At 45.8% G+C, this 70,654-nt stretch overlaps 2 protein-coding genes across 3 annotated transcripts; one reads left to right on the top strand and one right to left on the bottom strand.

Moving 5' to 3' along the window:
- Nucleotides 1-23,396: 23,396 nt before the first annotated feature.
- CUNH10orf143 (chromosome unknown C10orf143 homolog) lies at nucleotides 23,397-33,118 on the bottom strand. The gene is made up of 4 exons (XM_052677073.1): nucleotides 32,988-33,118; nucleotides 30,556-30,696; nucleotides 30,363-30,428; nucleotides 23,397-27,639 (listed from the first exon to the last, which is right to left on the bottom strand). The coding sequence occupies exons 1-4, from the start codon at nucleotides 33,048-33,050 to the stop codon at nucleotides 27,610-27,612; spliced, it is 300 nt and encodes a 99-aa protein (XP_052533033.1). The 5' UTR covers nucleotides 33,051-33,118; the 3' UTR covers nucleotides 23,397-27,609.
- A 3,049-nt stretch (nucleotides 33,119-36,167) lies between these two features.
- On the top strand, nucleotides 36,168-58,013 carry GLRX3 (glutaredoxin 3). Of its 2 annotated transcripts, none has more exons than XM_052677068.1 (11): nucleotides 36,168-36,308; nucleotides 40,952-41,060; nucleotides 43,407-43,481; nucleotides 44,056-44,257; nucleotides 50,543-50,715; nucleotides 50,818-50,879; nucleotides 53,560-53,617; nucleotides 55,135-55,187; nucleotides 56,128-56,167; nucleotides 56,250-56,342; nucleotides 57,739-58,013. In XM_052677068.1, the coding sequence occupies exons 1-11, from the start codon at nucleotides 36,238-36,240 to the stop codon at nucleotides 57,787-57,789; spliced, it is 987 nt and encodes a 328-aa protein (XP_052533028.1). In that variant the 5' UTR covers nucleotides 36,168-36,237; the 3' UTR covers nucleotides 57,790-58,013. The 2 variants fall into 2 exon arrangements, with proteins under 2 accessions (XP_052533028.1, XP_052533029.1); XM_052677069.1 differs by lacking the exon at nucleotides 36,168-36,308 and adding an exon at nucleotides 39,343-39,362.
- Nucleotides 58,014-70,654: the final 12,641 nt, after the last annotated feature.

The following is a 70,654-nucleotide window of genomic DNA, read 5'->3' as shown; positions in this document are numbered from 1 at the left end:
AATTATAGATCTGAGTGGGTTTTTACGTGTGTGCTTTGTTTGGGGTGGAATTTTATCTGCTTTCTGTTTATCTCTATTGCACTACAAGCAACAGCTCTGCTTCGCTGGCTGAATCTGCTTTATAATCAGATGCTGCATTTCTATAAGGCACAAAATGTTTAGCTGACCTTTTATGGAGGAAGATTACAGAAGAGAGATTAAAGAGCTGATTTATTACTTATTGCTTCTATTTTCTGTGCTGGAGAAATTTAAACGTGAATTAAGATACATTCTCCAGAACAACCCCCTCTGCCCAGCTGCAGTGCACCAGCACAGAACTGAAGCTGGCCACCACAATGCTACGAATCCTGGAGCATTTAGCAAGAATTTGAGGGATAAATAAGCAATGTTAGCAGTGTGTGAGGGTCCTCACTGCCTGCAGCGAGCCATTCCTGCAGTTTATTGAGAACTAACACTGAAAATATGCTTTGCTACCTTCTTTATTTTAAGGTGGGAGATTTATCTCCTAACTTTGCTATGGTTCCACACTCTGTCTTTGGGCTCTCTGGCAGTCGTAGAGTGGCAGCTGACAGCTGTGGAGTTTACCTGGCACTGTGAAGCAGCACAAAACACGACAGTGTGATTTATTTAGTGCACAAAAATGGGGAATGCTGATCAGAGAGGATCACAAACTCTCCTGCCCAGTCACTGCAGTGGGAGCACCAGGCTGCATGGCAGCCCTGCACTTGGACAGACTAAAATCAGCAGAATTATCAGCACAAGAAAGAATGGGAATTCATTCAATGGAATGGGTCCACAGGAGAGCCATGAAGATGATCAGAGGGCTGGAGCACCTCCCCTGTAAAGAAAAGTTGAGGGAACTGGGCTTGTTTTGCTTGGAAAAGAGAAGGCTCCAGGGAGACCTCACTGTGGCCTTCCAGTATTTGAAGGGAGCGTATAAACAGGAGGGGGAATGGCTGTTTGTGAGGGTGGATGGTGATGGGACAAGGGGGAATGGTTTTAAACTGAGACAGGGGAGGTTGAGGTTGGATATGAGGAGGAAGTTTTTGAGCCAGAGGGTGGTGAGGCACTGGCACAGGTTGCCCAAGGAGGCTGTGGATGCCCCATCCCTGCAGGCATTCAAGGCCAGGCTGGATGTGGCTCTGGGCAGGCTGGATGTGGCTCTGGCCAGGCTGGATGTGGCTCTGTAAACCCCAGCATTAAATCTCGTGCTAATCCTGCTATTCACAATTATGTCAAGTTTGATCATCTGCAAAAAGCCGTCTCCTTGCTCGGTATTTATCATCTTTCAGACAGTGGTAGACAGTGATCCTTTACTCCCTCATGCAACATTTCAGCAAGCATTATATATTTCAGAGACATTTCCGTGTATGTATATGCTACGGATTGTATGCAATATCCCAGAATGGTTCCACCAGTAGCGTACAGGGAAACATTATGGTATTAACCACCCCTCACCTCTCCCATTACGGTGTTTCTTTCCTGAACATACTGCAGTATAAGAAGCATCTGATTTCCTGTTTAAGTGCCATATAATCACTTGTTACACATAAAAGCACACTTCCTCCTAACGCTTGCGTCCTGGGAGCTGTGATTTCCAGAGGCCATGTGAGAGCCTTGGAGATCGGTGTGGAGCATCAGCCCTGGTCCTTGGAACAGATGTATCCAGATGGGGGACCCTCAGCACAGAGAGATGTGGATCTGATGGAAAGCATCCAGAAGAGGGCCACAAAAATGACCCAAGGGATGAAACACCTCCTGTGGGGACAGGCTGAGAGCTGGGACTGTGCAGCTGGAGAGGAGAAGGCTGTAGCAGAGCTGAGAACAGCCTGTTGGTATCTGAAGGGGCTGCAAGAAAGAAGGGGATGGACTGTTAAGCTGGGGCTGTTGTGAAGGACTAGTGGAAATGACTCCACACTAAAGGAGGGGAGGTTTAGACTGGGTGTAAGGATGAAATGTGTTACAGTGGGGGCGGTGAGGCACTGCATGGGCTGCCCAGAGAGATGGGGGTGGTCCCTGCAGACAGCCCAGGGCAGGGGATGGGTTCTGAGCACTGATGGAGCTGTGGGTGTCCCTGTGCACTGACCTCAGGTGCTTTTTTAAGAATTTAAAGTTTTGGGATACCGTGTGTTTGCAAGAACTGATTTGTAGATATTTTTGGGTGGGGAAGGAGAGCGTTCATAAGGTAGGTGGGTTTAATGTACCATGGTTGTAGTGGAAATACTAAATCATGGCTTGAAGCAGTGATTGAGCACCTGGTGGGAAGGCTGGGCCAACCCAAGGGAGCTCAGGTGCATGCAATGCTGCTGAATGACTGGATGGATGGAACCAGGATCCACCCCTTCCCAGTCCTCATTTAAGGGTTGGCAGTGGAGGTAAGGGCTTCTTGCTGGAGGTCCCTGCATGCTTGAGGCCTTCTGAAGGTGAGCAGATTCTTTTCTTTCTTTCTGCGTCCACAGCTGCTGCAGATGAGCAAATTCTCCTTTACAGCAGCCCAGGACCTTACTGCTCTGCTGCCGTTGTGATTTCCATCATGTTATACCAGTTCTGTAGTGAAATCTACACAGAATTGTTCCTAAGAGAGCTGCTATTCAGGGACAGCTGGGTGTCTGGGGGTGGTGGTACAATGCAGGGCACCCTCAGGCTGTGCTGCAGTAGTGTGGGTGCCTGAGAGTGAGATCAGAGCATGGGAAAGGGCCTACTGTGATGGAGGGGTAGGGAAGCTGTGCAAATGTACATTGACTGCTTTGAGGAAACAGTTCATGGCTCTTAATTATGGGCCACCGAGACCAAAGATAACAAAATTTGAAGGGGTGGGGGCTGCTGGGCTGAGTTTCCCCACTGGTGCCCATAGAATTGGCCACCACAGCCCTACAGAAGTACTGTATGGGATGGACCCGTACAGAAAGCTGCTGTTAAGTTTTCCCCACCCCTTAAGTGTACAGATATGGAGAAAAAAATCTTACTAAGGCTTGGTTGTAGGACTCCAAGTGCCTGGAGCTGTGTGGTTTCAAACCCTTCAGAGCAAAGTAACTGCTGATGTCCCTGCAGCCTGCTTCCAGTGGTCCCCTCATATGGTGTGGGGCCAGCCCTGCCCCAACAACACCAAGTAACTCCAGTTATCCCACGGCTACGCCAACATTTAAACACTCCTGATACATTTCAAAGCAGTATTTTGTGTTGCAGACCTTTATGGTGGGAGCTGAGCTACATGTGCATGGCTGATCTGTGCAGTTTGCAGGACTTGCTTATTCCTTTATCGCTTTATCCTTCAAAGAGATGCCTTTTGTTTTTTTTTCATGGCTAAAAGGAGGGATAGGCACGTTGTGTTTCTGATGTCTTTACCATCTTACAGGCATGTTGATGGCAGTAGTCCTAAGTTGCCTTGGCTGATGCTGGAAAAGATCTGGATATTGCTGTAGAGAAGTGATGTGTGCTTTATTAGATGCTCCACTTTATTTGGTTTTGAAAAACAGCTTTGACTCAAATGGATCTTCCTGAACTGGGTGGTTTGGTGTGCTAATTGTAATCCTGTAGCCATAATTCTTTAAAATATCTCTACAGATGTACTAATAGATCCTGTTAGGGTAGTTAAAGTATAAAAACATTTGTCTTTAGAATATCATTCTGTCTCTTACAGAAGTAAAATGAACTTGCTCAGTCTTATCAGGCTTTGCAGGCCTGCCATCTACTGGTTATTTCTTTGTAAGGTGGTGCACGGTGCCTTCTCTCTAAAACTCTTCAGAGAAAGATTTAAACTCCCTTTCATTGAGCTGCTGGCTTTGAGACATTGGGCTGCAGCCTGTGGGATGCTGCAGTGACAGCATCTGCACTGCCTGCAGGGCTCACTCCAGCCACCTTGTGCCCAGCTTCTGTCCTTTACGAGCTCCTTACAGCTTCACTGCTGTGTGCGTACTGCAGCCCGTGGGCATTATGACAGACTGCAGTTGTTCTGGGCTATTTCAGTGCCCTGCACCCAGTGGCTCAGGGTGCATCTCACCACATTCCCTCACTCACATCCTGCCCAGCTACTAAACACCGTGTCAGAGAGCATCCACACGCAGCAGGCTGGAAACAAAGCCCATAAGGGTGATGTTTGCTGTAGCTTTCTTCCAGCTTGCAGTTTGTAGCTCCTTGCTGTGGAGCACAGTGGGTGCTCGCTCTCTTCTCACCTTTGCCATTTTCTCCAGTGCTCTGGGAGTGACTGCAGAGAAAATCATAAGACAGTTTTCCCACTCTGTTGTCAGTTCCCAGGGGCACTACCTGCTCCTGCAAGTGCCCAGTGCTCCCCTTGGTTCTGCTTAGTCTCAAGCCAAGTGCTGCTGTGCTTCCAGGAGCAGCCAGCCCAGCATGCTCAGCTCCTTGCAAAAGGAGGAAGCAATAATTTTTTATTTGGAAGAGCTGATGGCTTACTGCTGTAAATTACTGTACCTTTATTTGATCATTGGGCTAACGGCTCGGAGAGCTTCATGACAACCAGCACACTGTGCTGTGGCTGAGCAGGGGCAGGAGCCCAGGTGCTGAGCAGGCCCTGCTGCTGCATGCAAGGCTCGTCCTACACTGCTGGATGTGGTGTGGGGTGATCTTCTGGGCATGCAGGTGTGGAGCAGAGCTGTGTGCCTTGCAGCTCTAGGGATGTTCTAGCCCTGCAGGTGCCCATGAGCATGGAACCTCTCATCAGGCCGCTTCCTTCTTGCTCTCTTGTGAGGGCTATATGTTACTCTGTGCTGTGTTTTCCTTTTCTGCCTAGGTAATAAATTACCAAGTCCTAGTGGTTGGAGAGGCAAGCATTTTAATAGCCATTCCTTCCAGCTGAAGGTGTGTGTTAAACTTTTGTGCACAGAGGAGGGCTGTGTAGTTCTTGTGCCTTTCTGAGGTGTTTAGCTGGTGGGGAAACTCCGGAGGTGCTTAAGTTGCAGTGTGTTTGTGGAGGTGTCCCAGCACCTCCTGGCTCAGCCACTGCTGGTTGTTCAAGGGGAGCAGATCCTGGGTGCTTCCTCCCCCACCTGGCCTTGTTGCAATGCCTATTTGTAACTGAGCAGCATCCTGGTACCCCCCCCCAGTGTGATGCTATTGACTTTCCAACAACTCATGTGTTGGTCCTGATGAATAAGAGCTCTTACCTTTTACAATTAGTGGCTACCATTATTTGAACTCCTGCTCGAGGCTGGCTCTTGTTTTACTGCACTGGATACATAACCAAAGTTGAGTCTGCTCTGCCTTACACATCCACAGCTCAACCACTGATTCAAAGTATTTAAGATCATCGAGGCCTTGTTTGTTATGGCTAGCAATGGCCTCTTGCAAAACACAAGCTATGGTTTCCCAGGCCCTATGGATGAGGTTGCTCAGAAGGTGGCAACAGACCTGGCCTCTTGCTTTGCATGCAGTACTGCCTGCAAGCGGCTCTGAGTCATAGTCAGCAAGCCAAGGGCAGACCACACTCAGCAAGGGACTGCCAGGCTCTTTCAAGCTGTGCACCACATCCAGTATGGGTTCTGGAAGCACAAATCCCCATCCTGGGGCTCCTGCAGCATGAGGGGAGCTGCACTGGACACCTTCTGAACATTTGTTCATATCAGTTGCATACTGCAGGTTTTTAATTGATTGTGGTGCCTGCTTGTTTGTGATGTTTTTACTCAGAGTTTTACCATAATAATGGCTTCTAATGAAGCCGATTATGCCTCCCATAAGGAGCATTAATAGATGAATGTATTGTTCTTAAGGTACATCTATTTATTGAATGAACCATAATGAGCGTGGTGCTGCAGGAGCATGGTGTGCATAGTGCTACACACACACCGTGCACCTGATCACCTCTGCCTCCTTACTTGAGGGCTGGGCCCCTTCCCCCTCGAATGGGGAGTGAGCCACGTGGCTGAGGCAGCAGATCCAGCAGCACGATGGGCAGCCCCTGAGCTCCACAGGTGTCGGATGCTGCTGCTGAGGTTGGCCACGCTGGTGTTGAAGATCATAGAATCATAGACTGGCCTGGGTTGTAAAGGAGCACAATGCTCACCCAGTCCCAACCCCCTGCTGTGTGCAGGGCTGCCAACCAGCAGCCCAGACTGCCCAGAGCCACATCCAGCCTGGCCTTGAATGCCTGCAGGGCTGTAGGAAGGGATGCTTCCTTCAAACCACACATTGGTGCGCATCACCGCTGCAAGGAGCAAACTGAGACATGGGATGGGGTACACACAGCACAAATCCAGCAGTGCTTGTTGCTGCCTTATTCTATAAGTGAACAAGGCACAGGTGTTGCATTCCTCTCTGTCCTCTCTCACTGTGGGTGTTACCAAGTAACTTTTCTTCTGAAAGCCTATCATCCTCTGCACAATGGCCTGCACGTGTTCAGACTCTAAATCCTTACCAAGTTGGGCTAATTTTCCTGCTTCAATGTAGTGAGTGTTAACAAAGTATTCTATCTAAATAGTGCTGTGAAATGCAAATTACTTCTTCCGTAGTACTTTGCTTATTACAAACTCATTAAAATGCGTAACCCAAAAACTCTCTACTCTCATTATGGAGCTCTGTGCAATATCACTCCATACTATAAAGCAGCTGTGTGTTGGCTCTTTGATATTGGAAACCCTATTGTCATTAACCTCATTATGACAATACTTCTTTATGATATTTGAAATGCATGCCTTTCAAGAAGGATGCTATGAAGACGATAACATTTCTCTGTTTTGCATAATACAAAGTGAAGGGAAAAGGGGCAGCAGGAGAGAGGGAATTTGGATTATTTATTAGCATCCCCAGGAACAATGGTGGCTTTCTGGAGTTTGGCCACCAGCACATTGGTGCTTCTTGCCAGAGGGAAACAGTGACTCACACGAAGGGTTTCTCTCTCTTGCTGCTGTGATTGAGTGTTGTGTGCTTGTATGGGACCTGAGGTGCTTGCAGTGATAGCCGGGATGTTTAGGATGGCATTTGCCCCAGGTGAGTTACTGTCCCTTTGCCATGCTCATGCTTGTTATGCTCTCCATCCTGAAGGAACACCCCCTGAACTCACTGAATTGCTTTCACAGTGGAAAGTCTTTTGGTTTTGCTTTTCTTGTACTTTTCCCTGGCTTGACTGTATTGACTTTGAGGCTGGAGGCAGCTGATGTTGCAGGTGGTGTTCCATGGGCGGGCACACGCTGGTTCTGCACCATAGCCATGTTTTCTTTTTCATTTCAGTTTCTTTCCTTGTCATCCTTAATACTCCATTTGCAATTGAATGCCAAACTGAATTCTTCATAGAATCTCAAAGAGTTTTTTTGTAAATGCTAATAACTCAGAAACATTGGTTATAATTGTACAGGTAGGGCTGATTTTCCCTTCTTCCTGTGTAACTTAACATTTACTGCCTTTTTATCACCCAGTAGCTCTGATATGCTGAAATAACAGCTGCTCTCAGCTCCTCAGCTTGGTAGCTCTATCTGTGACCCTGTGGGCACCTCCAGCCTTTGGCCTGGCTGCTTCTGGCATCTCAGGGGCTTGCATGTCCTCAGTGGAATTGCATTCTGATTTACAGTCTTTCAATATATTTGCCTGCCTATGCTTGGCAGAGTGATGTGACTGCAGCCATGGGGTGTGTGGGTGAGTCTGTCCTCCCTGCTGCTGCTTCTCTTGGATGCTGCATTCTGCACCAGGGTGCCAGCTGCCATGTGGGGGGCACGGATGAGAAAGGTCTGAAGGTATGGGGAGTGCTTCTGGGTTGTTTCTTGGCCCTCCAGTGTTGTGAGGTGATGATTTGGTTGGGATATTTGGAGGAGAGCAGGAGGCTGAGCGTGCATTGGGAAAGATGCACGCATGTGAGTAGTGCTCAGTGCCCTTGGGGTTTATCAGAAGTGAAATGCTATGCGGTGCAAAGTGAAAGGAGCTGGGTTCAATGGGGACCTTCCCTGGGACTGCAGCAGGGCAGGGTGCTCCCAGGCCCCTTGGGTTGGCGTTGGGTGCTCCCGGGCCTGAAGCTTGCATCCTTTCAGCCTCCATGTGTTGCAGGCAGAGCTCGCTCTGGAACTTTTGTGATGTTTTGTTTACGCAGCATAAGTAATGCTTCATCTGCATGTCTGATTGGGAATACCTTTCTTCAACTGAGCGCACTCCATTCTGGCTCGTGGATCTCCTGGGTGAATAACAAAGAGGATGCCAGTTGTCTAGAGGAGAAGTGGTTTTCTGAATCATAAAAGAACGCACTTTATCAGAAAATCTAATAATGTGCAACACTTTTGTAAACGAAACCCTGTGTGACCAGCTGGAACTTTGGAAATTTTACAAGAAGCCATGGGGACGATTAATTGTAGTAGAGCCAACTTTCATGCGGTTTTCTGGAGTTGCATGCAATTACATGATTATTACAAGGGAGAACAGGGAAGGGGGAGGGGCTGGGAAAGGAGCTCCTTTTGTGTGTGAAGCTGGAGTGTTAGGGCTCGGATTGGCTTGGATCTGCCCATGAATGTGTCCTTTCAGTGTCATGGCTTTGGGTGAGGCGTTCAGGACAGCTTGGAGCAGAGCTGCACCGCGCTTTCCTTGGGGCGCTGCTCTGCACAGTGATGAGAGATCAATGATTCAAAAAGTTACAAACACCTGCACTGACTCCTTTCGAAACAGCTGGATGCAGTGATGGGAATTTCAGAAGGCAAAAGACTTCTCATCCCTTTCCTGACAGAGGTGTCAGCCCCATGTGCTCTCACACTGCTCAGGTCTGGGTCCTGCCCTGGGCAGCGCTGGGTGCATTTTTCCATTTCATTCATGAAAGTTAAATTCCTGTGTTTCAAGTTCCTTCTTCCTCTTTCTCCTTTTTAGCAAAATCTGCTTAAATCTTGAAATAGGTTCTCAAACAACACAGAAGTTCATCCCCGGTGGATTCCTTCACCAGTGAGGCTGCTCTTTACTGATGATTCCTGTTCGTTTTGGTGGAATGAAATGGCAGTCTGTCTCTTACATGATGGGTAAAAGCAGCAGTAAACTGAAACTGAAACAGAAGTACAATTCACAGGGGAAGCACTACTACAGGTTTAATGTATTCCCATTAGGAATCATGAAAGTCTTTCAGGGTCTGATGTGTTTATTGCTCAAGTTGTGCAGTGCTGGGATGGCTGAGGGCACCGGTGTGATCGCCATGCTGTAGCATGCAGCTGTTTGATTAGCAGGTGCTGAAGCAGCAAGCACTGCTTTGCTTTGACAAGCTCTGGGTTGAGAATATCAGTGCTGATTTTGGGCAGCTTCAGTGTGTTCTTGAGCATTTCTGGTGGCTGCAGCACTGATTTCTGTGGCAGGACGTGGCACTGCACAGCAAGGATCCACTGCGTGAGGATGCAAGCAATGGCAAAAAGCCCATCCTGTGGTGTGAGAAGCTGCTTCCTCGTGCACACTTTATGACACCAAACATTTACTTCAATATATCCATTATTTGGGATCTCTTTCTGAAGAATGAGCTGTGATTGACTCTCACCCTACATGCAGTGGCTGTGGATATCAGGGATGTGAGCATTCTGCTTTGGCTTTAAGATGCAACTACAAGCGTACCTGCTGGGACTCCCAAATCTTTGCATTCTTAAGGAGCTCTGCCTTGATTCTTCTTAATTTCTATTTGTTATCTTCCATGCGGGAGGATCTGTGTGGAGTGGTGGTGGCTACCTTTGAACCAAGACATGGGAAAAGAGCAAAACACCTGAAAGCAATGGGTCAGTGACTGAGCTGAGCATGGAAGGAGGAGCAGGACAGGTCGAAGTGGGCAGCACTGACAGCACCACAGCAGTTACAGGTACAGCCACCTGGGCCTGGTGCAGCACTGACCCTCCCGCTGCCACCCTTTGCCTGAGCTGAGCTTAATTGTTGTCTTGCACTGAAGATTTGTCACAGAGTCTGCAGAGGAAATACTTCAGTAATTGCCCGTATTATATGGATCATTGACCTTCAACAGTGGAACTGTTGAGGCAACTGTCCATTTATCTGGAAAATTACCACATGGCAGGATTGCTTTAGGCATTTGTGCTTAGTCTCCTCCAGCAAGTGCCCGAGTGCTGTTGGCTGCAGGACCACAGAGCTCTGTGCTGGGTTGCTGCTGCAATGCAGTGTGTAGGCACAGGACTGCCTGCTTCCACCCCAGGGTGGTCTCCTGGCTGTATTTAATGAGGATATGAGTGATGAAAGGCAACAGAATGACAGGAACCAGCAGTGGCTTTGATCATCAGAGTTAAGCTCCAGCTTGGATATGTGTGTCAGAGATACAGGTAGATGGGACAAGGAGGGAAGCAACTGGAAGTGCATCACCACTGCATCAGTGACTTGAAAGCTCACATCCCGTGCTGGCAATGCTCAGAGCCCATGTGAGCATGGCCCTGCTTGCCTTGGTAGCAGTTCTTGGCATTCTGCATGTGGTTTTGATATAGGAAATGTCACCAGCATGGCTGTCATGTGCTAAAGCTTGAGGTTCTCATCAGCACCATCCCCTCATGCAGCAGTGAGGTGGCTGTGATGTGATCACTGGGTGGGTTTTGGACTATGTGAATGAGTTTGGAGGAGGAAAATGTAAGACCTGTCTATAGCTTGCTCAGATAAATGCACCTGTGTAACTTTACTTAAAGAGCTTCAGGTACAGAGGGGGATGAAACCAAACCCTTATCAGTGACTGTTTCATAAAGCCATGGCAAGTTTGCTAAAAGACATCACACTCAGTTGTAAATGAAGACCTATTATTTCCAAACACAGCTACAGCTTTAACCAGGCAAAACAAAGGGTAAAACTAAATGCTCATTAACTTCAGTTACATTTGCCTTGTCATTCACATACCTGTGAGGGTCAAGGTAAATAAAAAAGAAAACCAGATCACGTTTGGTGACAGGTGCCACGTGCTGTAGGTGCTCACAGGGCAGTGCATCTTTCTGCTCTGCACTGACATACTGATTGAGGGGAATATCCCTTAAATCAGCTGCCTTAAAAATGAAGTTTTGCTGGACATTCCTCAAGCAGTGATGGTGATGTGATACTTAGAGCACTCTACCTTTGTAATGCATTAGGGTAAGTGCAGACTGTTGCTTCGTTGAGAATCCTGCACAGCCTCAAGGCAGTTACCAGTACCCACTGCCCACCTGGGCTACTCATTTTGTTTATCCTGCTGCTCCCAGCACCCACTAATGACCTCTCTCCACTACCTCTGAACTCTTTTGCTCCTATAGATATTCGTATCTCTGCTTGCATCATTTGCTTGTTCTGCTTTTTCTTCCTGGAGCATTTGGTTGTTTCCATTTTTTGTTTCCATTTTTATTCCCTTCCTGGCTGAAATCTTATCCTGAAACTCAAATGCGTACCTCAGAACCCTTTGGTTGAAGACAAACTGCTCTGGAGGAATGCAGTGAGACCTCTCCTGGATGTTGAGCAGCTCCTCGTGCCATCACTGCGCACTCCTGGCTGCACAGAGGCTCTTTTGGGTGAGGGCGTGGGGATTTGGGGTGTGCAACTACAGACTCTCAAGCACAGCAGCAGGAACTCTCAAGATCTCATTCATAAACCCACACTTAAGCTTTGTGCTCGGTTTCCATCAAGGATTCATCTCCGCCTGTAGGAAATCTGTTCTTTAAAAGCTGAGTAGGAAGTTTCCAGTGAGTTGTTAACATTTAGTTGGAAATCAGGGTGTGTGTTGGTCCAAGAAATAGGTTTGTGGCCAAAAAGAAGGCGATGAGATATGGGCAAACCTGCTGTTCCCAGGCTTCCATGGAGCTGTCCTGGCCATGACCTGACATGTGTCTGATTCTGTGACCCACACAGGGATGTGTGGCTGTCATTCCCACTGTGCCCCATGGCTGCTGGGCTGTGGTTGGTAACACCTGAGGGAGCTGCCAAGCAGACTGTACTCTTAAGGACACCTGTATTTGAGAATCCATGGAGCCCTGCAGTTTATATACACCACACCATCTCTAAATATTTGCATTTTGGTCTGTGGCTGTATGTACAGAACGTGGTGAGAGCAGGATCAAGCCACTCTTTGTTCTATTGGTGAGAGGAGTTTTAATGGGCTTCATTTTCACTACATAAGCCACTCTGTGATCTTCCTTATGCATTTGCTTCCCCTTCATCTTGCTGTGTGAGTGACAGCTGCTTTGCACGAGCATTATCTGTCAAAACAGTATTTAGCTGGAATACCTTCTAGAACCAGTTTGTGTTATTATCAGAAGTAAAAATGCAGCGATAATTGAATCTCTTCATATTCCCCATGTAATGCAAGGAGTAAGATGTATTCACGCCAATGGGGAAAACACATCTGGATTCCCTCTCTGCCCCAAGACCGTGTGCTCTCCCTTACCCTGCAACGGCTTTGATTCACTGTACCTTAGAGGGAGATGAAATTTGCAGCGCATGCATATCATCTAAGGAAAACAATAGCATACACACTCTTTTTTGCTATAGGATTCACATTAAATAAATATATAGCGAGCTGCGGTGTCACAACAAGTAGATGTACAATTACAAAGACAAAATACCCCAAGGAAATCAACACAAGGCTTATTAATATCCAGGCCTGCAGAAGACAACTGTCAGACAATTGGTCAACAAGGTACATGGTATCTGTTAGATACTGACTAACCCATTATGATCTTTATGAAGTGTCCTTTTGGGGGTCTAGATCTTCAAATATGAGTTGGAAGACCCTTTTCTTTTATTAGTTGCTAAGCTCTTTATACTTTTACCATATTGCGGCAGGTTAGAAGTCTGAGCTTTATTGTCTTATGTTATTGAAAATCCAGATTCCCGCTGCCTTCTCCCTCAGGTCAAGATTTGTCTGAGAATACATTCTCATTTCTCCATGTACAAAGGCTGTCTGGAGAGAGGCAGAAAAAGATTATGACTGTAATATACTTAAATCCAATTTATTTGCCTGACTAGAAACTTCCACACTTCACAATTGCTTCCTACCGAAGGTTTTGTATTTAATTCTTTCATGGCAGCGAGGAGTGATCTCAGGTACAGCCGGCTGCACACCTGAGCTGGATGGAGCACAGCAGAGGAGACAATGAAAATAGCAAATGCACATGCTTAGTTTCCACGTTCAAAGTCTATTTCTGCTTCAGAATAATGAAATTGAGATGGATCTTTAATGCCAGCCATGCTTGGGGTATTCACACCCCCTGTGAGCAATAGGAGCCTGGGGCTGTGCAGCCATGGCCGTGCATGGGCACTGCCCACCTTCCTTGGGGCAGTGGGTGACGCTGCTGTGGGCACAGCCCTATAGCACTGCTGCCATCCCAAACTCAGTGGAAAGGGATGTGGGACAGATTTCCTGCAGCCTCTCCATGGGCACCGGTGGCACCGAGTGCTTTGTGCTATGGCCAGGCAGGAGGCGGATGGGCACCGCTGCCATCTGATCAAAGAGCTCCTCAGCACTGAGATCCTTCATAGAAAGCAAAGCATATTGATAGGTGGGGAGCCTTGGAGGGGCTGCAGGGCCTGTAAAGCTGTTATCCCCAGCAAACGCCAAAGCTGAGGACGTGCTTTTGCAAAGAACCTGGGCACCAATTTGTTTGCTTCTGAACTTCTGCAGTGTGTAACCTTCAGGTGCACGTGGGTGCTGTCTGTGAGAGCTGCAGCTGCCCACCTCTGAGCTGGAATCGTACGGTTCTTCTCCTGTGTGTCTGCAGCACTGTCCTTTAGCTGGGGCCCAGTGCATCCACAGAGCTGAATGTTCTCATTTTCCTTTCAGCCTTTTGGAACAAATTCCCCTTTCCCACTTTTTCACCCAGTGGGGCTCTGAAATCCTAACAATTAATGCTGGAAAAGACTCCTGAAGTCACCTAAGCCCATCCCTGCTGTCAAGGCCGGATTACTCGAGCACGTATGGAAATTAATGGGAAGAGGAGGAGCAGGAATGAAGAATTGACCCACTCTAAAGCTAAAACTGGGGGAGAAAGTGGAGATTGTTTGGAATAGGTGTTGTAGGTGAGGTGGCTTTGCCTTGGTGAGAGTCATGCTAAAAGTTGGATCAGAAGTTTGTTCCAGTTTTAGCTGTTATTTCAGTCATGCTTCCTTCATTTAAAGCCCTTTTCTTTTTCCTCTTTTGCTAAAGCTGATCTCACAGCAACAAGGAGTAATCTGAAAGGCTTAAAATATTCAGTATTTACTGCCTATTTCAATCACTAAGCAGCTGTAATTGCATATGAAACATCTTTGGTGGCTTCTTTGCCTATTAAACAATGCGTTCTTCCTACGTTTCTAATTACCAGCAGGAAAAATAGGAGGAATTTGTTTCCCAGCTTCCTGCATGACACACAGACAGCTGGAGCTGTGGGGTCTGCAGGGCATTCCTGGGAGAGGGCAGAAGTGCTGAGGGCAATCAGACAACAGGGAGCTGCAGTAGAATGGGGCCGTGCCCAGGCACAGTTGCAGCCCTGGGCAGCCCCACATGGCTCTCTGCTGCTGGTTCTGCTTGCCCTTCTTGGGGACGTGGGTTTTGTCACCTCTGTACAACACAGGTGCTCGGGGCACCTCGTGGCTCTGTGCATCCTCAAGAGGAGCATCAGCCCTGTGCCCATTGCTCGGGTTGGAGAGGCTCCTCCAAAGGAAGAGGGATATCAGCCGTGATTTGTGTAGAATGCATTACTTATGGCCATGCAGCTTAAGGATGTGCTTGAACCTAATTAGGGAGCACTAATTGGCAGCCCTCGGTACGCCCTGACTGTGTGCGCATTGCCTCTGCCCCGAAGGGCTCACAGCTCAGGGTCTGTGCTCTGTGGCTCCCCGTGGCTTGAGCCACTCCCTGGGAATCTCAGGATCAGAACATGAAAGATGGGCAAAAGCAGTCCCGAGGGGATGGCTTTCTCATCTGTGACACAGATGGGTTATTGATGACATTCTCTTCTCTTATTTAACTGCCTGAGATGATCTGAGAGAGATGGTGCGGATTGATTTAAATCAGTGAGTCAAGTAACTGCTTTTAATCATGGCTTAAATCACAAAGTGGGGAAGTGGGGAGCCTGGCAAAAGACATGGGCAGCAATTGATTTTTGGCATTTGCTTTGTGTTTGTACTTCTTTAGTTTTCAAACAAAGGTTGGTTCTTTCTGGTAAGGTAGTGGAGCCAAAATTACCCTGCTAACAAATCCAGCGATATATATATATATATATATATATATTTTTGCATGGTACCTTCTTGTGTATTTTGAGAACAAACTTTTATTCATATATTTATATTTAAAAATGCACCTATCTGCTTCCCAACAGCTGGGTGCAGAGCGGTGTTTCTTCTCAAGGGCAGTGCTTGGTATGCAGCCATTCCCACCCAAAGGCCCTGGATTGTCCAGACCAGAGCACAGGGCAGTGCTGGGGAAGGTCACTGGCTGTGCCTGCATGCACCAGGGCTGTGTTATGCACAGCTCTATGGGTCAGGGTGGCAGCAGTCAGCAGCTATGGGCCAAGCCTTCCCCCAACTCCCTGTGGTTTATGGATCAGTAGATACTAGCCTTTTGCATACGGATATTGGGCTGAGCAAGAGAAAGTAGTGCTGTTCTCTCTCTATACTAATTTTCTCCATTTCAGTAGTGAGGCTGAACCCTTTTGTGTTCCCAGCTGATCCCAAATCATAACAACTTGGCATAGCATATTTCCAGTGCATTGAAGAGAAGCACACAAATTATAGAAACATGGAGTCTGGAAATGAGTTCTAAGATCACCAAGTCCATACCCCAACCCATCCCCGCCATGCCCGCTTAGCCACAGTTCAGCCACGTCTTGCACTACTGGGGGCTCTGTGCCAGCAGCACTCACTGGTTTTACACAGGGTTGGTCACTGGTTGAGCCCAACTGCTGCAGCTGGTGGGTAAAGGTTGCAGTTTTCCTCTCAGTACAATGGAATGTGACATCTTCCTGGAGCCATGCATAGATCCATAGAACAGCCTGGGTTGCAAAGCAGCACAGTGCTCATCCAGCTCCAACCCCCTGCTGTGTGCAGGTCACCAACCAGCAGCCCAGGCTGCCCAGAGCCACATCCAGCCTGGCCTTGAATGCCTGCAGGGATGGGGCATCCACAGCTTCCTTGGGCAACCTGTGCCAGTGCCTCACCACCCTCTGGCTCAAAACTTCCTCCTCATATCCAACCTAAACTTCCCTGTCTGAGTTCAAAACCATTCCCCTTGTCTTATCACCATCCACCCTCACAAACAGCCGTCCCCTCTCCTATTTACATGCTCCCTTCAAGTATTGGAAGGAATGCATGCTGGAGGATGGATGCAGCACAGTGCTGTGGGAGCCTTGGGGTGGTTGGGAACTAGGTGTGCTTATGCCCAGACCCTCCAAAGAACAGAATTCGGCCCTTAATGCTCTTTTGATGCATCTCTTTGTATGCAAATAAGGTTTAATTTCTGAACTTTAAACAGTTTGTGGGTTAGTTTATTGGAGTGCTGGGCTGTTAAGCTGTATACTCGCAGGGTCCGAGCAGGGTGTTTGGAAACCTTGGTGAATGTTATTTGTGACGTTAAACAAAGTCAAGAACTTCAGACATCTGGTGTTCACCACAGAAGGAGGCAATCAAAACAGAGACATTTTTGTAATCATACTCAGTAGTCTTTTTATGGGAACTAATTGCTAAAATAATCTAAAGATGTGGATCAGATTATTAATGAAAATCATAGCCAGCAAGCTACTGTAATGTACATCCCTACCTTTCATAAAGCAGAAGGGAAACTGTATAATGTGCTGAATAGCCCTGGGCTTGTGTGGTGCCAGAATCCATACTCTGAAATCTGTTGTCTCAGCGGATTGAGCTCTAAGGGAAGTATTAGCAGACCTACTGCTGGTTGGGCTGGAGATGGTAATATTGAACTCCGTTCTTTCTGTCAGATTTTGCTATTTTGCAGTGGAGAAACTCAGTGTGAGTTATTAATGAATTCCTTTTAATATGAGTATGTGCAATGCAGCTGGACAACATCCCACATGAAGTAGATAGCCTCCAGCACTGGTTTTCTCGTGTTGAAGGACATGGTGCAGTGAGAACTATTGGTGATGGGTGGACAGCTGGACTGGACGATCTTGTAGGTCTTCTCCAGCCTTCGTGATTCTATGATTCTGTGTTAACATAGGAACAGAGGGAAGCCAAAGTTGAGTGGCAACAGCATTGTATTGCAGGTGTTTGAAACACCCCAAGCATACCCCAGAAAGTCAACGGCCCTTTTCAGGCCCTGTGCAGCCTAATCCAGTGGGATGCAGCACTGCCCGTGGCAGGGGGTTGGAACTAGAAGAACATCAGAGTCTCTTCCAACCAAAGACGTTCTGTGGTTCTATGAGGACAGGTGGAGCACAAGGACGGGTCTGGCTGCTGCTGTGATGCTTATGTCAGGCTGGGAGCTGTGCTCACCTAAAGGCCCTGCACCCAGCTGCCCTGATGTGAGCACAGCATTCAGGGGCAGCCCACGCTGATGCAGGAGTGGGATGTTCTGCTTTCTGCTGTTACTTTTCTCTTCTGAAAGCCACGTCGAGCCTCAGCCCTGTCACTCGTGTCCGCTTGCACAGCTGCTGCTGACTTCAAAGGAAGTCCTGCTGGCAAAACAGCTACAGAATTGTGTCAGTAGTTTATTTGCTCCCAAGATGGTGTCTGTTTAGAGAATTAATGAAGTTAGAATATTAAAATTCGGTTTACATAAAGCTAAGAGTACTCTTAAAACACTCCATTATCTTGTAAATGATCCAAAGTTTGTAACACTTACAGATGTGAACTGAGCAGCATGCAGGAGGCAAGTCCTTTCCAGTAAGGCAGCCTGGTCTGTAATCCCACTTACTTTCTTGTTTATTCACACTGGTGTTGAATCACAGAACGGCCTGGGTTGCACAGGAGCACAGTGCTCATCCAGCTCCAACCCCTGCTGTGTGCAGGTCACCAACCAGCAGCCCAGGCTGCCCAGAGCCACATCCAGCCTGGCCTTGAATGCCTGCAGGGATGGGGCATCCACAGCCTCCTTGGGCAACCTGTGCCAGTGCCTCACCACCCTCTGGCTGAAAAACTTCCTCCTCATATCCAACCTCAACCTATCGTCTGCTCTTTAAAACCTGTAAGTCCATGAGGCTTGGCTTTGCTGTTCATGCCCTTCTGAGACAAAGCAGATATGGCACACGGGGCTGTGGCACAGAGGGTTGTGGGCAGTGGGCATGGAGGGATGGGTTGGGGTTGGGCACGGGGACCTTGTAGGGATTCTCTAACCTCAAAGATTCTGGGATTCTAAAGCTAAATGTATCCTGTGCTTGAGTCTGCCCAGTCTGAGACTGGTGAACTCCAAATGGATCACTTTGCTTTGTATTCATTACTCATAAATTCTATAAAACTTCAGCTGTTTGCTGTTCCCTTTGTGTTCAGATGTGTGCTATGCAGCATCTACTACAGGTTCTGAATTATTGAAGACTCAATGATAGCAAAGCCCAGACATTTGCTATTTTCAACATACAATCATGGAAAATATTGATTCTGCTCCACTCTAATACCATATCTATGATGGTATCCAGAGTGACTGCTATTAATACAGGGCATCATTTTGCTCATTTTGAAACAAGCATCTCTTACACATCAGAATAGTGTTTAAAGCAAATTCTCCCTTCCCAAGTTTTCCCAGCCCACAGTACTTCTGTCAGACAACAACTCATGTCTGCATGGTGCTGAGTAGGCACTGAGATGCAGGGCACCCACTGCAGAGAATGACATCTTTTGCCTCATGTATCTCAACAGCAGCAAGAAGGACCCCACATTCCCAGTCCTGCTGGCCAGCATCAATACTGAGCTGCCTGATGGGTTATTTTGACACGTGAAATGATTTCATTTAACAAATAAAAATTAAAAAAAAAAGGACTGAAAAGTCGTAGCCACTTTCCTGAAGTACCTGTGTTAGACTCCAGTCCAGGGAAGTGATTTACTGCACAATAAAGAGGGACTGAGAACACATCAGGATGCAAAGATCTGCATCCTGGAGTCAAGTGTCAGCAAAGGTGCGAAAGTGCCAAATAGAGGCAACCCTAGAGCAGGCAGCTATGCAACCCTAGAGGCAGCCATGAGTAGGCAGAAAATGTGGAGTGCTGCTTACTAACTCATCTAAATTATCTCATTTTCAGGGTAACAACATACCTTTGTTAAATAACACATTTCTGTTTTCCTTATCTTTCAAATCTCTTTAATTGTTGCTCTTCTGCACTGTTTCCTTCCTTAGCATTTGCTCAGCAGGCAGCCCAGGGCAGGGGATGGGCTCTGAGCACCTGATGAGCTGTGGGTGTCCTTGCTCACTGCAGGGGGTGGCACCAGGTGGCCTTTACAGGTCCCTTCCAACTCGAACCATTCTATGGCGATTCTGTGATGATGCAGGTGCAGCTGTGCATGTGTTGCTGCCCCGCCTGGGCAGGAAACTCTTTGAAAAGGTAGGTAATGGCAGGACAAGGGGAAATGATTTTAAGTTGAAGGAGGGAAGATTTATGCTGGATGTCAGGGGGAAGTTCTTTGCTATGAGAGTGGTGAGGTGCTGGAACAGCTGCCCAGAGAGGCTGTGATGCCCCGTCCATCCCTGGAGGTGTTCAAGGCCAGGTTGGATAGGGCCCTGGGCAGCCTGGGCTGCTGTGAAATGTGGAGGTTGGTGGCCCTGCCTGCAGCAAAGGGTTGGATCTTGATGATCCTTGAGGTCCCTTCCAAGCCATTCTATGACTCTATGATATGATTCTATGATAGCAAGCAGAGCAAGTGGAGACTGGGAATGCAAAGAAGCATTTGGATGCCCCCTGTGCAGGTGCCTATGTTAATGCAATGAAGAGTTAAATATTAATAGCAGGATTTCACCTTGGAGGTGACCAGAAGCCCAGGGCTATGGGGAAGGGGATGCACAGTGAGCTGTGTGCTGCTGCTTCACTGCTCAGCAGCTGCTCCCTGCAGTCTCTCATACCTCATAGTGACTCACAGGCACTCACAACCTGCAGTGCTGTGCTGCTGCCCTGAGGCTGGGTCCCCATGTGGGGCGGCTGCATCCCAGCATAGGAACTCTGCTCCATCCCACCTTGTGGGCACACAGGTGAGGAAACGCCTCCTGGCTTCTGCAGGCCTTCCTGGGACTTCACAGGCCTCTCACTGTGCAATTACAGGAGGGTTTTAGTCTGATTATACATGAAAAACTCCTCTCTGTAAAGAAATTCAAAGATCAGAGGCATTTTCTCTCAAGTATTGCTCTGCAATTGGAACACTCCTGCTGCTTGGTACAAAACGTTCCTACAAGGCTCTACCAAACCCTTACTTGATATTTCCATTGTTAGGTTTTATTTCCACCCTTTCTCTATTTAAACATTAAATTTGAGCAGTTCAGTTCTACCCATTTTTTCACTGAAATCCAGCACAGAAGTTTTAATTGCAGCCGGAGCAGAGTGCGCAGTCACAAAGCCACAGCGATGGAGAGCCTTAGCAGGACTACAGACTTCAAAACCGAACACAAATAAATGACATTTTTGTCCTTCAGACCTGGGGAAACGCGAATGCAAATTCTATAGTCTTATTTTTTTCCTGATCCCCGCTATTCTCTAATCTTATCAAATGTATATTCCTGTATTCCAAGTCAGTCTGATGGAGCAGCTTGCTGTAAACAAGCAGCATTAGATTCTGCCGAGCGCATTTCCCTCACAAATCCAATTTCCCAATCTCTCGCTGGTGCCGCTTTAGCCGTTCCTCAGTACATAAAGTGCTCTCTGCACACTGCATTGGCCGTGCTTTACAGCAACGTGCAGCACAAGGCCGTCGCGCTGCGTGCTGCCTCTCTTTGGCAGCCATTCTCAACGCGCCCTGCTTTTGCCGTGTCCCTGTTTTCCCCATCCAAGAGAGGTGATGCTCTCATGACCTGCAAGAGAGGAGACTGCTCAGCACCGGCCCAGCACCCAGCACCTGCCCAGCCACAGCATGCCCAGTCCCACTGCTTGGCTGTGAATGGAGGTGCCTCGAGGTTCATAAATCTGTATGCAGCGCTATGGGTTCTCTAACAGCAATTCGTTTTAATTACGTGAGACATAAAAAGACCACCTACAGATGAGACAATACAGCCGTAAGATTCTCAAGGTTACTTTGGGGAATACTTCATAACTGAAGTATGTTTTCCCCGAGGAATTACGCTACCATTTGATTTAATTTTTAATTTTTACATTTTAATCAAAAATAGATCAAATGGCGGCGTTCCCTCCTGGGAAACATACATCAGATGCGAAGCAGTCCATGTTCCTTTTAAATATGTAAAGCTGCCATTTATGTATAACTCATGAATGACACCCTGTGTTGCAAGCAAATATCATGTGGTGATTTCTATATTGTTTCAGTAACAAGGCTGTAATCACACACAAATATCGCCGTGCCCCATCCTACCAAGCAGATGGCATTCAAAGGGGGGACTTCAGAAGCTCGCACGCTTCACTCCAAGAGCCAACAAAGAGCCACTGCACGGTGAGCGCGTGGGCACTGGCACAGCTGTGGCACTGCATGGAGCTGCCTGCTTGCAATCCTAAGGGCTGCTCCTTGGAAAGTCCCACTCGGATGCACAGCGTGTTGTAGCACAGGGAGGGGCGTGGATGTGGTTTAGTGGGGGAAAAACTGATGGTAGGTAGATGGATGTCTTGGAGGCCTCGTGCAGCCTTGGTGTTTGTAGGAACGGAGAGCAGTGCTTTCTGACCTGATTGCAGTGTGTCACAGTGATGGAATGGTAAATCTGTCTTCTGAAGCTGGAAGCAGGACCTGTAATTTGACAGCAGGTGAGGTTCGGATAAATTAACATCTGTTGGATCTGCATGGGATTCTTCCCATTGTTTTTCTGTTGAAAAAGAAAGCAAGAGGTCCCATGTTTTTTCTTGCTTGTTCCAATGTGGTTGCCTTGAATCACAGAATCATAGAATGGCCTGGGTTGAAAAGGACCACAACAATCATCTCATTTCAACCCCCTGCTATGTGCAGGGCTGCCAACCAGCAGACCAGGCTGCCCAGAGCCACATCCAGCCTGGATGGGAGTTTGATGTGTGAGAGAATCTGGAGGTGTAACTCTTAATTTTATAATTACTGCCAGCAATCAAAGCCAAACAGCATTCTTACTGTGTGACTTCTGCCTGCCAGCACAGGCTGTCACACTGAGCTCTCAGGAACCACCGTGTGATGATCTCAGGGGAGATGCCACAGTTTGAATACGTATACAGCTTCCCCAATTAACTTTGACACGAACACCATTCATTCTAAATATCATTTTCAATGTATGTGTTGCATACATTTGTGTCTGTCCTGGTCCTGTGCAGACTGCCTGCAAGCTCCACACATACTAAACCAAAAGCTTTGGTTTCTTCCTCTTTGATGATGAAATCAATGTGTAGTTACCAGCAAACAAACAATTATGTGAACGTTGAAGTCTAAAGCAACTGAACTCAGTGCATAAATTTTACATAGCAAGGATAACAAGTTTATTGTTTTCATCAATAATACATTCACCCTATCAACTTCACATTTGCTCTTGCACTTTCTTACGAGGCTTAATTCTCTCATCTTAAATGTTCCATCTGCTTATCTTTATACAAAATGTATCTACAGCCAAATCGTGTTCTTCTCCAGGCTGCTGAAGCCGTTTTCCTCTCAGTGCATGTAGGCATTGGTGACAAAATTAGACAAAAAAGCAAAGGAGTTCTGCACTGTCCTCCCCTTTCTTACAGTGTCAGAGCTCCTGGGCACAGCTGTTACCTTCCCAGGAGTGTTGGGCTGTGCTGTGTGGCCAAGGTTACACTTTGGGCAGTCTCCAGACTGAAGCCAGGGAGGATCAGGTTGGTATCACAGCAATGTCTGCTCCAGAGAGCGGCCAGGCGCTGGCACAGCTGCCCAGGGGTGGGCAGTGCCCATCCATGGAGGCGTTCAGAGCTGCAGGGATGTGGCACTGAGGGACGTGGGCTGTGGGCACGGCTGGGGGCTCTCAGAGCTGCAGCGGTGCCCGGCGTGCAGCAGTGGCTGAGGGATTTGCTTTGGAACCACGCAGCTATGGAGCAGGGTGATAATCTACATAAAGCAGTGAGATCCAAGGAGGGCAGAGCTTAGATTCACAAGGCAGCGTGACACCTCCATTTCTACCTAGAGCTGCAGGAACGCAAGTCTGATGCTAAGGTGCTCCAATTAGGTGAGGAAAAGCAAACTCTGGAAAGGCAGGTGGAGACGAGTTGAGAAATGGGCACTTTTAACTCTCCATTACGCCGAAGCTGCAGAGAGGAATTATGTTGTTTCAAAGTTTCTGTGTATCATTCATGTTTGTGGGCAGTGAGGGGAAGAACCGGGTGGGCTACATTGTACAAATGAAGCTACATAGTATATAAACCCCAAAGCCTTTTATTTACCTTCGTGCCTCAGTGCCTGCAGAACACAGTTCAATTATCAACGGCAGAACAAAACCAGACAGTTCGTACTGTATCCAAAGGTGGGTTTAATGCTTCTGCTTTTGCAACAACTTATAAAATACAAAGTTAAAAATACTATATCATTTTCATCTGAATTAAAAACTGATTGTATGCTTTACTATATACACCTAAATAAAGTATATTTTAGGTTATTTTGTGTACAAACCACAGCATTAAGAAAGATAAAGAATCGTATTTATCAGTCAACCAACATGGCATAGTTGTACAAGGTGAAGAAAAGTCCTACAAAAATAGTGCTGAGGTTCTGCTGCAGGTCTGACACCCATCTGCTATAAAGGAACATCCACCATCCCCAGCTGCACGGCCCTCAGCTGCACCTGATGCAGCACGCTGTGATTCTGGCTGAGCAAATCTTGAGGCAGATTACAGACACAGCACATCTACTGGATCAAACAGCAAGTCTCCACTGTGCTGGACTATTTCAGCTGCAACTCATTTGTGTCACGGCTGATGTATAAATGCATCTAGCCCGTTAAGAGGCATGGGGCAAGCAGTCACATCCTTCCTAAGGATTCACTGTGAAGTTTGTGCAGAAGGAGCTTTCTTGTTTGTTTATGTTTTAACCCCAGGCCAACTTAAGGACTACCAAAAAGGAGGGAGCTGCTATCAAAACTAGACAGAGTCTCTGCTAATCAAGCAGGAGCAAACACACATCTGAACTGCAGTCACACTGGAAATGCTTCTCAAACAGTGATGATGCCAACGTTTACTTAAGAAGAAAACTCAGGTATGACGCTCTCCTGATGCCCAATATGCTTTGGTATTAACAAATACGAAGGCAAAAGTACTGCTGGAAACCATCAGTGTGTCAGTAATTGTGATCTGTGATGTTCGAGACTGAGCTGTGAGATCAAAAAGGGTTTCCCAGAACAAAACAGGTTATCAAAAACCTGTTGTAAGAAGTGTTCCCATTCAATGCCAGTCCTTGTCTCAGCCTTTCCCCACCTGCTGTTGGGCACACAGATGCCGGCTGCTCCCAGCCCATCCAGCCCTCTTATGGCCACAGAACTGCTCTGACATACCCTGCATCGCGTTCCTGGGGAATGCAAAAGGCTGTAGTTGAACAAAGACCCAACCTGGGACAATTCTACTCCTGTTTCTATAGCATTTAGATCTTTGAAGTATACACACGAGTAACAGAACTACTGACCAGTTAGATCTGAGATAAAACGCAGCATTACATTTTGAACAGCACAAAGAAGGTACCCATGTCCACAGTGCAGGTTAAAAATAGCACAACGTTCTCCTGTTTTCTTGAGCTGTAGAGATGCAGTAATCTGCAAGGACAGAGCTGAGAGTCACCGTGGACAGTGCCATAAAATACCTGCACAGGGCACAGTAACGATGAGAAGACTGATACGAGAAAATTGCATTAAAATCGAACAGAGTATGACTTCATGGGGGCTCTGTAATGCAGCCAGGAGGAACTATGAGCAATCCTGTGAGTTATGCATGGTGGCACCTTACAAAAACCAAGCAGTGGTTACTCTGAAAGGAGAAGGATTGGAAAGAGCCACAAGGATTGTGAAGAGTTCTCATTCTGACTGTATTCTGCTGACTAAAATACGCTCAGGTTTTTAGCTAACAGAAGAAATCTATGCACTGTTATCTATTTAAATGGAAAATCATCCTCTGAGTCTGACGGTTCACAGTGTATTGCCTGTGCATTAAAAGCAATATGGTGCTTCTTTGGTGCAATATATTCTAGCAGAAAACTTTGTGAACAAGTCCAAGTGTCATTTCTCTTCTTAAGACACCTTAAATTTCGACTGCATACTGCTCTGCTAACAGCTGCTTTCCAGCATTGACACCCAACAGGTTCTGAGTCATTTTGCAGTGACTAAACTTTTAGATACCTTTCAGCTTTCTACACTCAAAGTAACTATCTCAGTTTTTACAGCACAGAAACTGAAGCTCAGCCATCTTTTCTCTTGGCTGACATGGCTGAAAACAATTGGAAAATCTTGTAAAAATGAACTGCCCACAAAATACAGCCTAGCTACCCAGTAACAAATACGCAGTTGCAGAGAAAACGATGTGTTTAGAAACCACTTTACTTTACTCTTTTGCACTCTATTATCAGGATATTGGGAATTCACTCATGCACTACTATCATTTCAATTGAGCACATGTTCCTTTCCAGCTTGGATAGATACTATTGCTTGTACCAACCTGTACTGGGAGCTGGAGAGCTCAAGATGAGTTTATAACCTTCAAGGTAACACAACCATTGTGATTCTCAGTGATGTGATCTCTGAGCAGCCTATATCATTGAAGGAAGCTGGGGGTGTTTGAAACAACTGGCAGAACTACATGGGAACTGCTGAATCACGGCCTGAACCTCTGATTGATCACCTGAGGCGAGCCATGAGCCAGCCAGAGGAGCACAGGTGAAGGCAATTCAGCTGTGCTGCCAGGCTGCACCCCTCCTAGACCTATTGAAGAGCTGGTTACCAGTGGGGAAGGATCTCTGCTGGAGATCCCCTCTTCTGGTGCTTTCTATAGGTGAGCCTAGCGTATGGGTAAGCCTTCCATTTATTCTCTCCTATTATCCTAGCCTACTTTGCCTAGTTCTCTTGTTCTTTTTGTGATTATAACATCTTAGTATCCATTGATTATACATCTTAATATCCATTGATTATACAACTACAGAATCACAGGGGTCAGGGGAACCTCTGGAGATCTTCCAGCCCAATCCCACTTTGCAATGATCCATTTCCAAGGGATGTAAAATTTGTGTGGGATTGGAGGATATCTATTCTTTCCTAACTAACCTTTCTGGGTGTCAGTTTAGTGCAGCTCTACTTAATAAACTTATCTCCCCACCTGTCGCTTAACCAAATTCAGTAATTATATGATATTCATCTACTTGGGATGAGTATCTTGTTAATAAAAGCCAACTCAGTGCTCACACTACAGCTACAGCTCCACACACAGTATGGGCAGTGTTCTAGGACTGCGATAAGACTTCTCTAAGAATTTCACATTGCAATAAACACCACTGGAATAGTGATCTCTAAAGACCTGTTAGTAGACTTTTGCTACTTCAGATTCTATACTGAGTACTGCCCTCAGAACAGGAGAGGCTGGAAGCTGTTCTGCCTGCCTTGCTGCTGGTGGGCTGAACCCTGCCCAAAGGCTGCATGGGAACAGGGGACACTTCTGACAGTGGAGATTGCTTTCTTCCTGAGCCTTGGCAGGTTGCAGAAATTTCCATCTAATGCAGAGGGTAAGCATGCTGCTATTCTGTTTTGAACAGCAGCCAGTTCCATTCCAGAGCAGCCACTGAAGTGTCACATCCAAATAACACAACTTGGATACCTTCAGAGTTTAAAACCTGCAGGTGTTTAAAAATTACATAGCATTGCAGACTGCCCAAATGTTGATTAAATTATTTGTGGCAAGCCAATAAGATCAAGTTGGGTAAGAAGCTGAAACAGACTTGTTCTAGTATCACAACAGTTGGAAAGAAGGAATCCCAGAGCATCAGATGGTATCTTCAGCAATTTGAGAGGACTGTGTAGATCTGAAGCACCGCTCGCCTTTGCATCATAATGTTGTTCAAATAACACTGATTTTTTTTCTTTCAAGTAGTTATCTGTCACATTCACAAACTGTGCTTATTGTAAATCAAGTAAGAGTTTGGCATGTAGGAAAGATACCTGAAATGGATGCATATTCTGGATTTTAGAACAAAATAAGTTTCAGTAGGCTTTTTACTGGCCTTTGCATAGCTGTCAAGCTGATCAGCTCTCTATCTAGAACTGAAGAGTCCTCCCTTTCTGCCCGCTTCTATACAATTGAGGCAGAAGTGCAGGCCCACTACCAATGTGAACACAATGACAACCTTCATGAGCATCAGAGAAAGTGCCTAAGTGAGACAGTGAAATACCCTGTATCAGCACAGCCTTTGGTCCAGGGCCAGGTGAAGACTGGGCCAAAGGCCGAATCGGCTTAACTGCTCCAAAAAGTTAAATGAGAAACGTATTTTTTCATACATATGAGATACCTTAAGTACAAAAGCATTTTTTCAAGTGTAAAAACGGTGGCATCAAACGGCGTGATGGAGGAGTGACACACAGAGCAGCATGCTGAACATCTGCCATGAGTGAACGTACTCCAGCTGTACGCTGCTCACAGGTGCATTTCCAGACCCCAGCAGGGGAAGCAGTGCTGCTTATCTGCTGTCTGTCCATCTCTAGCAGCCCAGGATGTGACTGAAGTGTCCCTGAAATGACAAGATGGTATGTGACAAGATTATCAAAACCTGAAGCTTTTTCTCAGTATCCATTTTCAAACGTGACTGTAAAAGAAACAGACAGTTGTGCTGACAGCACCTCAAATGCTCCCTGCTTTCCCAAACAACTCGTGGACAAAGGTTAAAAACAGCTGCAACTTCAGTACTGCTCTCATCTCAAACTGTGGCTTAATGCACTTCTGCTGTCCCTTCTGAAACGTGTGGCAGTGATCGTGCCTACAAAAACAAGCTTCAATGTTAAGAGAGCAAGTCAAGGAGTGATATTCCCTTTGAATACACTTTGAAAATCATGGCATATCGTGTAGAAACAAAGACTTACATGCTTTCAGGAAAGCTGGTGTGAATGAGGTTCCTCATGCAAAGTACAATGCTGAGAAGACTATGCAAGATGAATCACCTCAGTCCTGTATGCCTGTATTCTGTTTGTCTTACTCCAGTGTGAGCTTTTATGCTTTTGAATTTCCCTCCCATCAGTAGCATACAGTTTCTCTAACATTATTACTATGAATAAGCATTGCAACATTATTTATTTTGCTACCTGGAGGCTCTTCCCTTAGGGACATTTCAGCTGTTCTGAAGGACTTCCATGATGCATCTTATTCATTGTGACAAGCTCATTTTCCCAAGGTGAAATTTTAATTCTGAAGAAAATTATCAGCTTACTACACATTTTATGCTCAATATAGGCTTTTTATTATTTTAAGAATGAACATATTACTAATATAAGTCCTACTAAATTTATCCAAGTGTAACCGTGTTACCTACCACGTCATGGCTGCAAATCACTGATGATCTGAAGGAAACACAACTGACAGATCTGTACAGTCAGTTCACCCACAATTAGAGGAGTTGTGGATAAATTGTGCTGTGGATGCAAGGACACCCACATGAGCCAGCTTCTATCAGGGTGGCTTTATGAGCTCAGCACAGCACGCATTCAGATGCACTACAACACAATCCCAGTTGCTCTAGCCCTGTCTTTGTGCCTGGCATTATGTCTAAACCAACAAACCCTGCTGACTGAAAGCCAGAGTCAAAAAGAATCCCTCCCCTCTGCAAAAGCACACCGTGGTGTGCAACCATGGGTGCAAAAGCAGTCACACATTTCTTTCATCCAGATTGTTCCAGGCCCATGACTCAAATAATGGAGAACTGAATATATACACTAACTTGATTATTCCATCACCAAACACTGCACCTTGCTCCTTGAACTCTGGTATTTGACACCACGCAACAGACGTCGATCAACTTTGGCACCGCTACAGGGAACATCAGGGAAAGCAGAATCTGAGTCAGTCACATTTTAGATCAGCCAGCTTTGAGCAAAGCAGCTTCTATTTCAACTCATGGTATGAGTCTAATTCGGCAAGAAGTCTAGCAAGTAGCTATCCAAGGGCTCCAGATGTTTATGACACCAACTTGAGTCACTATATTGACAGCACAGGACAGTTAAATGGGAGATTCCAGTTCTTCATTACACCCAAATAAATGAATGCTTGTTGAAAAGGTGAATTATATATCCTAAGGCATCTGGGTTCCTAATTATGATTTGAAGATCGTTACACAGTAAATGCCTTCTCAGCTCCCATAGGCTTAATAGACTTCTGATACTTTGGTTGGTCAAGGAGGGCAGATTGAGGTTGGATGTCAGGGGGAAGTTCTTTGCAATGAGAGTGGTGAGGTGCTGGAACAGCTGCCCAGAGAGGCTGCGATGCCCTGTCCATCCCTGGAGGTGTTCAAGGCCAGGTTGGATGGGGCCCTGGGCAGCCTGGGCTGCTATGAAATGTGGAGGTTGGTGGCCCTGCCTGTGGCAGGGGATTGGAGCTTCGTGATCCTTGAGGTTCCTTCCAACCCTGGCCGTTCTGTGGATCTATGAAAATCTGCACAACTGAAACTGGAGGAGCACCATAACCTCCTTCAGCGTTCTCAGCCGTTCTCTCTGGAGGTTTGGCCTTTAATGAATAGTAAAACAGAAAGTGCTTAAGATAACCATCACCTTTACGTGGGAGATTGCAGTACTACCACTGCAGTGTTCTTCCATACTATGCTGTGCCAAATCCCAGCTGCTGATTACAGCCTACACAAATAAAAAAGCTGTTTTTACCCAGCGTACTTTCCATACTGGAGTGGCCCAGAAGACAGCAATACTCAGCTGTCCAAAGACTTGCACTGCTATTCTGAAATGTCAGGCTGCCTGAGCTGAACTTTGCTGGCTACTAGTTCCTTAGCCAACTTGTTTAAAGCTGGGTCTAGTATAAGTGTAGTGCAGTGTAAGATGGTGTGCTGTATATCTGCTCTTTGGAAAGGAACTATCGAGTTAGAGGAAACAGTAAGAAATAGAATGGGAATCCTGAGTATTTTGTTATGATTCCGTAAATCAAAGAAGACATAATAACAACGTAGAGGAAGTTGTATGTTACTGTTTGCTTCAGTTACTTCCTAAACTCTGCTTTTTAGTGTGAATGTGAAAAATGTGTTTGCAGTCTCCATATTTTCCAACTGCTGCTGAAAACATATTAGTTTGTGCTCTGCTGGCATACCTCCGAAATGCTAAATCAATCTGCCTTCTTTTATTTACATGCTTTATTCCTGAGAAATGTAATTGTGGTTTTTATTAACTTTGTGTTTTATGGATCTAATACTTAAGAACAAGTCTATCTTTTATGCCACAGAAAGAAGGTTAATATACTTACAGATTCTCCAGCAATACATCTTGGGCAAGGCTGGGCAGTACCTCTGCTTCCTTGGTTTTCAAAAATCTAATTAATAAAAACATGTACAGAACCATAAAAAAAAAGAACAAAAAAACCAATTACTTGCAGTTTTATTACAAAACTGGCTTTAAATGCCCTCTAATAAATAGATATGTTGACGGTGTAAACATACCATAGAGTTTTGCTTTGTCTTTGTAGCCCAAGGACCACAGCCAGAGGAGACTTTCTGTTTAGAATCCAGCTCCATAGCACAGTCAATGAGGCGAGCATCAACTTCATTGGGAATGGCTTCTAAGGGCTTGCACACTCGCTTCTGAAAGAATAAAAAGGAATATATGCGTGTCTTTACAAGGCATAGGCCGTTGGGTACAAGCCTGCAGGATTTGCTTATGACTGACAGGGATCTTATATTCACTGGGATGAACAGTCAGTGCAGCGAGTTAGTAAATGCAGCCTGCAAGCACAGGGCCAGAGCACAAACACTGCATGGAGCACCGTGCCTGGCGCTGGGTGAGCAGGGACGTGTGTGGATCTCACTAAACATCTCTGAGCCTCAGTTTCAGAACGTGGGGAGAGAAGGCCGGTGGGAAAAGAGGATACGTCACCCTCCATTAGCATCTAATTTCAGATGGGGCTTATCAAAGGAGCAGATCATGGGAAGTTCTTAGAAACGGCTAATTAAACCACGGAAACGGAAGGAAAACCCCGCAGCCAAGTCAGACAGCTATGAAGACATCTTTTGTAATGGTTTATTTGTGTCTTTTTCTGCAAACTGTCCCCTTCTTACAGCTTTCCTCTGCTACCCAAACAATCGGCTTCCTGCTTCTCACCTGAACTGTTACCTGGTGTTGAAGGACTTCTGGATTTCCTGCAAATCGCTCCAACTCTGGAGCATGGGCTGTGCTAAGTGGGGATGCCTTTCCCACAGCTCTTGGCATCCCAGTGCAAGATTGGAGGTCTGCTGAGATAATGCCTCAGTGTGCAAAGCGTGTCATGAACCCAGAAGGGTGAGGGGCAGCTGTGGGGCAGGCACCAATCGGGATCCCTAAGAAGGGAACTGCCCTTGGCCTGTGACTGCACTAAGATGCTCTTTGAAACTGTAGCAGCACATTAATAATAATGAGAAATATCAGAACTGATGCAGACGTTTCAGGGCCTGGCTCTGACCGAATCCCAAGGAGGTGCACACGCTTTTGAAACAACTTTCTGAACAAAGTTTGTTTAAGGAGCAACAACATTCCATCTCACTTAGGATCTCACAGGTGGGAGAGGCATTGCCACAGAACTGACAGACTATAGAAGCACGGAAACTAAATGAAAATGTGAATACATTATGTAAAAATAAAATAGATCAATACAACAGGAACCTCAGTGGAAAACAGTTGAAAGGAGCACGCTATCAAGGAATATAGGATACTTGGACGGGAAGTAAATCAAAAAGTGAAATATGTATTGTAGTAAGAAAGTGAATAATGTAATAATAAAAAGTCTGAGGAGGTCCTCCAAAGGCAGATTGCCTTCCACTGGAAAAATGCTCTCCTCCCTTTGTTGCAGCAGAACTTGTCCTTTATTAAAAGCTAAAGCGTGGTGCTACAGCAGCAGAGCCGGCACGGTGTGTGAGATGAAGGAACAGAGCAAAAAATGACTCACTGCCACGTACCAGAGGAAATTTGGCTCATTAAAAATAAACTCAAAGCATTGTTTTGGGGGAGTTCAAGACATCTAGCACCAGTGACAGGAATTCAGCACACAGAGCAGCTGGCTGACAATCCTATCACAGCGATGCCAAGACGATCTGTGGGAATTGCTGGCAGAGCTGGCTGCAGGGAAGGGTTCACTCCTGGAATTCTCTCTTAGGAAAGAAACAATCGATACATCAATCCTGCCTGTGAACGGAACGCATTTAGCACAGGGCTCAAAGTGCCTGTGATGAGTAAGGATCAATGAGGGAGCCGGTGAAAAGGCAACCACGCACTGCGTCAAAATGACTAATTTTGTTAGGGAGAGACTGTGGTACATCTCCAGCTTGAAACGTAGTTGGAGACAAGCACCAGCAATTCACAGCGTGTCCCAGAACAGGCAGAAAACAGGGCTGCTCGCAGAGCAGATGTTCTGTCACTCTCTCTCCCAGCTGGCAAGTCCTGGGAAAACACGTGTGTTTGCTGAAAGGATGAAGGCCTCGCAGCTACGAAAAGTGAAACCAAGGTTGCAGAACGCGGCTGGGAGGGCTGTCCCGAGTGGGGAGGGTCCCCAGGGATCACGACTCAGAGCGCCGCGCTCCACGCAGCGCCGCCTCCAAAGGCCTCCGCGTCCAAACACCGCAAACGCTCCAGCACGGAGCTCCATGCCGCAGGACGTCACTGAAACGCGTGCAGATCGCCGAGCCGACGTGCAAAGATCAACCACGCGTCCCTCCGTACGACGCACAGCGGGAGCAGAAGAAGCAGCGGGGAATCTTTGCCATCGACAACAGCGTTCAGAACGACCTCTAGGCCGGGGCTCAAAACACCGAAGGGCCGAACCCCTCCTCGTCGCCGCCAGAGGGCTCTGAGCCCGCCGCGTCCGCCCGGGGCCGCCATCCCCCGCCCGACCCCCGGCACTCACACGCTCCGGTTCTCCCGGCTCCGGCTCCCGCAGCCCCCGCCGCCCCCGAGCCATCGCCTCCATGGCGGCGGGGCGGCACACGCGGCTCGGGAAGCTCCGGAGCCCCGCCTGGACCCGCTGCCGCTCCGGGCACTGCCGACCTCCCGCACGGGGCGGGGCCGGGGACGGAGGGCAGCGTGCCCGGGCTTGGGGCGGTGAGCGGAGCTGCCCTGGGGGAGGTCGCTGAGCCGCCGTAGCTCGGAGTATCGCGGAAGGAGCAGAGAGCAGCAAGTTTTATCTGCTGTTATTTCTGCACGTCCTGAGCAATAACGGCGCTGTAGGGCTCCTCCCTACGTCGGGGTGACGGGGATGTGCGGGAGTGCAGCGCGGTGCTGTGGGGAGTTGGGATGGGTCAGGCTGGAGAAGGAGGGAGCGTGTAAACAGGAGGGGGAACGGCTGCTAAAGAGGATGGATAGTGATAGGATAAGGGGAATGGTTTTAAACTGAGACAGGAGAGGTTGAGGTTGGATATAAGGAGGAAGTTTTTAAGCCAGAGGGTGGTGAGGCACTGGCACAGGTTGCCCAAGGAGGCTGTGGATGCCCCATCCCTGCAGGCATTCAAGGCCAGGCTGGATGTGGCTCTGGGCAGCCTGGGCTGCTGGTTGGTGACCTGCACACAGCAGGGGGTTGGAGCTGGGTGAGCACTGTGCTCCTTTGCAACCCAGGCCGTTCTGTGTTTCTATGATTCTATGATATGATTCTCCTGCACCAGCTATCTCCCACCAAAAGGGAGAAAACAAAATGCATGGGAGGAAGTGTGACCTAGCAGAATCCAACAGAGCTCGTCACTCCCTGTTGCTGCATGTCACAGATAATATTAGTCTTCCTTTTAGGTTTTTTGGGTTTTTTTTGTGGGTCTTGAGACCAGCACAGGCTTAACTCCTCTGTCGGGAACATCTAATACTCCGCTTGTCTGTTCTGCTCTGCTAAATCAAGCTATTTGCATTGTCAAGCTATCCCTGGCATTCCTTCCAGTGCTTATTCTGCACTAGGGATCCAGTTGTACTTACACAGTATGCTCTGTCACATTCTTTGAGCCTGAGGGTGCACCACAAAAAATTAATCCGCAGATTCTTTTTTTGTTGTTGTTGTTTTTAATTTAGCAATTGACATGCCTGATAGGAAAAAAAAAAAGATAATAAAAAAATAACCCTAAATCTGGGTAATCCAGTTTGCACAACATCTGAAGCATAACTCATTGCTGAGTTTGAACCAAGCCCAAATCCATTCACATCAAATCAGATTTATTTAATTATTTCAAACCACCTTCCAATTCCACCCCCAAGAGCCTGTTTATGTTCCTTGCCAGTAGAGCCAGTGCTGCAGACTGGCTTCCCATTTTACATTCACGTTCTTAGAACAATAGGATACACTACAGTCAAACAAGCATTTTGTGACACAGCCATCTAAATCTGCTAGAGTACAGCAGGTGAAAGGTTGGGAAATGTCAGCTGCATAGCCCCTTCCCACTGCTGTTACACCAAGAGCTGCCACATCTTAAGGCAAATTTCTGTCTTATTTAAATCACAGAATCAAAGAACGGCCTGGGTTGCAAAGGAGCACAGTGATCATCTCATTTCAACTCCCCTGCTGTGTGCAGGTCACCAACCAGCAGCCCAGGCTGCCCAGAGCCACATCCAGCCTGGCCTTGAATGCCTGCAAGGATGGGGCATCCACAACCTGAACCTATCTGAGAATACTTGCTCTTTATTTCATAGTGTTCACGCTACAAAATCTCTTAATCTTTCAAATCTACACAGTCTGTGATTCTGTGATTCTTCCAGACCAATTTTTTTAATCTTGTGTCATGCATCTGTGAGTGCAAATATAGAATCACAGGATCACAAAATTGCCCAGCTTAGAAAAGACCCTCAAGATCATCAAACTCAACCACAACCTAACTATGCTCCCCTAACTCTAACAACCCTCTGCTAAATCACGTCCCTGAGCACCACATCCAAATGGTTTTTAAACACATCCAGGGACGGTGACTCAACCACTTCCCTGGGCAGCCTCTTCCAGTGCTTAACAACCCTTTCTGTAAAGAAGTTTTTCCTGATATCCATCCTAAACTTACCTTGCTGCAACTTAAGGCCACGTGATGTCGGGTCGTATTTTTGCTTATCATTATTTTTTTCAGACTCTATTATGAGATTCAGTCTTACCACTTTCAGTGTCCTGTGCCTGGCTCCTATTTTATTTAGTTTTACTTTACAGTGCACACACACCAATAAAGGCTATTTCTATACAGAAACATAGCTTATATATATTCTGAATACATCTCAGGGGCTCTGAAATAAGACGATTAGCACATGTAAAGCCATTCTTTTGCAAACTGACATTCTCAGGCGGGGCCAGCAATGTGAGCAGCACCATCTCTCTCCTTTTTGTGGCTCCCAGACTTGCACATCTCCTCTGTTAACCAAGTCCTTTGCAACTGGAGGTGAGCAGTAGATCAACTGGGCACTGTGGGAGCCCTGCCAGATTAATTTGGCCTGCTGCCTGTTATTCAATCTGGAGTCGTTGAAGCCCTGGGTTTCCCTGGGACCGTGCTGCCAAATACTCCATATGGGATGCCCAGAAATATAGCCTCGTGTTAGGGAGATTTAGGTCTCCGGCGTCTCAATGGGGCCATACATTTGTAACTGCAATCCTTGTTTCTACCTTCCAAATGAACCTTGAAAATGCCTCGCCAACCTTATTAAGGAGCGAGGCTTTAAATTATCTGACGTGGCTGTGGTTGACACAGGCTACAGAGGAAGTCGTTCGTTTTGAAGGACCACATTTCTTATCCATTTCTTCCCGGCAATGTGGCCCATGATGAGGACAGCACAGGCAGCTTTGCGAGCATCTTTTTAACAGCATCAGGGTAAAGGCGTATGAGACTTTTCAGTGATCTCAACCTCAGGACCGCTTCATAAGCAAGGACCACTTATAGACATTGGTCATTTCCTCATTTAGGCAAACCGCCGGCTCAAAGCGCAGCTTCGGCTTTAAAGCCTCTCAGAGGGACGCAGCGCGCAGCTCCGCCCTGCGGCTCTGACTGACGGCTCTGACTGACGGCCGCCCTTCCCGCCACCGCCTCCTCAGCCTCGCGGCGCATGCGCAGAGGGGCGGGCAGCACCTGCGCGAGAGGCGCGGCCCCGTCTGCGCCTGCGCGGCCGTCGCTCCCACGTGACCCCGCGCCGCTCCTCCTTCCTGCGGCGCGGCCATGGCGGCGGGGGAGGTGGTGACGGCGGGATCCGCAGAGGAGTTCCAGCGGCTGCTGCAGCAGAAGGAGCGGTGAGGCCCAGCTGGGCTGCGGGGCGGCGTTCTGCCGGCTGAGGGAGCGGGAGGCTTGGCGGATAGGGAGGGTGGAACGGCGGGAGCTGAGGTGCGACCCCGGAGGGGGGGAGAGAGACGTGAGGCCTCGATAGGCCTCGGGCTGGGCGTGCTGGCAGGGTGCTGTGTGAGCCATCCTTCTTAAGTGTGTGTCCGGGTTGGGGCTGCGAGAAAGGACGGGACGGGCACTTCTTCGGGGTCTCTTGCGGTAGGATGTGGGGAAATGGTTTCAAGTGTAAAGGGGGGATGTTTAGGATTGGTGTAAGGAAAAAGCCTCGCTTGTGGGAGGTGAAATGCAGAAGCTGTGCTCTGTCATGGAGTGGCACAGAGGTGCTGGAGGAGCTGGTGGCCAGGGCAGGCAGCACAGCTGCTCCCAAGCTCGCCTTTCAGCTTGCAGGGCTGGTAGGATGTATCCTATTATGTATCCTATCGTACTGCTACCAAGGTTTCCTAGAATTGCTTTGGAAAAGGAGGTCAGTGGTTCTGCATGTGAGTTGCTCTTAGTTCTGTATTCGGAGTATGTGCTCAGGTGACACGGCTTCTGTTCCTGTGCCAGTGTTGTGCTGCATGCAAGGCCATGGAAATCTGGTGTGAGCTTCCATTGTTTGGTGGTGGAAGATACAAAATGGCTTGTAGGGCATCAATCTGCTGATTCTTGTGTCCAGGTAGATTAACAATAGTGCATATTTGTCTTCTTTACCTCCTGTTATCTGGGGTATTTGACTTAGGGAAAGTGAGTTGAAACCAGCAGAGTTGAGAATGAATTGCAAATATGCTGTCGCAGTCATCAGAGCCTGCAGGGTTAAGCTCGTGAGAAGTAGCACGTGGTACCTGATTTGATGGGGTGTCTGTTCACACAGCTGACTAACTTTTAAATGCTGTGCTTGATTAATACCAAACAGTGGATGGGAAGCTGCATGTGAGCCAGCACTGTGCCCTCCCGGCCTGGGAAGCCAATCAAAAGAAGAGTGATCAGTAGTTCAGGGAGGTGATCCTACCCTTCTGCTGTGTGCTGGTGGGGCCTCACCTGGAGCACTGTGTCCATATGTGGAGCTGTGATGCAGCTGTGGGTGTCCCTGTGCATTGCAGGGGGTCAGACCAGGTGGCCTTTGGAGGTTCCTCCCAACTCAAACCACTCAGTGGCAGTTCTGAGTTAGAAGGCCTAGGTGCTCATCTTTCATACAGTGTGTTGGCTTTGGCAGGGAGGAGCTGCCTCTGACAGTGACAAAGACAAAAAGGGCTTTGGGAGCCTTCCTGAATGGCAGGTTTGGTAATGTTCTTCACTTGTTCTGGGGAGGCAGAGGTGTGGTGGCAGTTGTAGCATCTTTAATTCATGACCTGTCTGTGTCTAAGTGGATTTGGTGTGGTGTGTTAATAGAAGTTGCTTTGTCAATGACGTTTCTATGCCATTTAGCTGCTGAGTTATCAGCAGCCTTTGAACATGGAAGGAGAGAAAACTGAAGGAATTACTGGTGTGGGATAATGAAATTACCAGCCTCAGGTTCTTAATGACAGCTTAAAGAAACGTTGAGATGCTTTGATTATTTTAGGAGGAAGATTTTCATCCAGAGGATGGTGAGGCACTGGCACAGGTTGCCCAAGGAGGCTGTGGATGCCCCATCCCTGCAGGCATTCAAGGCCAGGCTGGATGTGGCTCTGGGCAGCCTGGGCTGCTGGTTGGTGACCTGCACACAGCAGGGAGTTGGAACTGGAAAATCACTGTGCTCCTTTTCAACCCAGGCCAATCTAGGATTATTGGAGGAAGAGTCTTGCTGAGCAACTTCTAATTCTTTCTGGAATTTCCCTTCTGCAAAGGGGCTGAATGGGGATGTGGAAGGAATTCCACTCTCATGCGCGCACACACACACACACACACACACACACACACACACACACACTTCTATGTGTGTACACAGGCTGAAATGAAAATATTTTCAGGAGCAAATTCAATATTTTGAAGTTATTCTCAGCAGCCAAAAAAAAAAAAAAAAAAAAGCAAAAACAAACAAAAAAAAAAAACAAACCCACAAGAAAAACCCACCAGTAGTTCTTCATTCACCCCAGAACTTAGGTCAGTTTTCTCTTTAATAGTTTTAATTATTTGACATGTACTTTTTTTTTTGGCTCTTCGTTGAGTCGATAGTACTGACAGTTATATTCCTCTGTTTGATTTGAAATATTTGGCTTTTTTTTTGTTACTGCTAAGAAACCCAAACTTTTGTGAATGACATAATGTGGTGATGGAATGATGGTTGGACTTAGTGATCAGTCATAGAATTTTTTTGTTTTTAATCATATCATGTCTGGATGATATTAGAAGTTATTTATCAATGTACTTTTTACGTTTAGATGATCAAAATGAAATTGAGAGTTAATGATGTCACTGTATTTCAAAATATTCACTTAAATTATGAAGCAGGAAAGCAAAAGTTTCTTAAAGGAAGTACAAAGTGATACAGGAAGAGAAGCTTCTGGAGAAGCTATCAGTATTTGTTACCATCCTCTTTTTCTTGATAGTGGTAATTTCTTACAGAATATCCTGGTTGGACCTAGGAAATGCTTTTAGAACTACTGATGTGCTTCATTAACTCTTGATTTTCTTCCTTGCTTACTATTGTAAATTACTTCTGCATTTTTTTCAAGCTTTGTTTATAAATCCCTGGCACTGAGAGGGCAGTGTAATTCAATACAGAATGAATTTATCAACAAAAGAAAGCTGCCTGCAGTGTGTGCTGTGCAGTGTGTGGCTCCGTTGCTTCAGTTCTCACCAAAGTGTGGCTGTAGAGGTTTTGGAAGAACTCTGCTCTGCAGAGAGAGAACTGCTGCATGAGCTGCCTGTGCTGTCCCTTGCTGTCCCCTGCTGCTGCTTTTGCTCTCTAGGCAGACTCCATCCAAAAGAACATTACAAGTTTCCATGCTGAAACAGAGTTTCAGAATCAGTGAGTTTCAGAATTACCTTTGAGCAGTGACTCGTGATCTGAGGAACCTCTGTCAAATCCTGTTTATAAGTAAAGAGTAAGTCATTAAAATGAGCCTTTACTGGGATTTCAGTGCTGGAAATCAGCTGTGGGAGGTGGAATGCAGAAGCTGTGCTCTGTCATGGAGTGGCACAAAGGTGCTGGAGGAGCTGATGGCCAGGGCAGGCAGCACAGCTGCTCCCAAGCTCGCCTTTCAGCTTGCAGGGCTGGTAGGATGTATCCTATTATGTATCCTATCGTATTGCTACCAAGGTTTCCTAGAATTGCTTTGGAAAAGGAGGTCTTTGAAGTCAGTGGTTCTGCATGTGAGTTGCTCTTAGCTCTGTATTCGGAGTATGTGCTCAGGTGACACGGCTTCTGTTCCTGTGCCAGTGTTGTGCTGCATGCAAGGCCATGGAAATCTGGTGTGAGCTTCCATTGTTTGGTGATGGAAGATACATCAATCTGCTGATTCTTGTGTCCAGGTAGATTAACAGTAGTACATGTTTGTCTTCTTTATCTCCTGTTATCTGGGGTATTTGACTTAGGGAAAGTGAGTTGAAACCAGCAGAGTTGAAAATGAAATACAAATATGTTGTCACAGTCATCAGAGCCTGAAGGGGAGCTACAGGAAAGAAGAGGACAGACTCTTTATCAGGGTCTGTGGTGATAGAACAAGGGGCAATGGCTTCAAGCTCAAAGAGGGCAGATTTAGGTTTGATACAAGGGAAAAGTCTTTTACATGGAGGGCAGTGAGGCACTGGAACAGGCTGCCCGGAGATGTGGTGGATGCTCCATCTCTGGAGACTTTCAAGGTCAGGCTGGATCAGGCCTTGGTGTCCTGATTCACTGCAGGGGAGTTGGACTGGATGGCCCTCAGAGGTCTCTTCTGACTCTAAGGATTCTGTGATTCAAGAAAACCTTGAAGAAGAATAAGAAGTTGAAGAAATAAATGGCATTTCAGCATAAGAATTTTTAGCGAAGTCCCAGTTGATTTTAATAAAAGTAGTCATTTTTCTCTGATGGGAAATCAAAGAGGCAGCACAGCAGTGGCACTGCGGGCAGAGGGCTATGGTGAAGGTGCTGAGCTGGGGCTCAGGGCTGAGGGGTGATGTGCATGGTTGGAGGTGCAGGGTAGAGGGCTGGTATGCCTGGCTGGAGCTGTGGGGAAGTTGCAGCTCTAGGATGGATTCTGAGTGCTTGGCCTTCGTGTGTTTCAGGAGCAGCTTCCTGTAGCTTCACCCCATCTCCAGTCTTGCTGCTCGTTCTTTTTTCTGTCTGACATTCCTATAGCATGATTCTTTCCCATCGAAGTACACGACTAGTGGTTGGCAGCCCTGCACACAGCAGAGTTGACACTAGATGATCATGGTGGTCCTTTTCAACCCAGGCCTTTCTGTGACTCTGACATTTTTTTCTTTCTACTGTGTTGCCTTAACAGAAGTGTTAGGTGTTGTTCTGTTCCCTGAGAAAGCAGTGAAGTTATTCTCTCTGTAAGTCATAGAAAAATGTTCCCAGTTTCACTTACTCAGTTTTCTTCCCAGGAAGACGTGGGTTTGTGTAAGTGTGTCTGTGACAAATGAAACCTGTATAGCGCATAATTGTTACTTAAAAGTAAATGCTGTTATTTTTTTTTCCTTTTAATAGAGCACTTGTAGTTGTCCACTTCTGGGCACCATGGGCTCCCCAGTGTGCACAGATGAATGAGGTTATGGCCACTCTGGCGAAGGAACACACGCAGGTTACGTTTGTGCAGGTAAGTCCTCAAGGCCGGGCAGCCAAGGGTGTTGGGAACAGAGGAGAGCTGCTGTTTGATGTGTGATGGCATGTCACAGAGAGTGAGTGCAGCTGGCTTTGAAGATCTGCTTTGACTTGTTTGAAAACAGAGTTGAATATATGAAAAAGATGCATCAAAAAATGTGTGGGATAAAAGTTTTAAGTTCTTCTTTCCAAACTTGATACTCTATAGACAGCACCTTCATTTATCTTAGTACTTAAAGGAGGAAAAAAAAAAGTTTACTAAAATACAATGAAGAGATGTCTTCTGTTAGCTACTTATCTAACAAATAAGCTTTTAAATTTATGCCTGCAGCTTCTCAGTCCTTCCCTTCTGTGTACAGTGTGTTTATTTTTCATCTGTGGATTTCAGGTTAATTTAGAAACAGTGTCCTTTTAAACATGCTACAGATTTTGTTTGTTCTCATGATAATAGTTAGCCATGTAGATCTAGAATTTGTATAGATACTTTTCTTAGTTTTCTGTATGGTGCTTCAGAAGAAAAGAACAGCAGTCTTCTTGATGTTTAAAGGGGAGACAGTTCATGTTTCTGCAACATTGTCACTCTGATATGAGGATAGTGTTAGCACCAAGTGGTTGAGACATCAATGAGCTGCTGTATGTTTGTGGCATCTTCTGCACATCCTAGAGAGGCAATGTGGAAGGGAAAATGAATGAACTTCAACAGTGTGCTGTTCATTTTAAAACAACTTTTTCTTGTTAATGAGATGCTTGTATGATTATGGAGGCAGGGAGTAATGGAACAGCCAGCTCTGTGCAATTTCTGTGTTCCAGAGTAGCCAGGATTGGACTTTTCCCAGGCAGGAGCCTGTTAGCTCAGCAGATGGTTCAGGATGGCTGAGCAAGAGCAGGGCAGTGCCCTGCCAGTCAGAACCCAGGGTGTTCTAGAGTAGAGCAAGTGATGAGGAAATGATCTTCAGAACTGACAGTAATTGCTGAAATGTTTTCAGATGTAATTCCTCAGTTTAGTTGCTGCCTATCCTCGTTCTAAGATCCTTGCCTTGGTTAAGTTGTTTTGTATTGAGAAACTGTTAGAAAAAGTCTTTTGAGAAGAGATACCAAGATGAGCAAGTTATTGAAATGTGAAATCTGTGTGTGTGTGACTCGAGCAGAGTGGAAAACAAATAGCTGGGTAAAGAAAATTACAGTTATGGAAGTGGCTTTTAATCATGTGCTACTTAAAAGACAAAAGCTAATTAGAATATTTACAGTTTTCAGCTCACAGTTCTGAGTTACTGCATTGAGTTGCTTCTGTGTTGAGGAAGTTCCTTGAGAGCCTGCTGAGTTAGTGAACCAAAATGTGTTGTAATGCTCAAGTGCTGAGATGTTTGCTGCCTTCAGTTGCAATAACTGGCAGGTCTCACTCTAAAACAGCTCAGTGAGGACAGATGTATGGGCAGCTGTGAGCTGTTTGCTTGTGCTTGTTCCTGAATTGTCACTGTATGGATTGTGGAATAACACTGAAAGGCTTTTTCTTCTAGGTGCTGGATCACAGGTTTCTCCTTGAAACATATCTAGTAACACTTGTTTTCTTTACCATTAACTCTGCAGTTGCTGTAGAGCAAGTGTCTTACACAGTCCTGTACTGTGAAACTTGTCACTCCAGTAAGCTTTTAGCCCATGCATAGCAAATCATCAATTTAAGTCAATTAAAAGGTATGTTTGTACAGTGAATTGCTACCTTGTGTAATTTCAAGGCATGTTTCTGAAGGCTGAATAAAATCAGAACCAATAATCTGAACAAGCTTTGCACTCAGTGCTCAGTAGCATCGTAGGAGTTAAAACCAAAATTTAGCAGGCATCAGGAGCTTATTGAAGAAACGCTCCTTTTTGCTTCGTAATTTGCAGAAGGCTGCAAAAGTCACTCGTGATGTACTGCCCCTTGAAATTAGTCAATAGAGCAAACAGCAAGAATTGCTGTGGGCAGAAAATAAGCACTGTAATCATGACATAACTGGGGTCAATGATTTATGGATTTCAATATAGTAGTAGCTGCATATGATTGAAAATTTACTAGGTCACCAGTGCACCAAAAATTTTCCTCACAGCCTCCAGGCATCTTTTGAAATGTGCAACAAAATAAAAACCTCTGAACCTGTTTTGACACTGTAGGCTCAGTGGATGACATGCCAGCGAGTCTCATTTAAATGCAAATATGTCACAAACTTGTGTGTCAAATTCCTTTTTAAATGTATAAAGCATCTCTGAGAATATCTTAGACAGGTTTGACATCCACAATCAAACTTGAAAGAAGATTATGAAAATAAAACTATTTTTCTTCTCTCTCTTTGTTGCTGTTTTCCAGCTGGAAGCTGAAGCTGTGCCTGAAGTGTCTGAGAAATACGAAATTAGTTCTGTTCCAACGTTCTTATTCTTTAAGGTAAGAGAAGACAGGTTGAGAAGAAAATGAACTTTTAATATGTATATTTTTTTATGCTGCTAGGAGAGCAGAAACTTGGTGAAAACTCAGTGGAGAAACATTTGTGTGTCTGATCTAACCTATCCAGAGGGATCTAAGAATCATTTCTGTATGCATTATTTTTGTGTAATTTTTCAGGGATTTCTTAATTGCTTTGGAGTTCTTAACAAGTTTTTATGTTAGCTGTCATACTTTTTTAGTAACGTTCTCTAGCTGTGGTGCTACAACATGGCATAAAAGAAGAAAACTCAACAGTCTTTTGGTAGAAATGACAAGCCTCTATGGGGTGCATTTACCTGTGATGATAAAGTTCTTAATACTTCCTCTAGCATTCTTTCAGTGTAAGCTTTGCTAGTGTTGAGTAGCTAGCTAACAGAATGGTATGGCTCTTGAGTGTGCTGCTGCTAAAGATTGGCTACAAGATCAATGCACTAAGGCAAAAACCTGTGTTTTATCTGGTGGTTTCACTGTTTTTTGGGACAGTACACGTTCTGAATGCAGTCCTTTCACACAGCCTGTATTTTGGCTTCCTCAGAACTCCCAGAAAGTTGACAGATTAGATGGTGCTCATGCCCCAGAGCTGACCAAAAAAGTCCAGCGCCATGCGTCCAGCGCTTCTGTTCCTGCTGGCTCTAATGACAGTGCAAAAGAAGATCTTAATGTTCGTCTGAAGAAACTCATCAATGCTGCCCCTTGCATGCTGTTTATGAAAGGGTCTCCAAAAGAACCTCGCTGTGGTAAGGATTTTCTGAAGGTCATGTTCAATGTGGCAGTGCTGTTTTTAGGCTACTTTAAGATTTGGAGTTACATCCCGATGGTATCTTGCATGCTTAGAAGCATTAATAGAGGTCCTTGCTTACCTACAGCTAAAGAATTGTTGTGTGTTTGCTTCAGTTTTGGAAATGGCATCACAAATACTAGGTACTGTCTGAAGAATATGTACAGTGCTATCCTTAAACATTCCTCATGTTCAGTCACTGTGTATTTTGTGCATCACTTCACCTGTTAAAATGTCAAATAGTCTGAAGAGTATGATTCCATTCAGGGAATAACAAGAATTAACTAACAGAATCACTGTTGCCATTTTGGATAAAGAAGCCAAAGCTACACTAGCTGGTAAAACTGAAAGACAGTAGCATGACTGCTACAGTGGAAAGGCTTTTACTTAAGCCTAGTTCTATAAACAGTGAGCACAAATTAAGAGGACTTGATTCCCAGCTGACTTGAAGTGTTTATCTGTAGAAAAGCAGGTAAACACATATTAAAAAGCAAGGTTAGGTGCTGTGAAGCTGCTACCTTTCTACTCAGGTGGTCTCAACAAGTTGCTGCACAGTACTGATGCTTTGCTTGGCCTGCCTGCCTTCTAGGGACAGGTCAAGATAACAGCTTCAGTTTGTTTTCAGTTGTCAGTCAGCTTCTAACCCACCAGTGTTTTTCTTTCATACCGTAGTGAATTTTCAGCTTCTAGTTTTTGTGCTGTTATTTTCATGTATATAACTGCTCTCTAACCCCTATATCTCATCTTGGATTTTTTTTTTCTCCCCCAACACCCCCAAAACAAACAAACAAACAAAAAAAACCAACAAACAACACCAAAGAGCAAAATGCAGTGTGGGAAAATAACCATTCCTCATCATTTATCTCCCAGATGTTTACTTGAAGTTTGAAGACTGTCTTGTTCAGGGAATGGTGGCAATATGTTATAATTATAAAATTATAAAACCAAAAGGTTAGAACAACTGGATGGGGGAAGCTTGCAATGATTTGTCTCCATTCTCTCACCATATTGGTCTGGAGATTAAATATTGCAATGCCTACAGTTCCTTTTGTGAAGCAGCTGATGCTGAGATGTGTAAGATTAGATTCCTTTGCTACGTGTGCATGCCTCCTGTAAGGCAAGTTGTGCTAACTATATTGCAGGGCCAAAAAGATGAAGGAATTTACAAGTGTAACAGGGAAATCAGGAAAGAACTAGAAACAGTAACTCCTTACAGGCTGAGCTGCTGGCAGTGAGCAAATATTTACAGAACCAATAAAGAGACAAGTGCTTAAATTGTTACATGAGACTCTCCACCCCTGTTGTGTCCTAAGTGTTCAACACGTGCTGCCCAGAGGCACATCAGTGCTTCTCCTATCCAGTCAGGAGCCCACAGATTGATCTGAGCTGGTGGCATGGTGTGGTGAGTTAGGGATGTTGCTATCAGCTGCCAAACATCCTTGTGCTGTGCTAATAATGCTGCTTATCCTCCACACATGGAAAATCTCATAATGGTTTAAGTATTAGATTTAGCTAACAAGTTTCAAATGCAGATATGCCTCTGTAGCCATCTCTTGCATGTTCCATTGGACTGTGTCCAGAAACTGAATGGAAGAGCTGTGATAGTACCTAAAAGTACCTGATTCTGTGATAGTACCTAAAAGAAACCACATACACTGTTTACTTAAGTGTGGAAAGGTGCAAATTGGAGCACACTGATTTGGTGAAGATAATACAGATGTGGCTGTGTGACTCTCAAAACAGTTTCTGCTATTTTGCATTGTGTCTGTGCAGGCAGGATGTTACAGGATAGCTATTTGTATTTCAGGAATTGTGTCTGTAGCAGTGCTTATTGAAATTGAGGATTGGGTCCACTGGGTAAATGAGAGTCTTTTCATTAAGTTCAGGTGGCTTTAGGTCACGACCTGTGCTTGACAGACGGGGGAGCTGAGCAGAGTGGCGGTGACAGTGGATCTACTGCTTGGGCCTACTGGGATGGAATTACAGTGAGAAGCTGACTCTGCGTGCGTTGGGCAGGAGAACTGTCTGTCTGTCAAATGCTGGTAATTGGAGGGAGTTTAGTACAGGGCTTGGTGCCTTTTTTTGAGAAGGAAAACTTGCTTTTAAAGAGACAATATTTGAAAGAGAAGCAGTGACACATCAGGTGTGTGTCAGCCTGGGCTGCGTGCTGCAGAGATGGGTGCTGCTGGGCAGGGCAGGAGGAGCCTGGCAGCTCAGCCCAGCGCTTGTCTGGCCTGTGTGCCTCTTTTCTTACTGCCCCTGCACTCAGTGCCTACACAGCATTCCAGCTGCTCTTAAATGTTTGCGTGCTGCTTTACTGTTGGTTGCTGTCAGAAGGTTGTAGAGGAACAAGTGCACGAAAGAGGCATCCCAAACTGTGTCAGGCTTCTACTGTTGTTAGTATTTACACAGTCTGTTTTTCTTCTTTATCCCTTTCAAATTTCAAGCCTGTTGTTTCTTTTCACTGCATTAACAAAGTGCCAGTATTGCTTCAGCAGGAACAGATTGAGGAATAACCCCAGATCTCAGAGCTTCCACGTGCGTTGTGCTGTTGTGTGTTTGGGGTTACAGGAGCTGTGTGTGTGAGCTGGTGAAGTTGCATCTATGTATCTGTAGTTTTGTGCTGCGTAACAGTGTAGCTACAAGTGCTTGCAAGTTGATGTGGTCATAGGAATTGTAGATTGTTTTCTTTAGGAATTGGAATTTTGGCTTATTCTGAAGTAGATCTGTGAAATGCAACTGTTGGTACATCCTATAATAACTACGTAATAGGGCAGTGCTCTGAGCTCCATATATTTGTGCCTACATCAGGGCTTCCTGCAGCCTCGGTTATTCGGATGCGTGCTTTGGATTGAGCTGTGTTGGGTGCAGATGTAGCAGTGCTGCAGGTGGACCTGCTGTGCTGGTGTTGCTGAATGAAGGTTTCCCAGAGGGCAGTGAGCAGAATGCCAGACAGATCTGTTGGGCAGGGAGAAGGAAGGCCCTGTGTGGATTTTTGTGTGTTAAAGTTACTGATGGGGGAGTTGCAAGGCTAAATAAAAAACATGGAAGCACAAACCAAAAAGGCATTTCTAGACATCAAAGCTAAGGAGTGCTACTTTGGGGTAAACCCAATATGGAAAGCAGATTAATGGCATAGCACAGGCTCACTTGCCTTGCATTAACATGATAAAGTAGGTAGTTCTTCAAACCTGAAAAATGCACAGGAGGTCCTTGCCTAAATAAATGTATGTATTAAAACGTAATGCAATAGAAAATAACCTGAACTTATGGCTCTTAATTTTGTAATTAAATATTATACTTGCTTTAGAATGCTTTGGCAGCTCCTGGCAGTAGCTGGGAGATGTCAGTAAGTTGGCTTTCACATCCTGCAGTAGACAGAGCCTTTTTCAAGGTGAGATAATGCAACGCTTTGTCAAAGATAATTCAGATCTGCTCTAAGAGCATTAGGAATAATATAAATATAATTGAATAAAGAGCCGTGCCTGTTGAAAGAAGACATTTGCAACGTGAATCAATTTGGTGCAAAGAACAGACCAGATGTCTTCTGTGCAGTTGGTGAGCAGTTGGGATCCCTACCTGTCAGTGGATTTTAAGGTCTTCTGTAGCTTGTGATTTCCTCCCTGGAAAAGCCAGCTAAGCACAGTGTAAAGCAAGGCTGAGTGCTTATTGGCAGCTGTGTGTGATTGCTGTGTTGTTTCATCAGGTTCTTCTGGCCTGTGCAAGTATTTGTTTGCTTCATTGATGAAGCCGTTTATTCAGGCTGTTTTTATCTCTGCAGTAGCTGGAGTGGCACTTGTGATTTTTCCAGATAATTGCTTAAAGTGTTTGTTTGCAGTTTAATTATTACTCGCGATGCTCGTGTTGTATTTCTTCAGAAACTCAGCCTCAATCTTTTCTTACAAAACTAAAGCTGCTCTGACACTTTGTCCCCAAGCATAACACTTGCAGGCTGCTACCATAACCCTTCAAAATGAAACTCAACCAATCAATCTTTCTAGTTTGCATGCAATTGCCTACAGCTAAAATAAAGCTTCCCCCCGCCCCGTCTCTTACAGTAGAAATGAGTTAATGCATTGGTGATGGAATAACCATCAGCAGTCGGCCTTTAGCTGTTTACTAATGAACTCCCAGATGGATGGAAGGGAAAAAAAATATATCAGGATCCGTGTTTTACTTCAGGCTGTACATGAACTTAACACTTCAGTTGTAGAAAGAAAAGCAACTTAGATGCCATACATATAAGCACTGCTATTTCATATCTCAATAAATTCTAGATGGTGAAAACTGCAGAAAGCTATAGTAAAAAATCCATATTTCAAAAACTAATAGGTGGCCGTGTGAGCTGAAATCAAAGGTTACTTTTGTATGGCCCTCTGATTCTTTTTTCCCATTTAAGGCTCTTTATTTCTTTTTTTCCCCTTATTAAAGCCTTTAAGCATGGTCTTTTATTTAACACTTGTGTAGAGGTTTTCATTCTTGTTTGTTGGAGTTGTTGTAGGGAATTGGTGGGATTGCAAGGGCATTTGACTCTGAAGCAGAAAGAGTTGGCACAGATATAAAACATACATTATCATCATAGTGTTCTGTGGGCAAATTCTCATGGATCACTTTAGCAAGCCCTACAAGTGATGTAGGAGGCTGTACATCATTAGAAGGGATGAGCATGGGAGCAACTGCAGGAGGTGTTGGAATATTTAGGATAAAGACCATGCCTTAGAAAGGAAGCAGAGCTGCAGAGCGTTACAGTGTTGTTCTTCTGTATTTAACAGTTTTCATAGCAGGGCAAGCAGAGAAACAGTGGGGTTGTGAATGGAGTTTTGATCATCAGTCCTAACGATCGAGTGCTGGGCATCCTTGTGCTGTAATTACTGCAGTTGTCTTCTCATCCATTTTCTTTATGGAGTAAATATCCACAGAATGAATCATAGAACTGTAGAATGGCCTGGGTTGCAAAGGACCACGATGTTCATCTACTTCCAACCCCCTGCTGTGTGCAGGGTCACCAGCCAGCAGCCCAGGCTGCCCAGAGCCACATCCAGCCTGGCCTTGAATGCCTGCAGGGATGGGGGAAACATCTGCAGGGCTGCTATCTTCTGCAGGGCAACCTGTGCTCTGCATAGTGGAAGTGTTAAGTGGATGATGATGGCTTTGAGCATCCAATTCTAAGTTGTTGTTTTTTTTCAGATTAACCTGTAAAGAATGGACCTGTTGATGTGAAGGATGCAGCCTGGGTAGCGTGACCCTGTTTCGTTTTAAAGTAACTTTGAAGGATTTTAATGGAGACCAGCTTTAAAAAGAATCTTTGAGAAGCATCTATGTAGTGTTTCATTTTAATAGGAGAATTACTTGCAAAATGATTTGTTTTTTTAATTTTTCTTCAAGCTTAAGAAGATTTGGATGAGTTTTTGAATGCTAGAACTGTCATGCATGCGATTTTCTACCTATAAAGTGATTTTCTTAGGAAAAATATTGTTAGGTACAGAAGGGAGAGATCTTTTTTCCTCTTTGGTTGGCTGCAAATATTTGTTATATCTGAATGTTTGCATTGTGATGGCCAGTGCCTAATGTTCTTCTGAAAAGGTGCTATCAGAGCTATGGCTTCGTGTCCTGAGAAGAAAACAAAGCACATTATACACATGTCACAGGGATAATAAAGTAATATAATGTGCTCATGAATGTAGGGTTTAAAAAGGCCAGAAGGAAGGGAAGGATATACTCTCAAAGCAAAACTATTAAAAACAAAATAATAGCCAAGTTTCTAGTTTAAATTAGTGAAATACAATCAGGTTTGAATCCTGAATCCTGCTTGGTTTGTCAACCTCATTTCCTTTCAGTGTAGGAGATAAGTAACTGGAGGAAGAAACAGCAATTAAAGCACAGGGATAAAATGAAGGCTGCTGAAGGTGCTCTTCTAGTAACTGAGCAGCTTTTCTTTGGGAGCTGAAGGGAGAAGGAGTGGAGGAGGCAGAGTAAGGAAATCTGTTTAGTATTGCTTTGGTTGCATGCTGGAACAACAGGCATGTATACAAAGGCCATCGGGTGGCTCTGCATGTAGTGAAGTTCCTGACTTGGCAAGCTGTCCATGTACTTAGGCTTTGTAATCCCAGTAATGAATATGCTTTTTCCTCTTTTGTAACATCTGAGGTTTTTAATAGAGAATTGTGTATTTTTGTTGAATAAAGTTTAGTGTGGATGTGGGAGTACCGTGCTTAAAATTCTGTATAATTCCTCTTTTTTGCAGGTTTCAGCAAACAGATGGTGGAGATACTGAACAAACATGGTATTTCATTTAGCAGTTTTGATATTTTTTCTGATGAAGAAGTTCGTCAGGGGCTGAAAACATACTCTAATTGGCCAACTTATCCACAGTTGTATGTAGCTGGAGAGCTAATAGGTGGACTTGATATTATCAAGGTTAGAAACTGAGAAATTTCTAGTTCTGGTAATTGTGAGAAGCGTATGGTTTTGGGTTCTTTTGGTTTTACGTCTGGTTTTTCTCCTCCCCTGTCTCCCTAGGAACTTGAGGCTTCTGGAGAACTGGACACAGTCTGTCCCAAGGCACAGAAGTTAGAGGACAGGTATGATGTATTCTGTCATTATTTTCAGGGGGTCAATTTTTGAGGTGTCCTTCTCAGTTTTACAAGTGAACACTCTTATATACATTCTATACAAATTGGTACTTTATTTTATCAGATGATAATCATAGGATCTTAGAATAGTTTGAATTTGGAAGACTGAAGATCATCTTTAAAGGCCATCTAGTTCCAAACTCCTTAATGTGGACAGGAACACCTTCCATGAGATCAAACTGCTCAAGAACCCCAAGTTTTCTTCTAATGAGAGCACTACTGTCTTCAAGTTGTTTAGTATGTTCTATTTTCTGTGTAGTAAGCATCATTTCTATATGAAAGTATGAAGCTGTGCTGCTCTTTGCTTGCAGTTATATTTGTACTGTTTTATGATAGCAGGCGATGATGTAAGAATTTATGAAGATAACTACAGAAATCCTCTGAGCACACTAATAACTGAAGCTATCTTTGTTTGGCATAACATCATGATGTTAATGTAAGGAAAAAAACTCAGGTTTCTCTCCTCGTTTTTCTTGACTGCTCATGTCCTTCAGTTCATGTTTTCTCTCACCTTGGCCACATGAACATATGCTACATCAGTAGGAAATGCAGCATCCTGAATCACATGTAATATCTGGAAACCAATCTGTCCTCCTTTAACCTTCCCATTTGAAGGTTTGTACCTGTTTGAAATTCTGACATGCCCCAGGCAGTGCAGCTCCAGACATCCGAGGGGTCCTTGTGTTGGATGCTAGCATGTGTGGCTTTTTTTTTCCAGTTTGTGTGGATAGTACTGTTAAGACATGCAAACTGAGGGTGATTTACCAGGAGGGCAGCCTGTGCCTTGAAGGCAAATGTGTAAGCATAGATTTCCCACTTGTTGTCTGAAGATGATAAGAAATAAGAGCGAGCTTTGCAAACCACCAGATAAGACTGCTGCTGCTCCTCTCCCCTTCTCATCCCACCAGAGAGCAAACTTAATGCAACCCATTTTGTTGCATGAATAAGGTGCACTTGGACAGTTGTATACTTTTGAATTCCCTTTTCAATTGAAATGTGGTAGAGGTTCAGTATTGTTGCTCTAGTAGGGTAATTTGTAAATTGCCTCACCGACACCACAAAAAACTTAACTTGAGACTAAATTATGACTAGAAGTTACACTGCTTCAGTGTTGTCTTTAAAAATTGATTCTAGGAAACTTCCTCTGGTCTCTTAATTCTTTCTGCAAGCTTGGATAGCTTGCAGCTTCATCAAATTCATACCTGACTTTTGCTTTGCTCAGTCTTGAGGCAGATAAGCTGATTTGCAGTGACCTGCACTTATCTAATGTGTTTTAATGCATCAGTGTCACTGGTGTGGCAAATATCTCTATAAAGGAGCAGCATCAGCTTTTGAACAGCTGTGTGAAGCTGTTCTCAGTTTTATCAAATGTTGATGTAGAAATGACCTGAAGGCAACCTGGCTAAAAAAGTACCACGTGAGTTGCATCTGATCCTCATTGCCTGGTTTGCTCTTCATCATTTAGTAGGTGTTTGTTTTTTAGCAGTGTCATGCAGTGTTTTTCTGAGCTGTGTTTTTGTGTGATGGCTGGGAAGTTCAGTACTGTGACATGCATTTATTACTCTTTGTAGCAAACCTCACAGTTTTGGGACACTTTACATCTCTTTCAGACTACATTCATGCTATCAGTCGCTCATAAAAAAAACCCTGTGAGCTACCTGGTCAAACACTAAGACTTAATAAAACGAAGGCAATTGGTAGTAAAATCTGTTTAATACTCAATTATATTCCTTTACTCAGTGCTTGATCTCTTCCCATTGCTGAACTGCATCTTCTTTTGAAATCAGCCTGGAAAATGGGCTCTGGAAATTACTGCTTTCTCTGAGCAGATCTGTTGCTAGGGGAAGTTGCTCTAGCAGTTAATGTCCCTGTTGTTCCTTATGCTGGAGGCCATTTGGATGGCAAAGTTGTTGATTTTAGCTTTGTATGCAAACATGCAATTTGTTGGTTTTTTTTTTTATTATTATTTCAGGGAGATCCTGGATTCTGTGGTCTGGGATCATTTTGCATGAGCAGTGCAAAGTGATATTTTAGAGAAAATAACCACCTGCCACGTGTGCTATAGAGGGTAATATCCTGTTAGCAGGAAGCAGCAGGACAGGAGGCTTAGCTAGCTCTTCCCATCAACTGTCACAGAGCACAGTTCATACAAGGAGAAGGAAAGACTTGAGGCTGTCTAATGTGGGTGAACCAGAAGCAGCCAGGGCACTGTGGGGCAAAATGGACCCATCCCTGAATTTCAGTGGTGGTTTGTCTTTGGGGATTGCGTGGCTTACAGACACTGTGTGTGGCTCTTACTCTACAGAACTGTCTTACGTGGAGAGTAAGAAGCATTATATTGCATTCAGTGTGTGCAAGTCAATAGATTACAAAAGGAAGGTACTGTGTTAGGAGTATCCTGTGTTTTTCCTAATTTTGTTACTTAATACCTAAAGAGCAACCTAGAAATGTAAATTGTTGCCTAAAAGTAACGAGATTGTTCAGTCTTATTGACTAAAGTTCTGTAAACAATATAAATGGAAGTGCTCAGAGCACTGCTTCAAATGCATTTGATAAAGCTATAAGTTGCAATCTTTCCACCTGGATAATAACTGAGCTGTTTTGTCTTCCTGTTCCCTCCTTCCTATAGGCTTAAAAGCTTGATAAACAAAGCTCCTGTAATGCTTTTTATGAAGGGAAACAAACAGGTAAGATTACAAAAGTATTTTGCAACACTTAAGCAGCTTCTTTCCCTTGTTCCTTTGCTTAATAAAAATCAGTGGTTCTGGGAAGTTATTTGTCCTCTTTTTATTTGGTGCTTCTGTATGAAAGAACAGTCAGATTTTTATCAGATTGAAATATTTATTGCTGAAATGCTGGTTGCATTTATACAGACCAGGCATGAAATTCCCTGACTATAGTGACATCTGTCAATTGATCTGCAACACAGGAACGAATGGAAGAAGTGTGTGTGTCATTTTGGTCTGGGCTTATTGACTGTGTTCACAGCTAATGGGTTTTCTTCTGCTGTTCAGAATGCTGTGGCTGGTATCTGTCCTAGTTGGAGCATACACTTCTACTGTTACTTGACACTTCAGCTTTGAGTACATGTTCTTAGGAGTTTCCCTCTCTTCACCTGTTGCATTGGATTCCCTATCCTTTTCAATTTCTCTGATTTTTATGATGCATTTGAAACAACTGCATTTGGAGGAGGAAAAAAAAAAGCTGCCAGGTGTTTTTTTTGAGACTAAAATATAGTGCCATATACTATAAAAAATCACTCCTGACACATGGAATGATGTATGCCTGGTGACTTTGAGCTGAGATTAATTACCTTTCTCAATGGAAATAAAAGTAGTGATCAAAGAGAGAACTGTGAACAATTAGGTGTAAAGTAGTAGCAAATAACTGTCAACTAAAAGTTCAGTCTGTTTCTTTGTGTTGCATCCTCAAAATAACTGTGGGATAAATTGTTCCCTATTGAACAGGAAGATGCTGCAGTTCTTCCTGTCAAAATGACTTACTGGCACCTAGCTTAAACTCTTCATTGGAGTATTGGGATGTACTCTCTGTACTGTAGGCAATAATTATAGTTGCTGGTTGTATACAGGTGTTTTATTTAGAAGTGATAAAGGTGGGGGACTGATTTTATTCATGTGATTTCTTTCCATTTTATTTTCACATTTGCTCCCTAAACCTCCTAGATCTATAGAGAAAATATACTTGTGAGAGAGTTTGTCTAAGCAGTTTCATAGCCACTGGAACCCTGGAGGCTGTGCTGACTCACTGAAGCAGTGATGGTGATGCCATCCAGAGAAACTTAGGACTCCTTTGGGTCCAGGAGAATCTCATGAGGTTCAGCAGAGCCAAGTGCAGGATCTTGCACGTGGGTCACAGCGATCCCACTATCAATAGAAGCTGGACAATGTAAGGATAGAGCACAGCCCTGCCAAAAAGGACCTGGGGGTGCTGTTGGATGGTGTCTGAGCCAGCAGTGTGTCCTCACAGCCCTGAAGCCAACTGTAACCTGGGCTGCACATGAAGAAGCATGGCCAGCAGGTCAGCCTGGATGGCACTAATCTAAGGGATCAGTACTGCTTATTCAGTAAGGTCTCATTAGCAACAAATTTATAGCAGTTACAGTGTAACTTGAGCTGGAATTTGGAGGATCAAACATAGCAGAAATGTTTTAATGGTTTTTTTTGGGTTTTTTTTTGTCTTCTAGTCTGCAAAATGTGGATTCAGCAAGCAAATTATAGAAATCATAAACAATACTGGGTAAGTTCTGATTTAATTTACCCCTTCTGTTTTAAGGGGAAAAACAGTAGTGGAAAACTTCCCAGGATGTTGCTGTTTTGTTCAGAAGTATCTAAGTATCCCTGTGTAGAACCCACAGCATGAATCCCTACTTACTTTCATTTGACACAGTGTCAGTTGTGGATATTACACTGCTTCAGCACTGCTTCACAGTGATTGTCTTGTTCTGATTAAACAGGTTATTGCAACAGTGGATAATTTTATTTTTTTTGCTGTTGACATTAAAGAAATCCTTCCATCCTGATAAGCAGCTCCTATTAGAAGTCCCTCATGATCAGTTTTCTTAATCTTGGAGCTTCTCACATGGTCTCAATTTTCTTCTTCGAAGCAGTTCCTTCTGTAGTGAGAGATGAGTATGATCTTTCTTTGCATAAACTCATCTTTTGGGTGCACTGCTAGTTTGAGGTTAAACAGTTGTCTTGATAACTAGATCTTAGGATGAGGTTTTTCTTTTTAGATAACTAGAAAACTGTATATATCAATGCACAGCATGGAAATAAGTTGTTATTCACAGAATCACACAGAACATGCTAGAAACTGCTATTCCTTGTCATTGACCCTATCCTCTGGCAGGAAGCTGCATGCTTCCCAGTTATTGAAGAATGACACCTCGGAGTACAAAGCAGCCAGAACTCAGATTTACACTGACTTTCTGTGCAAGTAATACATGAAGTAAACTGTAGCTGGATGACTCCTCAGTGAAAACTTGCAAAGCATGGAAGTTTTTTGAAGCTAATACTGAACAGAATTGCTTTGATCAGTTAGAGCATCGACCACACAGCTTAATTCTGTGCACTGAGAAGCTGGCCATGGAACTAGGCTTGATGTTAGTTCTTCATGCCTAAGGAGCTGACTTTCTTCCCTCCTTTTACCATCTTTTTTTTTTCCTCTCTCTTTCTAGTGTTGATTATGAGACATTTGACATACTGGAGGACGAAGAGGTAATCAAGTATTTCCATCACTGTGGAATTCACTGCTACTTTCACTGAAGTTGAAGCTCACACTTACAGTTGTTTTCCTTAGGTGCGGCAAGGACTGAAAACCTATTCAAACTGGCCAACATATCCTCAGCTGTACGTGAAAGGTGAACTCGTTGGAGGGTTGGATATCGTTAAGGTAAGAATGGGAGAACCTTGAAATGTAAATTCACCACTTGTTTAACACTGTAAAAATGTTTTCTGCCCATAACGTACAGAAGTTCCTGGTAGTGGCCCATGATCTTGGAACTGAATGCCTTGGTTGCTTTTACTGTGCCTCCCATTAGCTCAAGGAGCTCTAAATCTCTAGCATTCTCATATGCCAAGATTTAGCAGTGAAATGTATTTTCTTGACAGCAGTCAATTACTGTTACTGTAAAGACCATTTTTACCCTGTAGGTGTATTTTTACAGGGTTCTCTTCTTTGTTTTACTTCTGACATTGCTTTCCTCAAATAAGGTGGGTGAGACATTTTTTCCCGAGCAAACAGTCTCATTCCTAGGAAAAAGCAAAGTTTATTGTAGCTGTTTGAACAGAGCCTGAAGCAACAAAAATAGATCTGCATCTGTTACTGTGGTTTTTGATTTCTGTAACAGCAGCCACAGTGTTCTAAACCCCAAATACTCCTGAGCCCATTCTTGTCTGAATGTTTTATAGCCAATTCCTCAGACGCTGCAACTCTTGGGAAGATGCAATCAATAAATCTCATTTAGTTCTAAAAATACTGGTATTACTTAAATTATATAGATTACTTTAATTTTATTTATTTAACAAGTGTGTGGGTGACTTCGGTGATCAGTAAGTATAGTCTTGGGCATTGCAGAGATGCTGCAGAAGTCTCATCTCACTGGCATTTGAATTTAAGTTGTCTGTTTGCATTGCTGGTTCACAGTAAATTGTATGGGTAGATGAATGTTGTCAGCCCTTTAAAATGCATTCTATTATGTAGCATAATATGGAATAAAGCTGAGATAGAACTGTTTCTCTTGAGATTTGGGAGAAGAATATATACTCCACAGTATGTGTTACTTTAAAGCCATCTCATGGTTTTTTTTTCTGATAAGTTAGCCTTAGAACTTGAGTTAAACCACACAGATAATATGGGCAAGTACCTCTCAGGTATGGCTCACAGATTTCTCTGTCTTGTTAGTCACTGGCACACACTGTAACAAGGTCTGTCAGTGCATGGTGGTTGTTTTTTCACTTTGTGGGAAGAGTTTGGGTGTAAAATTCTGTGTATGCTCACATCTATCTAGGAGGGCACATGCCAGAGGATTTACCTGGTAAAGTTGATAGTCAATTATTTTGAGGACTTATCTTCTCCCTAAGGAAGTTTCCTCTTTGAGTTGGAAGGTACAAAATAGAACTTAAAGGCAACGTTACGAAGAACCTTGGTCTAGAGGGACCTCTAGTGGGTCATCTGCTTCATCCCCCTAATGCTCACTGAACTGAGCTGTAAACTGCTCCTACTGAAATGGTGTGAATGTGACACAAGGTGCATGTAGTGACTAATTGTTGGGTCTGTGTCTTCACAGGAACTAAAAGAAAGCGGCGAGTTGTTGCCTATTCTGAAGGGAGAAAATTAATGTCCAAGGTCAGCAGTGGGAACTGAAGTTCTTTGAACAATTACTCATTGGTAGATTATGCTGGAGCAATATAATGTGACTTAACCCTGTGGAACCAATCAGAAGTAAATAAAGGCTTCTTATGTACTCTGTCACAAGACCCTGCTGCATCTGAAAGTGTGTTTCCAATGAAGATAGAAACGTGTCAAGATCTTCAAATTCAATTAAAACATAATGCTAGAGGAGTTTGGGATGTTTCTTACACTTCCTAATGTATTCATTGCATCTAGATGTTTAAGAATCAAGTAATGACAGCGCTGTCTGTTGTACTTTATATAGGGCTAAATTGATCTATCATTAGCAAAATATTAATGGGAATGCCTCTGGTATGGAACTTAATAACTTTCTGTCCCTGCTAATAATTGTTTTCATGTCTAGTGAGTGAGAAAAATGCTGTTGAAGCTTTAATCCAGTGCATCATTAGGAAGTTGTTATTAATGGGTTTCAGCTGCGTACATGCATCTTCATTATCTGAGCAGGTACAGGGGCTGTTAATCGCAGATACTAGACCAATTTGAGCATAGCTTTTGGACATGATTAAATTTCAGTGGAAGTGAGCCAATAAACCCATGGTTAGGCCAGTCTTCTGGTGTATTGTCACTGTTACAGCTGTTCAGAGGCCTGCTTTCTGGGCTACAACTGCTGCAGTTGAATTGATTGTGTTAGCACGTAAATCCTTTGGTATTCAGAGGTTTAGATTTGTTGTTAATCTTTCTTTCAGTATCTGTAACAAATACAAAGAGCTCATACGGCGCGTTGACCTTCACCAGCTACAGCACGAGTGTGCTTTCAAGTCTGCCTATGGAAAAACAAAGCACAGCAGCACCGAAAATCAAAATACAACATTCCTCGTTGCGCTGCTGATGGAGGGTATTTCTCTTCCAGGGAAACACCTTGTGCTTGCATTCTGAGATCCTCGCCCCTGTACTGAGGCTATTGAGCTGTTTGTTTCAAAGGATGGTTTTGTCTGTGAAATAATGATAAGTTTCTAGTTAGCTACATGCAGACTGCTCTGTGTGACAGCAATAGCAGCTGCTGCCGACTTCTAGCTGTGAAATATTGAAGTGAGCTGTTCTGAGTGCGTTGGCTGTGCACAGTAAAGACAAGGAAACTGAGAGCTCTGGAATGTGAAGAAGAGCAAGCTAAGCTCTGATTATAAAACCCAGCAGTGAAATACTGGTGAGCAGGGGTGTGCCTGAACCTCCTCAGGTGTGAGCTTTGAGTGGTGAGGCATTGCTAGGAGCCTGTTCCTCACTGTTTTTTGTGCTGGCTGTGCTTGCTGAGAAACACCTGTATACTTGGTGCTTGTGGCCAACTAAAGCAAGACTCAATCCAAAATGCTGATCCTTCTGTAGTAAAAACAACGACCAACTAAACCCTTTCCCTTCCAGATTAGTCCTAGTGCAGTCTAACTGCTGAAGGTTCGCAGTGTCTTCACAGGTTAATATGAGTGTGAAGGACCACCCGTGGTTTTTCTGTATGTTTTTGTATTCCATGTGCTCCTGTACTGCACTTTGTTTACCCTAACTGTCTATTCTTGAAGTGAAACTGCTGTGCTGCTTCAGAGACCTGGGGTTAACATTTCATGTGCAGCAACTGCTAGGTTCTCACAGTGCTAAATTGTGAGCCTGAACTTTGGTAGCTAGCAGTATTTTGAGTAGATGGTGTTGTTTGTGACGAGGACTACTTGCATTTTAACTTGGCAAAAGTTAAATGATCACTTTGGTGTTTTTTAGGACTGAATTTTACCCTGTGCCATCTGAATGCTTTTGAAAGCAGCTGTGTTTCTGCACAGGACTTTGTGGTGTTGACCTACTGTGCGAGTTAAGAATTGATAGCAAGTACATCTGTGGGCCCTGCTGTCCCACAGCTGCAATTCTGATTGGGTTTGCTTGGAGGAGGAGCTGCAGTGCTGCTGGTGCCTGCGGTGTGTGGGCACAGGCTGCCTCTCGGTGGTGGGAAGGAGCTCACTGCAGGATGCTGACTGCAGGGCACAGCTGCCTGTGCTCCCTCCTGGCTCAGGGGAGCATGAGAAATCCTGATGCTGGAGAACAACTCCAGCCGTGTGGTCAAAGCCTTGATTTCTGTGCTGCTGGGGAGCGTGGCTCATGCCCTGCTGCTGCCTTGCAGGGCCAACGGGTGGCTGATCCAACCCAAGTCCATCTGTGATTTTAAATGACACAGTAGTGAAGCGTTAGTGAAAAGTGTCAGTGGATGGAGCGTGGAGCAGGACTTGTCTTGCTTTGAGTGTCCAACATGAGAATCCTGCAGCAACAGTTAACTGCTGTGTTCTGTTAACTACATAGAACAAGTTCACCCAACCGGGTAACTGGTTAGGAAATAATTCAGAAGGACCTTGAAATACTGATTTTTAGAGGTGCCACATAGCTGAGACGGTCCAATGCTGTTTCTAAATTAAACGTGAAGTTGGAAATATACAAGCATTACTTAAAAACCTTCAGACAATCCAAGGGGAAATTTGATGCACTTAATGGTTTTAATCTGGGGAGTATTAAGTGATCAGGAAGTATCTCACTTTGTAGTGCTAAAGCAGAAGTTGAGGAGACCAGGGATGTTCTTTAAGCTTTAAGTTCCATCCCCTGGTTTGGGCTGTGTGCGGGCTGCTGTGCTTCTCTTGGTTGTAGCTGCTCCTCCTTTGGGTGCACAGAGTTTTAGAAGGCCCAACAGAGCTGCCTTTGGTGCTGCTGAGGATATGAGAGCCACCCCTGGGCAGCTGTGCCAACTCCTGGCCGCTCTCTGAAGAACAAATTGCTCTGAGAGCCAACCTGACGACAGAATTAAAACCCTGAGTAAGGCAGGTGGGATGGGCTGACGAGCCCTGTCCCTACAAGGGCTCTTTGAGCAGCCCACGGTCAGGTTGGCTCCCAAGCTGGGGATTTTAGCACTCGATGCTCCCATCAGTGCTGCTGCTGAGAGGTGAGCAGAGGGAGCAGGACGTGGTCACGGTCCATCAGAGCAGGTAAGTGGGTTGTTGTGCTTTGTGCCCTTTGGCTCTTTCGAAATGCCTCTCCCTCTGAGCCGTTTCCCATCTTATTTCCTATCTTAAATTGAGATCTGCTTTTGCTCCGATCATCCTTTTAAAGGAACTGAAGGGATGGCAAAGGATGGATTGCAGTCTCGGCCTTTGCAGTCTGTAAAGGCTTCTTGTAAAAGCGTGACAAGCCGGTGCAGCCTGAGTGCATGTGGTGAAAGGCTGTGGGCTGCTTGTTTTCGTGCTTGGGGTCTCCTGCATGAAGGAACGTGTGTTTCTTGAGACCACTTCTCCAAAAAGCCACTGCCTTTTGCCTCTTCACTGCACCTCCGCAGCTCTTTATAGGTTCAGGCTGAGTGCTGGGGCTGTGCGGCTGGGGAAGGGGACAGGAGGCACTGCATGGGCTGCCCGGCGAGGTGGGGGTGGTCCCTGCAGACAGCCCAGGGCTGGGGGTGGGCTCTGAGCACTGATGGAGCTGTGGGTGTCCCTGTGCGTTGCAGGGGTGCCACCGGGCGGCTTTTAGAGGTCCCTTCCTACTCAAACCCTTCTGTGGTTCGATGAAACGGCAAAACTGCGGGGCGAGCGAGACAGCTGGGGGGCCGCGCCTGTAGGCCTGCACTGCGGCGGCCGTCCGCCAGAGGGCGCAGCTGCGCCGTGTTTCTGCGGTTCCTTTTTAACGGGGCTCCCATGGGTCCGCGAAGGGGAATTCGGATTTTTTCGGCTTTTTTTTCTTTTTTTAAACTTGCCCATTGAGTAATAAGAACCCTCTGTGGTTACTGCGGTTGGGACCGTGGGATCCCAACCCTCACAGCCCCTCCTCCTGTGATCTGGGTACTCCCTCACCCCCCCCAGCTCAGGCTCCCATAGCCCAGCTGTGTCCATGGGCACCTCCAGGATGGGGCAGCACAGCTCTGGGTGATGCCAGGGCTGCACTGCCTCTGGGTGAATGATTTCCTCCTGACACCCAACCTGCATCTCCCCTCCGTTAGTTTAAAGCCATTCTTCCTGTGCCTGTTGCTGTCAGATGACTGTTGCTCATCCCCTCCCTGCATCCCCCTACTGCATCCCCCTTGGATGCCCCGTCCATCCCTGGAGGTGTTCAAGGCCAGGTTGGATGGGACCCTGGGCAGCCTGGGCTGCTATGAAATGTGGAGGTTGGTGACCCTGTGTGTGGTGGGGGGGTTGGAGATTCATGATCCTTGAGGTCTCTTCCAACCTGGGCCATTCTGTGTGCAGGGGGAGCTGAACCAGGGGCAGCTGCAGGGCTGGGGGAGATAGGAGGGAAATGGAGGGAGGGGTTGGGAGTGGGGTCCTCTGTTGAGCCCCCGAGTGGGGTTCCCTGCATCCCCAGCACAGCTTGGATGAGAGTTAATGGTGCTATGTGGGAGCAGGAGTGGCAGGGTCTGATCTGCAGCAGTTTGGTTGGTAAACTGATTCTTCCCTTTCTTTCAGATTTATTTATTTGTTACTGAACCTTCATTCATTAGGAAATGCTGTGTTGTATTTTAATGATGTGACATCCAGGTTCAAGGTACAGAATCCAATGCTTGCCATCTCTGGGTGGGGATGTGACCCCCAACACACTGCAAGCACTGAGCGAAGTGGGGGAGAGGAGGGGAGGGGGAAGGAAGGACTCAGTCTCTGGCATCGCTGTGCTTCCCCAACCTGCTGCTCCTGGCACTGCTCCCACCTGGGAAAGAGCTGAGGTTTGCTCAGCTGTTGTGTTACCCAGAGTGATAGTTTCTGCTTGTGCACAGCAGGGGCCTAAGCAGCTCCGTGTAGTGAAGTCCACTCCATAGCAAGTATGTAAAAGTGCAGGCAGAAAGCTCCGTTACTTTGCTTGGACAGCCTGCACACCTACAGCAGTTGCTATCACCAGTTTCTTGTCCCCTCTTTCCTTCCCGTCCTTTCCTCATCCCTGCTTTCTCCTTTCCCCCCGCGCACCACCAGGCGGAGCCATCCGCGCACCGGAGGAGCTGCTGGAGCTGCGCTCTGCGAGACGCATTAATGCGAGCGCTGCCGGCATCGAGGGCATCGTTTAATGAGAAAACACTGGGAAGTTCCTCTGTACGGCGAATGAAAGCCAAAACGATGCGGTGTTCCCTTTGCGTGAAGGATGCACCGCAGAGATAGGATGGCTGTGGTCAGCAAGGCTGTGCGCAGCTCGGGTTCAGGAGGGCCGTGTTGGGCACTGAGGGGGGTGTGTGCAAAATTGCTTCTGTCCTGCACGTGGTTGGGGCTTTCCATGACGCTTTGCAGCTCTTCTGGTGGCTGGATTGCAGGAGATGAGTTTCCAAGAAGACAAAATTGCTCTGGAGCGCTTAATTATTCGTTGTTTTGGGTGCCTATAAACAACGGGCGCGTCTTAATGACAGCCAGAATGATCACAGGAAATACAAGCATAGAACATTTTAGGCAAACTGCGTATGTTTGTGCTGAGAATGTTTGTGGGGATTCCTGCAGAGAGCTCGCAGATGGACGGAGGGAGCCCTGCAGGGCCTGCATCCTCGGGACAGGAAGATTGCCTGCAATTTTCAGACCTTGCAGGCAGGGATCCTTGGGGGGGTTAATGCCCACTTCAGCAAATATACACTGCAGTGCTTCTGCCTTCTGCTCAGCGGATCAGTTCCCTGTGAATTTCCTGGATTAATTTCGTTATAGCCAGGTTGGTGGAAAAATATTGACAGATGATTTAAACCAGCCTATCCCTGTGTGTAAGGACAGATGTTTCATTCTTCTACGTGAGCACACAGGAATACGCTTCTTTGTTGTTTAGAAAAAGGAAAATCAATCATTGAGAATCAGAGTTCTTCTCTTCCTAGCCCTGCAGCATGGGAGGGGGCAGTAGAGGCTGCCACTTCATTTCCAGCCCACCACACATCAATGGGCTGATGGCCTTTGTGGTACAGGGAAGCCCTGCTCACAGCCCACCCTGAGACTCCAGGGTGATGGGTTCAATTGGGCAAAATAGTAACTGAGTTGCAAACAACAAAATCGCCCTCAGAACATCCTTTTCATAGGATGGCCTGGGTTGCAAAGGCCCACAGTGCTCATCCAGGTCCAACCCCCTGCTATGTGCAGGGTTGCCAACCAGCAGACCAGGCTGCCCAGAGCCACATCCAGCCTGGCCTTGAATGCTTCCAGGGAGGCATTCTTTTTTTCTTTCATCTTCCACATTAATGATTCCCAGCAGGATGTTACATTTCCAGTATGTTTCATCAGTAACCACAGCTTTGCTCTCCACCCACCTGTGCTGTGCAGCACTGCAGCTCTCAGCCCCGTTGGGAAGCATCTCCCCTCCTTTCCAGGTGAGCACTGCTTTCCTGTGCTGCTCCTTTAGTCAGTGCCCTTTGAAAAGATTACTGCTGCCAATGGAAGAAGTAATCTGTCAGAGCTGACATTCATCCTCTCTCCTCTAAATTGCTATCTCGTCCTGCTCTGGCTGTGTCTGTAGCGAGGTAAGGAGGTATTAGTGGTGTCAGCACTGGGTTTTCTTGATCTTTTTTATTAAAGCCACCGTTCCCCGTGATTCTGATAGCGATAGGGGGTGTGTTAATAAAGAAAATATTGATGTCTACATCTCGATACTGATAATGCCCCGGGGCACGGTGAAGGCACGTGTGTAATTGTGGAGCTGATGTAGGGCTGCTCTCAGGGGGAGATGCTGTGAGGCACCTGTGAGCCCCACGCTGGCGGAGTCCTGAGGCACCTGAGTTTGTCACTGGGGACCTTTGCTGGAAGTCCTGTGTTGTCCCCATCCCTGGAGGTGCCCAAGGCACAGCCTGAGCTGTTGGGGGCGCTCAGCAGCACTGTGTGCATGTTGCTGCCCACGGCAAGCTGCAGCAATGCTGCTAGGTTCTCTTGTTACCCTGCCAGCCCCTGCCTCTCCAGACTGTTAATGACCACACTGAAAAACAGAAGCCCGAAGACTGATCCCCGGGGCACTACACCATTAACCTTTCTCTATGCTGGGAATTGGCCATTTATTTCTATTCTCTTTTCTATCTCTTAACTTGTTTTAATCCGTGACAAGACGTGATCGTTCACCCGGTGCTAACTGTGTTTCCTTTACAGCCTCCAGGTAGGTTGGGACTTTATCAAATGCCTTTGAGAACACGAACAAATCGTACCTCCCTGCCCCCATCTGTTATGTCTCTTTCATCCCAAGAAATGCTCCCGGTAGCCAAAGGAGGTGCACATCACCATCGCTGCCATTCGGGGTATCGGTGGAGGACTCTTCATGCTGGAAGTGCCACTGAGGTGCTGGCTTTAAAGCACTGATGGGAAAAGTCACGGTCTCTCTCTTGTTGTTTTGCATGACTGTGGTTAAACTGTCTTGTGGCTTTGTGGCTGCCTTGTGTGCAGTTCAAGCAGAGCAACAGCAGCCTGAGCTTGCAGCGTTGCTCCAGGAGCAGCAAGCTTTGTCCCTGGGCACTGATTTAAGTTGCAACCTCAGTGACCTGAAAGGAGGCTGCAGTAACACGTGGCACCGAGGGTTGGTGGGCATGGTGGGATGGATTGAGCCTGGGGACCTTAGAGTGCTTTTCCAACCTGAATGCTCTCTGGTTTTATGCAGGAGCACTGTGGGCAATGGGGGTTCTGGGTTGCCCCAACAGGTGCAAGAACGGGGCCCAGATCTCCCATCCCTGAGAATTTGGGGTGGTGTCACCTGGATTCCATCTTTTCCACTCCAAAGCTCTGTTTGCTCACAGGTAAGCAGCTTACAGAAAGGCTTCTGCTGCAGCTCGTGCCAGGGTGGGAGGTGTAAAGGTGTGTTGTGCTTCCATAGCTCCCCCTGGGCACAGCTGAGAGATGCTGCAAACAGTTACACTGACATGTGGTGACATGAATATCCATCCCGTGTGTGGTGCAGGGGGAGCAGATGTGACAGTGAATGGTTCACGTGCTGAAAACTGCAGAGGTGAGCATACCAATGTGATGGTTTTATGGCTTTTCTTCTGAAACCTAGAGATCCTGTGGAGTTTGATACTGTATTTATTTGGCTTTAAGTTTAAACAGGATGAAAAACCCAATTTATTGGCTGTTTGCTGAATTTAATCTTAAACGTTATAGAGAATCAAAATAGAGAATTTAATGATAATCCCATTATAGATCATAGAATCACAGCATGGCCTGGGTTGCAAAGGAGCACAGTGCTCATCCAGCTCCAACCCCCTGCTGTGTGCAGGTCACCAACCAGCAGCCCAGGCTGCCCAGAGCCACATCCAGCCTGGCCTTGAATGCCTGCAGGGATGGGGCATCCACAGCCTCCTTGGGCAACCTGTGCCAGTGCCTCACCACCCTCTGGCTGAAAAACTTCCATCTAAATGGGGGCACCAGTGACAGCCCAGCCCCACCAGCACAATGGTCATCAAATCATGGTCTGCCACAGCCGGGTGAGGCACTGCACAGCTGCTGAGGACTTCCCAGTTTAAGGGATGCTCAGGAATATTCCAGAGAAACAGAATCAGATTTAACTAATGAAAGAGCATAATTATGTGCTACATAGTATTCCTTTTCCAGGAGGTGGTGATTGAAACTGCTTTAGTTTAATAGCGTTTACTGTGAAATCAAGCAGGAAAAATAAGCCTCTGGGGTTTGGTACCAAACTTGGAATTACATATAATCAATTTGCACACATTACTTATAACTGATGGCAGTTGCTTTGGTCCTAGCTGGTATCTTTTCTATATTATATCTACACAGTATGGACTGCATGCTGCCCACTTCAGTGTAATGAATTATGCAGCCTGCTGGAAGGAACAGCAGCACCTTCTTACTGAGGAAAACATCCATTCAGTCTTACACAGAGCACGTCAGCATGGAAGCCTGGCTTTGTCTGCTGGGGCAGGTGGGGCATTAGGAGCAATGTCTGTTAGGAGCAATGCACAGCTGCCCAGGGGTGGGCAGTCCCCATCCATGGAGGTGTTCAGAGCCATGGGGATGTGGCACTGAGGGACGTGGGCTGTGGGCACGGTGGGTTTGGGGGTCTCAGAAGGCTTTTCCAGCCTGAATGGTTCTGTGATTGCATGGCAGGTGGCTGATGGGGCAGTGATGCTGGAAGGAATGTGGACGAAATGCAACACAAATCCTATTGAGGAAAGTGCAGGGCTTCCAAAAATTATCGACTTAAAGCACAGAGCAAAGGCTAACAAACAAAGTGAAGCACAGAGATGATCACATGCTGTAACACAAACACAGGGCACAAAGGAGTCGAATTCAGAAAGAGCCAACAGCTGATGAGGATGCTCTGCCCAAGGTGGACAAATAGTGTACGTCAGCTGGCACTAAAAAGCTGAAGCAGAAGATGAAAGTCTCTGAAGATGAGCATTAGTGAGGCAGCCATCAGGATTTGCTTTTAGGCAATTTTAGACTGATTCACTGGCAGAGATGCACATAAAAAGCTCTGAGAAGATGACTGATGTAAAGAGCCCAATAACATTTTATAATCCAGAGGAAGCTGATCAATTAAAATCCCATATAAAAGTGGATGACAACTGTTTGAAAGCGTTGCCATTAATGTGAGTAGCACAGAGGGCTGCTCTCTTGGGCTGGGGGAGCTTGGGCGGTGTGGGTGAGGAGGTGACATTGACTGAGGGTGAGAAGATGCCCTTTTCGTTAATTAGCTCCCAGGGAGCCACGTGGAGCACTTCCCAAAGGAAAGGAATAGTAAGGGAGGGTGCAGAATGGTGGGGGGCCTCCTGTATTGAGGTATCAGTGGCCCTACAGCACCTGGTAGCAAAGACAACTGTCTGTGCTTTTGTTGACTTTGTTGACAGGAGACACAAAGAGGCCCTCAGGTCCAAAGAAATTACCTTCTTGTTCTCCCAAAGATCAGCCTGGCCTGACAACTTGATTTTGTCACATCCCATTTGAGATAACTGAAGGGCCAGAAGTCTTATAACAGAGATAACGAGGAGGATTTTGCAAAGCTGCTGGGAAGAAAAAGGCTACTGAGTGCTGTAACTTAAAATACTGCTCATAAGAGGGGAAAAAGGTCTTTTGTGACAAAAGGAGGCATCCTAATAACAGCATAGAGTCTACCCTTACCTTAAGAGCTGGCTGTAATTAGCAACTCCTGATCGTGGAACAGGAGATCCATCTGAGAAGAGCAGTCAGGAGCAGCTCAGGAGTTTCATGCTCCTCCAAAGCACCTGGAAACCACTGCTGGGCAAAGTGAATGACTGGAGCTCATCAACCTAGTTTTGTTACTATTCTTATTGCTTTTATTAGTTTTACTGGGTTAGATATGAGGAGGAAGTTTTTCAACCAGAGGGTGGTGAGGCACTGGCACAGGTTGCCCAAGGAGGCTGTGGATGCCCCATCCCTGCAGGCATTCAAGGCCAGGCTGGATGTGGCTCTGGGCAGCCTGGGCTGCTGGTTGGTGACCTGCACACAGCAGGGGTTGGAGCTGGATGAGCACTGTGCTCCTTTGCTACCCAGGCCATTCTGTTTTTCTATGACACTGCTGGTGGGGCTGGGCTGTCACTGACAGTGGCACCATGCACTGTGCTGGTGGCGTTGGGCTCTCGCTCATTGTCCTTTCTGAGCTCACAGCCATCAGCCCTCTGTGCACAGAATAGAGTTGAGTGCTTGCAGATAATTGAAAAATAAATAATGGGAGCAATTAGTTCATTATTTGCAAAATTGTTGTCAACATGTTAATAATTAAGCAGCATCTATATTGCATAGTGTGCCTTTGGTTAATGTGGCAGTGGTTATTAAAATACATTAATGATTCCCAGAAAGTTCATGTAGATACTGCAAATGCCACCACTCAGTTCAGCACATCCCTTTTGTACTCACAGCATCCGCATGCTTTGCAGAAAGGTGCATGCAGGTCATTCTTCTCCAAGCTACATATTTAATGTGTCACTTAATGTGTGTCTTCCTAAAGCCATTTTGTGGTACTGAGGATGCCTGGCAGCCAAATTGTTTGGGATTGGACTCTGCTATGGAAGGATTGATTCAGCCCATAGGTAACTCCAGGGGAACCAGAACATTGGGTGCACCCATGAACCAAACAGCCCGCTCCTATGGGAGCTCTTTACTGTATCTAAAAGTTAAAGAACAAAGCCAGGGCTGATAATTTAAATGTACTTTTGTTCTATCTGTAATCATTCCTTTAGTATTCAGTTGCAATTTGTATGATCTTTTTTCTTGTATTGGTTCATTTCCACTTGCTGGTGAGCACTGCTTGCTGGCTTGCATGCAGCTGAGCAGCATGGTTTGCCTTCCCAGCCCACTAGGGATTTATTTTAGCACTGGCTAATTAGGTTTGTTTCCTTGAGCAGGAAGATTACAGAGTGTTGCAGGGGAAATCCTGGCTGGGTTCTCATCTCACCTGGTTGCTTTTTGCTGGGCTCCTGCTGCTGACTGCTCTCTTTTACAGGCAGCTGCTCTGTGTCCCCTTGCTGCTGGCAGGAGGGAAACCTTGGGTTTCCCTGCTTGAGTCTGCCCTGGTTCTGCTGCCCCAGCAGCGAGGGTGAACCCGCTGGCAGGTAAAGGTGCTTTTATTCTGCTTGCTGAGGGTGATCTTGTTTTTCATTCCCTTCCTAACTCACAGCTTGCTTCTGGGGCAGGTGCAGAGGGGATGTGGAGCTTTTGCTGTTGTCTTTGACCACAGGCAGCACTAGTTGGGCTGCTCAGGTGAGTTACACCTCATGCTTCTTTTCATAGAACCATAGAATGGCCCTGGGTTGCAAAGGAGCACAGTGCTCATCCAGCTCCAACCCCCTGCTGTGTGCAGGTCACCAACCAGCAGCCCAGGCTGCCCAGAGCCACATCCAGCCTGGCCTTGAATGCCTGCAGGGATGGGGCATCCACAGCCTCCTTGGGCAACCTGTGCCAGTGCCTCACCACCCTCTGCATGAAAAACTTCCTCCTCATATCCAACCTCAACCTCCCCCTGTCCTGTCAATATCCAACCTTGTAAACAGTCATTCCCCCTCCTGTTTATACACACCCTTCAAGTATTGGAAGGCCACAGTGAAGTGTCCCTGGAGTCTTCCTCCTAATATCCAACCTAAACCTCCCCTGTCTCATTTAAAACCATTCCCCCTCGTCCTATCGCTATCCACCCTTGTAAACAGCCATTCCCCCTCCTATTTATACGCTCCCTTCAAGGCCACAATGATGTCTCCCTGGAGCCTTCTCTTCTCCGAGCTGAACAATCCCAGTTCCCTCAATCTTTCCTCATAGGCAAGGTGCTCCAGCCCCTCTGGTCATCTTAGTTACCCTCCTGTGTACTCACTCCAAGAGCTCCACATCCAGCTGTTTCCTTATTCTCTCCTGGAAACAGAAACTGGTTGTGGCGTGGTGTTTCTCTCCCCCATAGGAACATGACACGGGTGTTCTGTTGTGACACAGAGCAGCCTTGCCTTGTTGGTACCCAATCCTGGCCCACAAAGCCCCCAGGCTCAGACTGCAGCAGGCTTTAACCATAAAGCCCCGATGCATCATCAGAGGATTACTATGAAGCATGCAAGTAATATCATTAAAGATGTCATAATACCTGATTAGACTATGGATTTAGAGATGGAGCAGCATTATGCAAAGATACAATGTAACTGGGTTAATAACAATCAGCTGATTAATGTAGTACATCTCGTTCGGGCCTAAAGGAGAATAGGCTGGGATGATTAGCACAGGAGGGATACACAGAAGTGCACAAAGCAGAATGCATGTGGCATGGCTGAGTAAAGGAGGGGGGGTTGTATCAGTGTACAAAACACAGAGCTGTTTAAAGGAGAAGCAGTGCAGCGAGGCACCTGGTTGGAAGGAGCCTGGCAGATGCTGTGATTCGAGGTGTTTGTTTTGCCTGTGCTTACAGCT

Source organism: Tympanuchus pallidicinctus, unplaced genomic scaffold (assembly GCF_026119805.1).
Source record: "Tympanuchus pallidicinctus isolate F22 unplaced genomic scaffold, pur_lepc_1.0 scaffold16, whole genome shotgun sequence".
Lineage (NCBI taxonomy): Eukaryota > Metazoa > Chordata > Aves > Galliformes > Phasianidae > Tympanuchus > Tympanuchus pallidicinctus.
This window is presented reverse-complemented; position numbering and strand designations above follow the sequence as displayed.

Excerpts from the sequence above, each read along its gene's own strand:
- CUNH10orf143 (XM_052677073.1), bottom strand. The coding sequence starts at position 33,050 with ATGGAGGCGATGGCTCGGGGGCGGCGGGGGCTGCGGGAGCCGGAGCCG. Across the intron at positions 30,697-32,987 it reads AGCCGGGAGAACCGGAGCGT|AAGCGAGTGTGCAAGCCCTT; the intron begins GTGAGTGCCGGG and ends TTATTCTTTCAG. Across the intron at positions 30,429-30,555 it reads AGACAAAGCAAAACTCTATG|ATTTTTGAAAACCAAGGAAG; the intron begins GTATGTTTACAC and ends TTTATTAATTAG.
- GLRX3 (XM_052677068.1), top strand. The coding sequence starts at position 36,238 with ATGGCGGCGGGGGAGGTGGTGACGGCGGGATCCGCAGAGGAGTTCCAG. Across the intron at positions 43,482-44,055 it reads CAACGTTCTTATTCTTTAAG|AACTCCCAGAAAGTTGACAG; the intron begins GTAAGAGAAGAC and ends TGGCTTCCTCAG. Across the intron at positions 53,618-55,134 it reads TTATGAAGGGAAACAAACAG|TCTGCAAAATGTGGATTCAG; the intron begins GTAAGATTACAA and ends TTTGTCTTCTAG.